The sequence below is a fragment of the Mytilus californianus genome, unplaced genomic scaffold (genome assembly GCF_021869535.1).
Source record: "Mytilus californianus isolate M0D057914Y unplaced genomic scaffold, xbMytCali1.0.p SCAF_2, whole genome shotgun sequence".
In the NCBI taxonomy this organism is placed as follows: Eukaryota; Metazoa; Mollusca; class Bivalvia; order Mytilida; family Mytilidae; genus Mytilus; species Mytilus californianus.
This window is the reverse complement of record NW_026262668.1, coordinates 136,914,848-136,975,795: the sequence shown is the minus strand read 5'-3', so window position 1 is coordinate 136,975,795 and position 60,948 is coordinate 136,914,848. Positions and strand designations below refer to the sequence as shown.

Below are 60,948 nucleotides of genomic sequence, written 5' to 3'. Positions count from 1 at the left end.
TAAACATATGTTCACATCAGGCAGCTACGGCGTTTCATAAGAAACGTTTATCCCGTTTTATATGCAAGGCGATTTTTGAGAACTCACATTAATTGTGAGCTAGAAACGTTCGTCCTAGCCTATATGCCAAACGAAAGTTAACTGTTATTATTAGGTACGTTCATCCCGGCCTATCTGCCAGACGAGTAATGGCCGTAATTTAGAGAAATGTTCATCCCAGCATGTCTGCCAGACCAGTACGCGCCTTAATTGTCTGATACCTTCAACCCACCCTATCTGCCAGACGACAACTCACCATAATTGTGAGATACGATTATTCCAGTCTATCTACCAGATGATTTAGTACTCAACGTAATTGTGAGATATATCCATCCCGGCCTTTCGCCTAGACGAGTACTCATCGTAATTGTGAGTTACTTTATCCTGGTTTATCTGTCAGACCAGTTCTGCGTACCCACCGTAATTGTGGGAAACGTTCAAAGTGATTGCTGGATTGAAAAACAAAAAGAAACAACGTAACAATACATGCGAAACCGGTAGAAAATAGGCAATACGTTGATAATAAACTCATCATAGATACCAGAATTAAACATTGTGTACACCAGACGCGATTTTACAAACACCCAGTTGAATATAGGTTCTTTAATTATTAATTATTTAAGTATCAGTCGACAATCAATCAAAACAATGTTCTTTTCGTCCTTTGGTCTCGGGTGGTGATTCCATGATTTTAAATGAATATGATACGCATAATGCCAATAGTTTTTAACCTATTGCTACAAGAAAAACATTATTTTCCATCTACTTTCTCCCCTAACTGTAAAATCCTGTAACTCGTAGACTTGCACTACAGACAAGTTGATCTCTTCGGTGCAGCTTTCAAAAAGTAATTTTTCAAAAGCAAATGTACAAGTTATATACAAAATTAATGAGATTTGGTATGAATGACAATGAGACATCTATCAATCAGTGGCAAAATGACGTGGATGTTTACAACTATAGGTCACTGTACAAAGTACACGAACTTTATGAAAAAAAAAGATTTAATAATTAAGATTAAATAATTATTTATATGTAGGTTCAAAAAAATGGGTCGACCAGGATAGAGGCTGAAGAAATGTATTCTTCCAAATAAAATGGGGACATGCTGGGTATTTGCAAGAATCTTCTTTTCAATAAGTCAACCACGGACCTCTCATGGAGTCATTGCAAGATTTCTTATACGTGGAAACAGCATATTCCAACAACGGGGCATAACAAGGTGGTCTGCCGCCCTCATACTTGTATATTCGATTAAAATGGGTCAAAATAATATTGAAACATAGTTTGTGGTTTTTAAATTTAATTTTTCAAAATTATAAGTAAAGCAATGTTAGAGAGCACATTCAGTAACAAAACACTATGCATGTGTACTTTGCAATGTTAACAATGTAAGTTTCCATTAGTACATAGGAGCATAGTGTGCTGCCATAGCCTTTTGGTCCGCTGCCTGTCTTGCCAGTTGTAGCTGCCTTGTAAAAGCCTGTGACGTTTGTTGGAACTGTACCTGCCCCTTCTTTTTCACCTCCATTGCATGTTTCATTGCACGAGCAAATTGCAATGTACGATCTGGGTCCCACCACCAGTTTCCTGGGTCTTGAACCACATTGAGTGCTCCTCCTTGTTTGAGCGCTAGAAATACAACGGTTGAACAGTTGAGACGAGCAGCCTGGTATTTCTGTGATTGTTTGAATTTTTGCCACCAAACTTTTATAGCGCCTTCATTTAAACCAACAGGAATTGCTAGTACTGCTGGTTGTCTCCCCTCATATTCAGTATCCTTTGCCAAAGTTTGGTTTTGATATGCGTTTATCCATTCTGTAAACTGTAAAATAAGATTAAATCACAATGATGCTTTAGGAAATTCTTTGTTTTAAGGAATTTTCAATATTTTTTTCAGTCTTTGTTTTAAGGAATTTTCAATATTTTTTTCAGCTTTATACGTTCAAATAATTGAATCCTTCGAATCTGAATCTGCAAGCATTCTTTTCTCTATCCCCGATTCAATGATGAACATAATGATTTTAGAGTAGGATGTTTTTTACCGTTGAAATATTCATTTTCACTTGTAGCTAAAGAGGCTTATATATGCCGCTCAAAAATTTATTTTCTCATTGTACACAACTGTTTGTTGCATCATGTCTGGCAGAATATTCATTTTCAATGATATTAGGTGGAATAAGTATCGTTAAAAATAATGTTAGGTGAAAAAAATGATCTTTAAACATAATGTTTGGTGGAATAATTACCGTTCAAAATAATGTTAGATGGAATAAGTTTCGTTAAAAATAATGTAAGATGGAATAAGTATCGTTAAAAGTAATGTCAGGTGAAAAATATCTTTAAACATAATGTTTGGTGGAATATTACCGTTAAAAATAATGTAAGATGGAATAAGTATACATACAAGTGCAATAGGGACTAATCCGGGATGCTTCTTTCCTTCTCCCGGTTCCGTCATAGGCCACCAGCTAATGTGTGTGCCGTCACTCAAGGCTAATGAACAATGTCCCCATAATTCATCCGTTGGTGCCCAGTAGAACAAGTTCATACGTCGTGCCGGAGCAGCCATGTGAACCAAGATGTGATGATGCTATCTTAATGAAATAAAGCATAACTGTTACATTTTTTTATGAATTAGTTTGGTCGTAACGAAAACCTTTACAATACACCACAAAATTGATAAAATATACGTAAAAATATACAGCAATATACAAAAAGCGAAACTCGACTAATAAATTATAAATAGAAGAATTCGGATACCAAATATCAACCACTAGCAGTAGTTGCCGGATGTTCAATGGCGACTTAGGGAATTCATTAGTAGTTGCCGGATGTTCAATGGCGACTAAGGGAATTCATTATTAATCCCGAACTTCATACATCATGTCATTCAATGTTTGTAAAAACAGTAATGTGTTAAAGGAACTATGATATTATAATTAATTTACAAACATTTTGATGCGAATAAATCGTTTAGAAAAATGTAAAATTGTTGGGTCTTCCAAAGAAGGAGACTGTCGCATGTCGTCTCCATATAATATTAGCAGAAAGGCAAAGTTCATGTTTTGACTTTGGAAATTCCAAAAGTCACACAGAAAAATCAGTAAAATAGGTGCACAACTTCATTCCTCGTTCGAAAAGCTAAGCAATTTTGTTTTTAATTATGCCAAGCCGTCTTCAAGGGGTTCGGAATAATCAAATTGTTAAATTATGAAATAGCTATGTATTGGTAAATAAAAGATAACAAATTGGAATAACTGATGCGTAAGTTCATTTCTGTCGAAATGTTTTCAAAGAGTAGCGGATTAACGAACTGATATAAAAGAAATGTCTAAATCCATGAATTGGTATTGGAATCTATAAAAATCACACAGATCAAAATTTCGATAGCATGTGCCTTATGTCATTTCCCGTTTAAGTAGCTGTACGAATTTGGTTTAATTCTGTAAATTTGACTATTTTCAAAGTCCTCTCATTACATGCGACCATGGTTGCAATCCAAAATATGTATTTGATTAAGCATCAGGAAACCTAGATTGCTGGCGGACGGACTAAAATGCTGACTGACTTGCGGACGGCTTCCGCGCTTAATACAAAACGTGCTTCGGTCAACGCTTTTTTTTTGCACCCAAATAAAATAACAAACAGAAGCATTCATTTCTTAAATACCTTAACCTCAAGATAACATGTGTATAATCCTATGATATACCCACTATCAAGACTTGAATATCGAACATAATATATATTTCTTTTTGCAAATTTGCTGAATAGTGAATAAGAATAAAAAAGGATATAAATACAACATTAAATCAATTATTTGTATTTATATTATTTTTTTCTTTTACTTATTAAAATAATGTTTTTTTACGATTTTACACATAACAAGCTTACCATTGCAATCTAAAAACATGTTATCATGAAAAAAGCTGATACATCTAAATGAAAGCAAAATGCAAACATTAAAAAACCTGTGTTCACACAAATGAAAATAAATGTAAATGTTACTTACTGGTCGGAAACGATTCACAAATAAGATAGTCGCTTTCTGTTTCTTACCGATGTTCTTGCTTTCTTTATATAGTCATACATACCATATTGTTTCCTGTTATTTTCCTGCCCATCATTATCATCCCAGTAGCGTATGTCATTATGGTGACGCAGGGTACAAGAGATAAAAAAACGATCTGAAAAAAAACCCACTCAAGGCCATTGCCATATTATATCAATAAAAGTATATGTAGAGTGTAGGTTAATGAAATAGAACCCAAACAAGATAAAACAAACCAGAAAAAATATAAAAGTTTGTCCCTCAATCAGTTATAATTTAACGAAATATATACTTCATCTGCAATTTAGCCGAACAATCTTAAATCTGCAAATTTGCGTTTGCAAATTTTTGTTCTTCCCACGGCAGGAATCGATGCGTTAGTGATATCGATTTATAAACATATATGCACAAGTCATATCTTCTTTAACTGTTCATGGCGTTAAAACACTAAATCCCTGGGATGTGTTTTAATCGATTTTAGTCTAAGTCAGGAGCCTGTTGTTCAGTGGTTGTCGTTTGTTGGTGTGGTTCATAAGTGTTTCTCGTTTCTCGCTTTTTATATAGATTAGACCGTTAGTTTTCCTGTTTGAATTGTTTTACACTAGTCATTTTTTGGTTCCATTATAGCTTGCTGTTCGGTGTGAGCCAAGGCTCCGTGTTGAAGGCCGTACTTTGACCTATAATTGTTTACACATTGTGACTTGGATGGAGAGTTGTCTCATTGGCACTCATACCACATCTTCTTATTTATACGTATTATTCATCGTTGGAGATCATGCAGGCTGCACGTAGGTTCATATCTAGTTGAAATCAAACACTTTATTAGAGATGTTAAAAAGGTCTGGTATATGTTCCTTTGGAATTTCAACCAAAGATGAAGAACTTGATTTTCCTTCACCGTACTGGATACCTAAGTGTCATTACAAACAACGTTATATTGCTGGGTTTTCCAAGTGTCCACGAAACCTCTTTCTAAATTATTAGCATCAAAGCCAGACTTCATAGTTATTATAGTTATAGATTATTATGAAACTACTGCAGGGGCAGTGTGAATCAGATGGATACTTCAAAAACACAAAGATCTGTTAGAGTGCATAAAATCTAAGTCTCTTTCCTCTTGAAATCGTTTTAAAAAATGACTTTTTTACCTTGTACACAAATATTCCCAAGTTTCTATGGCCTTTTAAAAAAGTTTTTAATGTTGGCGCATAATTTAGGATTTTTGCATCTTACATGTATATACTTGTTAACATAAATCCCTATGAAAAAAATCGATAGAAAGATAAAATCTTGACCTTTTAAAAGCACAAAAAAATTTTCGTGCTTCTACAGCTGTTACTATTTTAAGTGCATTCTCACTGCTTTTTCTACTTCTTTTTCAATCAAGATTTAGGCATATTAATTATTTTAGCTAAATTGACAGCAACTCAACTCCCTACAATGGCTTTCATTTTCACGATTGAAAATCTTTTTCCAAAAAAAAAAGGATTTTTTTTCTTCCAAATTTCCGAAAATAAAGAAAAAAATAATGAAAAAAAATATCATTTGACACTGCGCATCAATATCCGTGTGATGAAAAATGCTGTACTGGAAGTTCTTCATGTGCTATTTTCAATTTTACATCCGGGTTAAAAATGAGTAAAGGAATGGTTCATAAGAAATACATTCGTTATCTTGGTGTAATCAGGGGTGTACGGAATTTTACAACAATGTTGAAAATAGATATTATTTTTACAATGCGCAGCAACATCAGTGTGAAAAAAATGTTGCAGCGGAAGTTCTTTATATGTATTTTTCAATTTTACATCCGGTATAAAAATATTTCTGTTCTTCACTCTGCGAAATTATAATAAAGGATAAGAATAAGAATAAGAATATCTATTGTTCCAATTAAGGGCCCTTTATCTTATATAAATCATGTACATTTTATTCCAGGCAGGACTAGAACCATAAAATCGTTACAATGATCATCGTTATTAAGTATATTAATTCACGTTTCGTCTAACATCTAGATTCACACATTTTCTTTAGTAAATAACCAACCAAAATTGCCTCATTTGAGAGATCTGAAAAGTTATGACAAATATTGTTTACCTCCGAAAAATATCTCTCTATCATCATTGTATGATGGACAACTAATAGCAAAATGTTGTTGGGAATTAGTTTTAAAAATTAAGAGTACATTTCTAACAAAGGCTCTGATCTCTTACAATCATATAAAGTTTTATATCTGTCTCTTTCTATTTTGAGATCATGGACACTTGTCGTTGATTCATGTCTGTCATATTGGTTTTTTCATAAATTGTTTTGTTATGAATTTAGCCGTTAGTTTTCTCAATTGAATTGTTTCATATTTTTTACGTCGGGGCATTTTTATAGCCGAGTATACAGTATGGGGTTTTCTCATTGCTAAAGGCCGTACAGTTGCCTATAATAATTGCTTAAATCCACTCCATTTGAATTTGGATACATAGCTGTCTCATTATAATTCATATCACATCTTATTTTTATACTGATTCTGACTTTACATATGGCACATCTCCATCGAATATTGTTCAAAGATAGATAAATTGCTTTAGGGACGACATCAAAAGTTCAATGTAGGATAAAAAACTGAATTCACATAGTTTTTTCACTGACCCCCCCCCCCCCCCCCCCCATCCCCCATCTTAACTTAGTTTGGGAAACATTGATTGACCAATATGGGCATATGCTTTCAGAGTATACTTTTTGTATCATGGGTCCTGTTTTTCCTTAACAATGTATAAAAAAGAAGATGTGGTATGATTGCCAATGAGACAACTCTCCACAAGAGACCAAATGACACAGAAATTAACAGCTATAGGTCACCGTACGGCCTTCAACTATGAGCAAAGCCCATACCGCATAGTCATCTATGAAAGGCCCCGAAATCACAAATGCAAAACAATTCAAACGAGAAAACTAACGGCCTAATCAATGTTCAAAAAAATGAACGAAAAACAAATATGTAACACAGCAACAAACGACAACCACTGAATTACAGGCTCCTGACTTGGGACAGGCACATACATACAGAATGTGGCGGGGTTAAACATGTAAGCGGGATCCCAACCCTTCCCTACCCTGGGACAGTGGTGTAACAGTACAACAATATCTACATTTGAGTTTTGTCTGTGGTGAATTTGGAGGTCTTTATCTACATTTGAGTTTTGTCTGTGGTGAATTTGGAGGTCTTTATCTGCATTTGAATTATGCCTGTGGTGAATTTGGAGGTCGTTATCCACATTTGAGTTTTGTTTATAGTGAATTTGGAGGTCTTTATCTACATTAGAGTTTTGTCTGTGGTGAATTTGGAGGTCTTTATCCACATTTGAGTTTTGTTTATAGTGAATCTGGAGGTCTTTATCCACACTTGAATTTTGTATGTAAATGAAAATGGAGGTCTTTATCTAAATTTAAGTTTTGAATATAAGTGAATTTGGAGGTCCTTATCCACATTGAAGTTTTGTCTGAAAGTGAATTTAAAGGTCTTTATCCACATTTGAGTTTTGTCTTTAAGTGAATTTTGGATGTCTTTATCCACATTTGAGTTTTCTCTTTAAGTGAATTTTGGACGTCTTTATCCACATTTGAGTTTTGTCTTTAAGTGAATTTTGGATGTCTTTAATCCACATTTGAGTTTTGTTTGTAGCGAATTTGTTATCTAATCCACATTCTAATTTTGTCTGTAAATGAATTTGAAGATCTTTATCCACTTTTGAGTTTTGTTTCTAAGTGAATTTGGAGGTCTTAATCCACATTTGAGTTTTGTCTGTAAGTGAATTTGGAGGTCTTAATCCACATTTGAGTTTTGTTTCTAAGTGAATTTGGAGGTCTTTATCCACATTTGAGTTTTGTCTTTAAGTGAATTTTGGATGTCTTTATCCACATTTGAGTTTTGTCTTTAAGTGAATTTTGGATGTCTTTATCCACATTTGAGTTTTGTTTGTATCGAATTTGTTATCTAATCCACATTCTAATTTTGTCTGTAAATGAATTTGAAGATCTTTATCCACTTTTGAGTTTTGTTTCTAAGTGAATTTGGAGGTCTTAATCCACATTTGAGTTTTGTCTGAAAGTGAATTTGGAGGTCTTAATCCGCATTTGAGTTTTGTTTCTAAGTGAATTTGGAGGTCTTTATCCACATTTGAGTTTTGTCTTTAAGTGAATTTTGGATGTCTTTATCCACATTTGAGTTTTGTCTTTAAGTGAATTTTGGATGTCTTTATCCACATTTGAGTTTTGTTTGTAGCGAATTTGTTATCTAATCCACATACTAATTTTGTCTGTAAATGAATTTGAAGATCTTTATCCACTTTTGAGTTTTGTTTCTAAGTGAATTTGGAGGTCCTTATCCACATTTGAATTTTGTCTACAAGTGAATTTGGAGGTCTTAATCCACATTTGAGTTTTGTTTGTAGTGAATTTGGAGGTCTTTATCCACATTTGAATTTTGTCTGTGGTGAATTTGGAGGTCTTTAATATAAAAACAAGTTTTTAGTTTGAAATAAGTATCTACTTTACTACTCTTTTTGTGTTCCAAAATTTTAACCAATGCTGGCGGGGATTTTTCCCCTTTAAAATGTGATTCCTCGAAATTCCGTCATCAGAATTTTTTTTTTAATTTATAAAGTGAAGAAAAAACATTTTCGACGCTATTATATACATTACAATAGCAGTCCCTAAATATCGAGAAATGATATATGTTGCATTTATACTTTCAGAGATACAACCAATTTAAATGTGTGTAAATAAATATAAAAAAATATGACTATTATTGACAAACAAACAAAACTATTGTTTCCGGAAACACAACACTTCGTATTTTATTTGTCATATCTTTTTCCTGTACAATTGACGACTACCTGACCTATATAACTGAATTGTTCATGTTGATAATGTGTATGAAGTTTAAAGGAAATTTCTTTCTAATTTAAAAAAAAAAAGCAAAATATTAACGCTTTGTCGTTTGTATGACCTGAATTCTGGTCACTAGCTTTTTCCACTAAATTTTGGGTGTATTATGTTCTTGTTTTTTCAACTGCATCCTGATCAGGTAGGGGCTACAAAGAAATCTGTATATGTACTATGAATTTGGATAATATCTAATGTATATCGTTGGTAATTTTTTATGAATTTGGATAATACCTAATCAAAAATTAGCTTTCCGTAACTCAGTGAATAATACTCTTAGATCGGCACTGTGTGTCTTTTTTTTTTATGTCAGTTGTGTTTTGTGCTTGGTGCCATTCTGACGAGTCAAGCCATTTCCGACTGATTTTTCAGTCTTTTCATTTTCTGGTGCTGTTATCTCATTCTATATGAGCCTGTAATTCAGTGAGGTCAATGGTTGCTGTCATATTTGTTTTTCTTTCATTGTTTTGGCATAAGTCAGTGCCTCGGTTTTTTTCATTTGAATTGTCCCACATTTTATCATGTCAGGTCAAATTATAACTGACTTTATATATATGGATTTTATTCATTGTTAAAGGCTGTATTGTGACCTATAGTTGCTTTTATTTTTTTTTTTAAAATCCGTAAAAAAGTCCATTAATCAATAAAATACGAAAAAATGAAAATAAATATTTTCAAAACTAAGCCCAAGAGACTGTCCTTTGGTCATAGAAAGCTTCTGTCTGACAAAGATGTTGATTTATGATAAACTTTAACATAAGACTGTATTTAAAAATTAATCTATAAAAAAAGCCTAAGTCCATTTAATAGTTAAATACTAAAAACATTAATATTTTCAAAATGTTGCTCTAGCTACGGTCTTTTCGGTTATAAAAAAGCTTATGTCCCAATTTAATAAAATTACGAAAAGGTTTGACAAAGTTATTGAGGTATAAAAAAAACTTTAACAACAGACTGAACCTAAACGTTGACGACGCTGACTACAACGCTGCAAACAATGCTGAAAATAAAGGCAACAGTAGTATAGCGGTGTTCAAAAGTCACAAATCGACTGAGAGAAAACAAATCCGGGCCACAAACCAAAACCGAGGGAAACACATCAACTATAAGAGGAAAACAAAGGAACAACAGGAACACCGAAGTGCAACAAAAACAAACGCCAACACACATAGAAACAAACTATTTGATAACAACTGCCATATTCTTGACTTGGTACAGGACATTTAAAGAAAAAAATGGTGGGTTGAACCTGGTTTCATGGCATGCCAAACCTCCCGCTTTATGACAATGTTAAAAAATATCGCTAAAACATTACGTGACAGAAATACAGCACAAACACACGCAAGAAAATTCATAACAGAGAAACGCACTAACAAATAATATAATAATCGACACAACATGTAAACCACAGAACAACAACGAACATATTCCATCAACGAAATACACCACAGGATATCAAAAACAGTGACGCGCTTACGAAAAAGATAGAATCTGGGACCTCTATGTTTGCTTTTGCAACATAAATGTTGCAGACTTATCAAAAATGGGACAACTGATAAAATCTGCCATGTCTTGTCTTGTGTGAAGATCCTGCCTTTCAAAGGCACACCTCTAGTTTCAGAGTAAAATAAATGGTGTATTTAACACCCACTAAAAAGTTTATTACGCTTTTAAAATCTAAAACAAAAGATAATTTAGACTTTAAATATTCACGCTTTTGACTGAGTGGTTGCAAGCAACCCTTTCTTTTTATTCACCGGTAATGTTAATAATATCGTATTACGTCTAATATGCAGAGCAAAGCAGAGTTTTCTACTGATGTATTCTACAAGATGAAGAAAGTCTGTACATCCACATTTACATTGGCAGTTACAGAGCAAGGCACTAGCATCCAATATTAGTTGTGTATTCATTTCTAATTTCTCTAATGTTCTACATTTCGCGCAGAGCTCACTGTTATTGATAATGTGTGAAAGTTCATGCAAGTGATGGTTTCTAGCAGAAGCTAAAGCAGGACATGAGTGAATGAAATGGTCTAGTGTTTCTAAGTCCTCTTCGCATAAGAGACATGTTGGGTTGACGTCAACTTGGTTGAAAGCTGCCCTATTACATTGGAGAATATATGTACCAGTAAAGAGTCGGAGTTTGATAGGGAGACGCTGGATGTCTTTAGCAGAAGTCTGGACACTTGCCACAGCATTGTGTAGATGACCAGTTGTATAATTAGATGTTAAAATAAATGAAATACTCTTGAAGTAGACAGACATGGTAACAACATGTTCGACCCAGAAGGTTTCAATCGCTTTCCTGATAGAATTTTCCATTTTAATTTCAAGGGTGGTTCATCTAAAATATTAAAGATTGATGGTAAGCTGTATTTCATTAATAAAGATCTGATTTTTGTGAAACAACAGTCTTTTACGGCTGTTGAAATGAGGATTTGTCTTTCAGCAACTTGTCTTTCTATGGAGTTCTCTTGCCTTGAAATGTTAGCAAAAGTTCCTAAAGCTAATTTATGAATTTTACTGATTACTGGAATTGTACCTGAAAGTATATATACGGCCATGTCTGTTGTGTTATTGGGAATAGATAGAATTTGTTTGATGCTTTTTCGATAGAATACTTCAATTGGTTCCAATTGTGTAGAATTTGGTAATAGTATTTTTAAGCCATAAATGAGTACTGGTAACACATAAACTTGGAATAATTGCAAGCATGCCACGGGATTAAGGCCATTCTTGCCATGCAGGCCTGTCCCCATCAAGCTGTACATTGTTCTTGATTTGATGTTTTCCTGGATATGTATTGGGATGGTTTGCCGAGGGTTTCTGCTGTGAGTAATTCCTAAATATACAGCGGTTTCAACATTCTGAATAGGTGTATCATTTAATGTGAAATTAAAGTTATCCTCTAATTTTGGTTTTCCTGTTTTGATAATTTGAAATTTTGTAGGCTGTAAGGAATATTTTTCCTGTTGACTGTAATTCTCCACTGTTGCATATTGATGGGGTCATTCACAACCAGTGTGACGTCATCTGCGCAAGTTGGTATAGCACAGTGAATGTGTCCAATATAGGATCCAAGTGTACTGTCCTCTACTTGGTTAAGAATGTCATTAATATATAATTTGCATAATTCTGTGCTTAGTATTCCACCCTGCCTAACATCGAAGGGTTCAGAGACCAGATTTTCCCATCGAACTGAAGTTTGTGCACCAACACTCAGATCATGCAAAAGTAACCATAATGAGCCAGAGATCCCTGCTAGGTATAACTTTCTATATAGACTACTGTGGTTTACGACGTCAAAGGCTGATTTTGCATCAAGCAGTGCTACATATAAAGGTGTTTTCCTGTATACTGTATCGATAATCACTTCATTAAGTAGAAGAGCGCAAAATAATGGTGATATTTTAGACGTGAATCCTCTCTGAAATTGGTTTTGGATGGCTGCAAAAATTTGCCATATGTGCTCCTTAAGGAGTATTTCTAGGATTTTGCCAATAACCGGAAGAACTGTAATTCCTCTGTAGTTTTTTTAGGATCTGTAGGTAAATCTTCCTTCTTGAAAATTGGTGATAAAATTCCCATCTTGATGTAACCTGGGACAGCACATGATATACAGATGTTGTTAATTATTTTTGGATGAAATGTTCAGCTGTTATTCCATAAATGTCAGGAGCTTTATTTTTTATTTAACTTGTTAATGGCATTTTGTACTTCTAAGATTGAGAAAGAAATTGGAATTGAGTCATCAAGAATGGATTCCATGATAACATCAATGTCTGCCTCCCTGTTGGTATAGTCATCCTCAGGAGTAGCAGTGGGTGTAGCTAGATTTGCAAAGTGTTCATTCCACCCCTTTATTATTTCTTCTGCAGAGTTGTCATTTACTTTTCCTTGTACAGTATGTTCAGTTAAAGTCGACTTTCCTTGCTTCCGCTGGTTATTTATTAATTTATAAAATGATTTAGTGTCACTGGACCGAGTATTCATAATTTCAGCATACTTCTCGTCCCTCTGTCTAGCAATTTCATGCCGCCTTGTTACGTAGTTCAGATCTAGTGTTTTTTCTACGAGTTGCGCTTTTACCAGATTTTGGTTTACCATCCCCTTTCCATTCAAATAAGGCTTTCTTGTTGTTTATTAGTGCAAGTGCTATCTCATCGTTCCAGATATGAGTATGTTTCTGCTTGTAAGGTTTGGATTTTTTGGCAAATTTTTCTTGCACTATAGTTAACGCATGGATGCATATGAGATCTTTGACGTCAATATTTTTTTCTTTAGCTTTCAGCTCATTGATTTTATTTGTAATTTCAGTTTGATACTTTCCCACATCTATTTTAGACCAATTTACTTTTGATGGATACTGTTTTTCCCTGTTTTTTGAATTTTTTATTTAAAATGGCATTGTCGCATGGTATGGATGGGGTGGTGATCTGAGGTATTTGAAGGTAACATATCTAGGCGTTTTGTTGGATTTAGTCCTGGGTCTATATCATTGCTCCTGAAGATATAATCAATTGTGGAGACTTCTTGGCCATTCGGATGTATAAAGGTTACATCAGTCTCATTGAAAGTAAGATGTGTCTCTTGGAGAAAATTCTTCAGGACTTCTTGCCTATCTGTCAATTTGTTATTTTGAGATCTACTAGATATATCACAGTTCCAGTCACCACACAAGACAAACTAATATTTTGGCGAGTACTTATTTATTATTTCTCTTAATTGGTCTAATTGAACTCGAAATTGACGTACTTGGAACCTCTGCATGGCATGTATACACAAATGAGGATGTAGGGTTTTGGAGTTACATCCACTTTGACACAAACGATTATCTCATTGCCCTCCTCCATGTTGATTAGAACTTGTCTTGCTGATTATTTTTGCTGTTCTTTCTATAACTTTTCAAGATAAAAGTCAAAAAAGCAAAATACAGGTAACAATTATGATTTCAAGAGAAAGAACTCATCTAAGGAGTCGTCTTACAATTTTGGAAAAAATGAACAATTGGCAGATCTTGAGATTCTGCATTTTTGCCCATCTTGATGTTCTCATGTTTTCGAGATATAATCTACTAATCACATTTTTTATTTTTATTTTTTTGTGTTGGCAGCCATGTAGGTAGTCAGGTTGAATCATCAGACATAATATCGACTAGATAGAATATTTTTTTGTAAAAGTTAAGAGACTACAGACAATGGACACAAAGTTAAGACAAAAGATTACAATGGCCCTTTGAAAACAAATGTCACTTATTTAATTATTTATGTATCTCCGAATCTCTAGTCAAGTGGCGTTGTAGGGGGAAATGTAAAACCCTGAAAACTGAGAAACAGATAGAAGTATTAAACAAGAGTGTACACTCTAAAATGTCTCGTCTGCTTTACTTGTCATGATTAAATTTCATACCACACAACAAATAAAGTTAGCCTATTGCTTTTTGTATCTGAAAACAGACTTAATAACCAACATTGAACACTCTAAAATGTCTCGTTTGCTTTACTTGTCATGATTAAATTTCATACCACACAACAAATAAAGTTAGCCTATTGCTTTTTGTATCTGAAAACAGACTTAATAACCAACATTGAACATTGACTAATGAACCATTAGAATGATGTTAATGTCAGATGGACCCTACCAGACAAACATGTACATCCCACAGTCATTCCATACACCAAATATAGTTGACCAATTGCATATAGTATCTGGACAAAACCATGAACACTTTAACATCGATCAATGAACTATGAAAATGAGGTCAAGGTCAGATGAAACCTGCAAGACAGACATGTACACTCAACAATCATCCCACACAAAAATATAGTGGCCCTATTACTTATAGTATCTGAGCTATAGCCCAAAAAGGAAAAAAATAACATTGCCCAACAAACCATGAAAAAAGATCAAGGTCATAGTTCATTAATCAATGTTAAAGTGTTCATGGTTTTACCGTGTATATGTCTGTCTGGAAGGTTTCATCTGATCAATCGTGACCTCATTTTCATCATTCATTGGTCATCATTTTGGTTTGGTCTGTTTCTCAGATACTATAAGCAAAAATCAGCTGTATTTTGAAAATGAGGTCATGATCATGTCAGTCGGACATATACACCTTACAATCATCCCACACACCAAATATTGTTGACCTATTGCCTATAGTGTCTGAGAAACAGACCTAACCAAAAAAACTTAACCTTAATAAAATTGAGAAAGGAAACAGGGAGAGAGACAAAGAGATAACAATCCGACCAAAGAGCAGAAAACAGCCCAAGTCCACCAAAGGGTCTTCAACACAGTATGAAAATCCCACATCCGAGGCGGGCTTCAACTGGCCCATAAACAATAATGTAATGTTATAATGCACTTAACTCAGAAACATATAAATGAACCAAAATTAAAAAAAACATACAAGTATAACAAAGGCCAGAGGTTCCTTACTTGGGACAGGCGCAAAAGTATGGCAGGGTTTTACATGTTTTGTGAGATCTCAACATTCCCCTTATACCTCTAGCTAATGTGGCATAAACAAACACACAGCAATATGCACAGTAAAATTCAGTTTTAAAGAAGTCTGAATCCGATGTTAGAATAGGTAACAGAAGAAACTAAGCAAAATGACAATAATCAACATAAATTAACAAAGGACTACTAGCAGTTACTGACATTCCAGCTCCAGACCTCAATTAAACTGATCGAAAGATTATGTCTTCATTATATGAAAATCAAGCACAATCCCTCCCGTTAGTATCATACTATCATAGAATATATGAGAACAACATAACCTGTATCATGCCAACAACTGGTTTTAGAATAAATGTGTTTATTTCCGATGCAAAGACCCTATGAGTGAAACAATATTAATTCTAAAAAATGCCATCTTTAATGACCTGACAACAGTATCGTAACTATATCCCTTCAGAAAAAGTCTGTTTAAAGGTTTGGTTAGCTTTTGAGGTGAATGACGACATTTTTGTGATTTGTATAGAACAATACCATAAAAGATGGGATGTGAAATACCCGAAAGTATAAGATGTCTGCACATTGATTTATATTTACGAATAATGTTCTTGTACCGATGATAAAATTTAGTTAAAGTTTTGACAAGTTTGTGATATCGAAAACCCTGTTGTAATAATTTTTGAGTAATACAAAGATTTCTTTCGTTAACATCAAATACATTGTTACATACACGAGAGAATCTACCTAAAGATTGATAATTAACAATAGGACATGAAAAATCAATTTTAGTATTAAGCTTTCCGTTAAATATAAATATAAATATAAATATCAAGATTCAGGAAAGGTCAGTGTTCATTGCTAGTATTAGCTTTATTTAAAGTCAGTTCAGCAGGATAAATCTCTTTAGTGTACACACTGAAGTCTTCATTATTGAGAGCCAATATATCATCCAAATAGCTAAAAGTGTTATTAAATTTTTGTATCAGATGTATCAGATGTTGTTTTGATGGGGCTATGCTGATTTTAGTCATAAATTGTAACTCGTAACAATACAGAAACAAGTCTAAATAAGTGGTGCACAGTTAGTCCCCATTGGAATTCCGATAACTTGACGATATACTGAATCCTCATAGCGAACAAAAATATGGTCTAGTAAAAATTCAAGTGCAGTTATTGTATCAAAGCAGGTCCAATTGACATACATCTTTTGTTTGTTGTAACTAAAATATGACCTTAAAGAGTTTGAATATATATATTTGCATTCTGACTTTTTAAAAGCCCATTTGATTAGGTAAATGATTTTTTTTAATGAGACTATGAGGTAAAGTGGTATATAGGGTAGAAAAATCAAAACTTTGAACAGATTCAAAATCACCAATATGAGCATGTAATTTATAAGTACTTCCAATGAATTTTTGACACTCCAAAAGTAATTAATGCCACTATTTTCAAAGGCCTTATTTGAACAATTTATTACCAGGTTTTTGATTGCACCAAGTGTACTAGTAAGTAGAATAGACAGTTTAGTGGTGGAACAATGGCTTGAAGACAAAATAAATCTATATTTGTAAGGTTTTTGTGCAGCTTCAGAAGCCAGTACATAGCTGGAACTTTCATGTTATTTGGTTCTGCTTGTAAACAGGTAGCTAAAAGTTTACGTTTGTTACAGATGTCATTTTCCAAAAATTGAGTCAATGATCCATGAAATGAGGTCAAGGTGAGGTTAACCCTGTCTGATGGCCATGAAGACCTTGCAAGGATCCCATATACCAAATATAGTTATCCTATTACTAGTAATAAGTGAGTATTTCACATCACAAAAAAACTCTAAATTTTTTTCAAGCAGTTGCTGGACCATGAAAATGAGGTTAGGTACAATGTACATATGAGATGGAAACTTTGTAACATAAGGCATCTGCATACAAGGTATGAAGCATCCAAATTCTTCTACCTTCTGAAATATTAAGCTTTAAACACATTGTATATGTCGTTGCCACCTGCTGCCGATTATTATTGCAGGCCAAACAAAACCAGTCTAATTATTTAACACGTAATATGTTTTTTATTTTTATTTTCCCTCAACAATTTTGAAATATATAACAAAAAACAATTAATAACAAAGAGATATAAAGTAAACATGAACCAAAGACTGAAATGGCAGGGTTGCACAGTATGTTTCTTAAACAATGGTCCTATAATGAACATTTAAATAAATGGACATATAAAATGAAAAAATTGGGAAAAAAATTTGAACAACTTTGTAATGAGGTGCTCAACATCAATAGGTGTTCATTGATCCTGGTTGAAAAAATTGGTACTATATTTTACAAAAAATTCTGAAAAAGACTTAGTTTCCAAGTCTGGAAATATTGGAAAAAATTCCTCAAATAATTCCAATATTGCACATCTTCAACATGTGTTGAATCATTCTGTGAATTTTCAGGGATCTGGTTTGAAAAGTATATGAGGAGTTGGTAACACAAAATAGGTATCAACTTTCCACTGCCTGCCAAACTACCCAATATCATAATACTAAAAGCTGTTTTTGCACTTTGTGCAACCCAGTCTAGAATCACTCATTACAAAAAATTATTATATCTATAAACTGTGTTCTCACATTCTTTTATTCTTTCTTTCTATGACTTATAAATTTATCAATTGTCCTCTCATGTCATTCCACATCTTTTCTATATTTAATTATCTTCTTCATCAGAATTATAGTAATCCAAATTAGCCGATGTAACATTCTTTAGATTTGGACAGGATCCATACACTAAATCTGCTACTCCTGGTTTCACTCGTGTTCCATCTAAATTAAGCAATGTTAGATTGGGAAGCTTCAAACACTTTACTCCTACAAAATTTTTATGCAATAATCATAAATAGTTTCTGACATACAACGCGACATGTGAAAAACCCCCTTTTTTTTTACAAAAAACTCAATATCTCTAAAATAAAATTTTGAATCAAAACCAAAAAGTATACAGATCTTTAGACTAATATAACTAAGAAGTGTGTAAAATTTTAAGCAATAATCATAAATCGTTTTTGAGATACAGCGCGACATGTGAAAAACCCCTCCCCCTTTTTTTACAAAATACTCAATAACTCTAAAATGAAATTTTGAATCAAAACCAAAAAGTATACAGATCTGTAGATTAATATAACTAAGAAGTGTGTAAAATTTTAAGCAATAATCATAAATCGTTTTTGAGATACAGCGCGACATGTGAAAAACCCCTCCCCCTTTTTTTACAAAATACTCAATAACTCTAAAATGAAATTTTGAATCAAAATCAAAAAGTATACAGATCTTTAGATTAATATAACTAAGAAGTGTGTAAAATTTTAAGCAATAATCATAAATCGTTTTTGAGATACAGCGCGACATGTGAAAAACCCCTCCCCCTTTTTTTACAAAATACTCAATAACTCAAAAATAAAATTTTGAATCATCACCAAAAAGTATACAGATCTTAAGATTAATATAACTAAGAAGTGTGTAAAGTTTTAAGCAATAATCATAAATTGTTTTTGAGATACAGCGCGACATGTGAAAAAAACACACACCTGTTTTAGTTACTTAGTCCCGTAACTCAAAAAGTTTTAATCTTATTTTCACCAAAAGGTATACAGATTGTTTGATTATCATAAGAAACAACTATATTAAGTTTCATGAAATTTGGATAAGTCGTTCTCAAGTTACGGTGCGACATGTTTACGCCGGACAGAGAGACGGACAGACGGACATTTGTATACCATAATACGTCCCGTCAAAATTTGACGTGCGTATAAAAAATGTGATATCCAATTTTATATAGCAACATCCTGGCAGCATCTGAATATGGCATATATATCTCTGAGTTGAAAGTATATTCCTTGGCTTATGTTATCTATCATGAGAATCTTTAATAGAGGGTAACACATTATTGAAACTAGGGTTCTAAATGGTAAAATTGAAGAAATCTCTTCAATATTATACACAGAAAGTCATAATTATGTTGACTCTTATGAAATATCAGTGTTACAGATGTCAACATGTTCCATTTGTCATAGCTACAATCCTTCTTTCATTGTTTATGACATCCTAGATATTGACCCATCACCAGATGTGTACTTACCATCATGATTGGTGCCACTAGTGTAGCTTTTAGTTTGATGTGCAGTGTTTTGTGGGCTTTAATCCAAGGAAGTATGAGAGTTGTGTTTCAACTCTGGTTTCTGAGCTTTAAGATACATTTAATAGAATTTAATAAAATATAATAGAATTATAATATTAGGTAAGCACATAACTTGTCAAAACTTGTATCAATAAATGATTTGAGTAATTTTCCATATAAAATTTGAAACTAGATTAATTTTAGCTGTATACCTTTGGAAGAAACTTTGCTTCGACTAAGATTTAGTTTAGTGAGGAAATGCATGTTGTCCAATGTACCACTGAGTAGGAACTGGCTTGTTACTCTGGAAAGAGATTAACATAGAATATATATCTAATTTACAACTAAATACTTAAAAGAGCCTATATCACGTACTAAAAAGATATATGTCCAATGGTCATTCTTTAACTCTATTAGACCTGTCCAATCTCCTTAAGGATATTCAGAATTTTCTTCAATCAGTGTAAAGTAAGAATTACCTCTGGCTATGGTAAGAGTATGGTATACTGCTGAAGGGTAGAGAAAAAATGGTTCAAATTACTCAATAAGTTTCACAGAAGAAGGAAATGTGAATTTCAGTAGAGTTTTAACAGAAACAATGTGCCAACAATGTAGCAATGTTCCCTTCCCCTTTATCAACATTAAATAAGATTTGTTTTCCAATCATCAATTACATTATGTTTTAAAACATTTTACCTTGCAATTTCAAAGAAGATTTTTGAGAAATAGCCAATCAGAATCAAAGATTGTCCCTAACAACCATGTTTTTCATATGATTGGAACAAAATGATCTTCAATACATTATTTCTCCAGAGTTTGGTAGCCACAGAATGATATGACAAGAGGCTCTCAAGAGCCTGAATCGCTTACCTGCATTTCAGAGGAGAAGATTTTTAAATGTTGGCAAACTTAGTGAACAAATTGTGTAAAATTGTCTTTAAAGGGCAATAACTCCTTAAGGGGTCAATTGACAATTTTGGTCAAATTAACTTTTTTGTAGATCTTACTTTGCTGAACATTATTGCTGCTTACAGTTTCTATATATCTATAATAATATTCAAAATAATAACAAAAAACTGCAAAATTTCCTTAAAACTACCAATTCGGTGGCAGCAACCCAACAATGGGTTGTTCGATTCGTCTGAAAATTTCAGAGCTGATAGATCTTGACCAACTGAACAATTTTACCCCCATGTCACATTTGCTCTAAAAGATTTAGTTTTTGAGATATATGCCAAAAACTGCATTTGACCCTTATGTTCTATTTTTAGCCATGGCGGCCATGTTTGTCGATGGATACAAACTTCGGATACAATTTATAAACAAGATACCCTAAGGAACATTTAGTTAAAAGTTGAGGGTAATTGGCCCAGTAGTTTCAGAGGAGAAGATTTTTAAATATTAGCAAACTTGATGAACAAATTGTGTAAAATTGTCTTTAAAGGGCAATAACTCCTTAAGGGGTCAATTGACAATTATGGTCATATTAACTTTTTTGTAGATCTTACTTTGCTGAACATTATTGCTGCTTACAGTTTATATATATCTATAATAATATGCAAAATAATAACAAAAAACTGCAAAATTTTGTTAAAACTACCAATTCGGTGGCATCAACCCAACAATGGATTGTTTGATTCGTCTGAAAATTTCAGAGCTGATAGATCTTGACCAACTGAACAATTTTACCCCATGTCAGATTTGCTCTAAAAGCTTTAGTTTTTGAGATATAAGCCAAAAACTGCATTTGACCCCTATGTTCTATTTTTAGCCATGGCGGCCATGTTTGTCTATGGATCAAAACTTCGGATACAATTTATAAACTAGATACCCTAAGGAACATTTATTTAAAGTTTGAAGGTATTTGGCCCAGTAGTTTCAGAGGAGAAGATTTTTTAAATAGTTTACGACGACAGACGACGACGACAGACAACGACAACAGACGATGACGACAGACGACGGACGACGACTGACGCCAAGTGATGGCATAAGCTCACATGGGGCCCTTTGGGCCCCGGTGAGCTAAAAAAGGGAACTATGTGCCACCAATTCTGTGATGATCCTTATCTGATCAAGATTGGTATTTATTTAAAAAAGTTCCTTTAGTTTGATCTTTCAGTTTCAGAGAAGATTTTTGATGCCACAATGTTTGCCAACCAATCAACATTAAAAAGTGAATTGTTTGTAAAAGGTCTATATGTTTAAAATTCAGCCAATTATAATCAATATATCAAATTTGAAATAAGGAGATGTGTTATGATTACAAATGAGACAACTATCCATTAGAGTCCAAATGACATGGATTTTATAGGTCACTGTATGGCCTTCAACAATGAGTAAAACCCACAACACATAGCACATAGTAAGCTATAGAAGATCTGACATGACAAATTGTAAAATAATTCAAATGAAAAAACCAAAAACTGATTTATGTACAAAATAAAAAACAAAAAACAAATATGATATACAGCGAAAAACTACAACCACTGAATTATAGGCTACCGACAGGCACATACAGAATTTGGCAGGGTTTAAGCTTTCATTTCCATGATGACATTGGTTGACTCAATCAGAGGTATAACACAACCACTTATAAGCCTTTCTAATCCATATGTCTATGATCTTTATATACTTACAATGTTGATGACAAGGACAATTCATACAGGCTACAATAATCTGAAAAGAGAGCAATTATATCTTAAAACTTTGTCATAAAGGCTACAATAATCTGAAAAGAGAGCAATTATATCTTAATACTATGTCATAAAGGCTACAATAATCTGAAAAGAGAGCAATTATATCTTAATACTATGTAATAAAGGCTACAATAATCTGAAAAGAGAGCAATTATATCTTAATACTATGTCATAAAGGCTACAATAATCTGAAAAGAGAGCAATTATATCTTAATACTATTTGTTATCTTTCTATTTGAATCTATTTGGTATAATGATTATGCCTGACTGGAGCTGAATTAAAACAGATAAAACATTTGTGTATTAAATCAACATCACAATATACAATAATTAACCTTTTCTTTATAACAACTGTCTTCAGTTATGTAAATGTTTAAGCTGCTCTTACCCTTTTAAGTTGATTTTTTTAAGCAATAATCAAAAGTATGAAAAAAGTGTGAGTCTTCAAAGGAAGATTAGTGTCAGTTGCCATCTACAAATAATATAAGTAGAAATTGAAATGGAAATTTATGTTTTATTGTGGGACACTCAAAAAATAACTGGGAACAACAGTAAAACGAGAAGGTGCACAACTTCCTGCAGAAAAATCTGTGCACAATTTGTGCAATTCAAACCAATTTGTAGAGTCATGGATTAACACACACTCACAGATGATGTAAACAATTACAGAAGTGATCCCTATGTGTCACTAATGCTTCAATGTTGGGATGCAACAGTTGAAAAGTATGAAACTATATCATATTGACTTTATTGATCATTAGATCATTTTTAACATTATGTGTCCTAATCAAAGGTATTGTAAGCATATTTTATCATAAAAACTATAAAAATGCAAGTCTATTAACTGGCTCCATACCAACTTTAAAAACAAAAGAAACACCTCCTTAGTTTATATTATTGAAAATATGACATAGAAAGGTTTTGTTGAAACAGTGAATTAATCTAAAATTATACTTACACTTTAGTACCAAGGCACCTTCATCTGTTATACTGGTTTTATCCAGATATTATACTTACACTTGAGTACAGAGGCTCCTTCATCTTATATACTGGTTTTATCCAGATATTATACTCCCACTTGAGTACAGAGACTCCTTCATCTGTTATGCTGGCTTTATCCAGATATAATACTAACACTTTAGTACAGAGGCTCCTTCATCTGTTATACTGGTTTTATCCAGAGATAATACTTACACTTTAGTACAGAGGCTCTTTCATCTGTTATCCTGGTTTTATCCAGATATTATACTTACACTTGAGTACAGAGACTCCTTCATCTGTTATACTGGTTTTATTCAGATATAATACTTACACTTTAGTACAGAGGCTCCAGGCTCCTTCATCTGTTATACTGGTTTTATCCAGATATAATACTTACACTTGAGTACAGAGACTCCTTCATCTGTTATACTGGTTTTATCCAGATATTATATTTACACTTGATTACAGAGGCTCCTTCATCTGTTATACTGGTTTTATCCAGAGATAATACTTACACTTTAGTACAGAGACTCCTTCATCTGTTAAACTGGATTTATCCAGATATAATATTTACACTTGATTACAGAGGCTCCTTCATCTGTTATACTGGTTTTATCCAGATATAATACTTACACTTGAGTACAGAGACTCCTTCATCTGTTATACTGGTTTTATCCAGATATAATATTTACACTTGATTACAGAGGCTCCTTCATCTGTTATACTGGTTTTATCCAGATATAATACTTACACTTGAGTACAGAGACTCCTTCATCTGTTATACTGGTTTTATCCAGATATAATACATACACTTGAGTACAGAGACTCCTTTGTCTGTTATACTGTTTTTATCCAGATATTATACTTACACATTAGTACAGAGACTCCTTCATCTGTTATACTGGTTTTTGTTTAGTTTCTGAACAATAAAATATGTTTAAACTAAACTGGTTTTATCCAGATATAATACTTACACTTTAGTACAGAGATTCCTTCATCTGTTATACTGGTTTTATCCAGATATAATACTTACAATTTAGTACAGAGGTTCCTTCATCTGTTATACTGGTTTTATCCAGATATAATACTTACACTTGAGTACAGAGGTTCCTTCATCTGTTATACTGGTTTTATACAGATATAATACTTACACTTGAGTACAGAGACTCCTTCATCTGTTATACTGGTTTTATCCAGATATAATACTTCCAAATTCTTTAATCCTGTCAATATTAAAATTCACTTACTTGGTTTAACACAAACATTGTACAATTCCCTTTATAAATAGCAAATGTAGTTATCATATGACTCATAATAAGCGAACATTCAGGTGACAAAATAACTATTGTATTTTTAGCAGTTGTTGAACCATGAAAATGAGGTCAAGAACAATGGACATATAACAGACGGTATCGTTTAGTGGGTAAATTGGGCAACTATAAGGCTAACAATAACAAAGGTGTCTAGCATGTATGGATCTCTATTCAAACTCTGCAGTCAATACGTCACACTTAGGTGATGTTACAATGAAAAGCGGCAGCGAGAACGTTACGTTTATGCATTACTTCCAACAAACGGTAACTTCTGAACAAAAGGCATCTTTATACAAGTTTTAAAAAATCCAAGTCTTCTACCTGATATATAATGCTTTATAAAAATAGTTAAAGATTTTACTGCGGCCAGATTAGCATCCCTATATCTCCTATACTGCAACTTTCTTTATATGCACAACATAATAAAAAAAAAAAATGTCCGCGATTCAACAGTATTTCAGAATTTTCAAATTAATGGTATCTGCTGATTTATAAGAACGTTATTTAATAGTAATGGTATCTGTTGATTTATAAGTACATGTTATTTAATAGTAATGGTATCTGTAGATTTATAAGTACATGTTATTTAATAGTAATGGTATCTGTTGATTAATAAGTACATGTTATTTAATAGACTACATATTTACCTTCTAAGAAAACCATGCCTACATCTGTCACATGTGTATTACCAAGCATCAACTTCTTCAACCTGTTGATATATCAAAATATACACCTTTGCTAGTTAAATAAATGACTTAGTGGAAAATAACTTTATTACTTACAGTACCTCTGGTTATGTTGAAACAAAAAAATTGACTGATATAACTTTTTAGTTTGTGATAAAAAATACAAATACTATGTGTATTACACTTAACATTCCTAGTTATGGTGAATAAAGTAAAATTCTTCTTTTACATTTAAATTTTTTTTTAGGAACAGCTGCTCTGTTACCAAAGATAACTTAGAAAAACTGATAGAATCCATTCTATAAGGAATAATGTACTACAACGTTTGTCTTTGTGTTATAACCTTACGTGATAATCTGGCCAATAGGTTGCATCCCATCATCACCAACATTAATATAATTTGTCAAGTCTAAACTGGTTAACTGGAATCCTGTATATAATGAAAGTAAAAACTCATTTAAAACTGTATAAAGGGCTTTATTTGGCTTAAATCAAACTAAATCTTAAAAATTTGAAGATAACAGAACTGTTACCATCTATCATTAAAACAGCTACTTAAAAGGAGAATACATATTAATCATGGAAATCTCATACAAATGGGAGATTAAGAGGAGAGTTCCTAGATGGTCAATAAAAATTTAAATTAAAGGGAAAAACAAAATTCTATTTTGTCATTGTTATTTTTATCTGAAAAATAAATTCAATGAAGTTTTTATTCTAAAACACTGTAATAAGATCTTCGAATTTTGTTTTTATTGGTATTATCATTGTTCTAATTATTGATTTAATTAAAACATAACTAAATATGAACACTTACTTTCCTACATTTTGTTGATACTTATATTTTGGCATTGAACAAGGTCATGTTTGTCTCAGACTGTTGATTAAGTCTTTATACTAAATCCATTGGATATGTATTGACTGATTTTAGTCTGGGATCTTAAAAGTTTGTTCTATTGTTTTGCTGTTACACCATTTTCCCAGGTTAGAAGGAGGTTTGAACACTCGCAAATATGCCTGCACCCATTCCCTCCCCCTCCCCCCACCCATTCTTTAGGTGGCTGTCCATGTCAGCAGCCTGAAATTTAGTTGTCACTAGTTGCTGTTTGTCATATTTGTTTTCATTTATTATTTTGTACATAAATCAGGCCCTTGTTTTTCTCGTTTAAATTGTTTAACATTTTGTCATGTCATGCTCTTTTATAGCTCAATATACAATATGGGTTTTGCTCATTGTTAAAGGCTAACAGGGACCTATAGTTGCTAACATCTACATCATTTTGTCTCTGGTGGAAAGTTGTCTCATTTGCAATCATACCATATCTTCTTATTCCATGTAAATTATATATCTCAGTAAATCTAAACTAATGTATCAACTGTATGTAATTTGTTATTTTCATGTAATCTTGGTTAGTCACAGTAATATGTTCTTTACTGCCAACTAGATAGACCACAACTTCCTTTTAACATGCATCATACATGTATTTTTGAGCATTTTTCCAGGTTTTAATTTTTCACATTGTCTATAATTATATATAAAAAAGAAGATGTGGTATGATTGCCAATGAGACAACTCTTCACAAGAGACCAAATGACACAGAAATTAACAACTATAGGTCATCGTACGCCCTTCAACAATGAGTAAAGCTTATACCGCACAGTCAGCTATAAAAGGCCCGGAAATGACAATGTAAAACAATTCAAACGAGGAAAACTAACGGCCTAATTTATGTACAAAAAATGAACAAAAAACAAATATGCAAACGACAACCACTGAATTACAGGCTCCTGTCTTGGGACAGGCACATACATACAGAATGTGGTGGAGTTAAACATGTAAGCGGGATCCCAACACTCCCCCTAACCTGGGACAGTGGTGTAAGCATATTTTTTCTATGATTTTACCCAAATCGATTGTTATGGACATGATTTCAAATATTCCACAAATTACTAACCTACTAATGATTTCATGCCTACATCTGTTGTTGTCAGTCAACTAGGGAGCCTCAAATGACTTACCTACTAATGATTTCATGTCTACATCTGTTGTTGTCAGTCGACTAGGGAGCCACAAATGACTTACCTACTAATGATTTCATGCCTACATCTGTTGTTGTCAGTCGACTAGGGAGCCACAAATGACTTACCTACTAATGATTTCATGCCTACATCTGTTGTTGTCAGTCGACTAGGGAGCCACAAATGATTTACCTACTAATGATTTCATGCCTATATCTGTTGTTGTCAGTCGACTAGGGAGCCACAAATGACTTACCTACTAATGATTTCATGCCTACATCTGTTGTTGTCAGTCGACTAGGGAGTCACAAATAACTTACCTACTAATGATTTCATGCCTACATCTGTTGTTGTCAGTCGACTAGGGAGCCACAAATGACTTACCTACTAATGATTTCATGTCTACATCTGTTGTTGTCAGTCGACTAGGAAGCCACAAATGATTTACCTACTAATGATTTCATGTCTACATCTGTTGTTGTCAGTTGACTACAGAGCCACAAATGACTTACCTACTAATGATTTCATGCCTACATCTGTTGTTGTCAGTCGACTAGGGAGTCACAAATAACTTACCTACTAATGATTTCATGCCTACATCTGTTGTTGTCAGTCGACTAGGGAGCCACAAATGATTTACCTACTAATGATTTCATGTCTACATCTGTTGTTGTCAGTCGACTACGGAGCCACAAATGACTTACCTACTAATGATTTCATGCCTACATCTGTTGTTGTCAGTCGACTAGGAGCCACAAATGACTTACCTACTAATGATTTCATGCCTACATCTGTTGTTGTCAGTCAACTAGGGAGCCACAAATGACTTACCTACTAATGATTTCATGCCTACATCTGTTGTTGTCAGTCGACTAGGAGCCACAAATGACTTACCTACTAATGATTTCATGCCTACATCTGTTGTTGTCAGTCAACTAGGGAGCCACAAATGACTTACCTACTAATGATTTCATGCCTACATCTGTTGTTGTCAGTCGACTAGGCAGATTTATTGCTTGTAATTTCATTCCTTAAAAAAAACAAAAAATACAACCTTTTTGATATAGCTATAAAAAATTTAACATACATGTATGGATGTATATGGCAAAACTTAGTACAGCTTTGAAAATATCTATAAGTTGGTAAAATGTGTATTCTCACCTTGATACATACATAAAATGTAATACTTTCAAATGGTTACGAATAAAATATTTAATTCAATAAATTAACATCATTTCTCATGACACCACTATGTTTTTGTGTTTGACCAATTTAAGAACAAGACCATTTTAAATGAGATATAAAACTGACCTGAAAGATAAGCCAGAGCTCTATCTCCATGGACCTTCTCAGTATGAGATATCCCTAGACATGTCAGAGATTTATTCTGCTGTAGACATAACAGTGAATCTGTAACAACATCTGTATGAGCCACATCTAATGTCTCCAAGTTCTCTAAATCTTGTATACCTGTCAAACCACACACCTGTTAAATAGAATATATAGAGGTATTCTTTATCTTGAATAATTGTTTAAACAAACATCAGCTTATAAATGTTTTTTTTTTAATGAAACACCTCTTATGTTCTCTAAATATTGTATGCTAATCACTCCACACAGCTGATCAACGGAAACTTTCTTTCATATTTTGAAACAATCTAAAAATACAGTAAATTCTGAAGTTGAAGAACAGGACTAGGTTGCAAAAACTTCAACTTTCAATGACGTTTAAATTTCAGATGTAGATTTCATCTTGTATTTGTTAATAGTTTAAAAATTTAAATGTACCTTAATGTTAATTTCATGTTTGTGCAAACCAGTCCTTATCATTAATAAGTGTTACAGCAACTTCTAAAAAAATCCCTCAGTTATTTAACATAAAAAGGGATCTTCTTTATCTGCATTTACCTTAGTCTGCTCCAAGTACAAAGTCTTTAGGGTTTTCATATCTAAAAAAAAAAATCATTACATGTTAATGTGTAAAGTTGAGTTAAAGTGCTATAATTTTTCTAATTTCAATTCCTTCAAATTCATATTTTTATAATTCAAATCTAGCATAATCACTTGGATAACTGACATGATTTGACATGCTGAATAACATTCAATTAATCTAGTTCCTGTCAATGTACAAAATATAACTACAAACTTCCATTTGAAATTGACTATTTTTTTTCAATATAAGACAATTTTACAAACATGTAAATAACATTCAAGAAGTCATTTATTTGTATGTAATCTTTACATAGTAAATAATTTTCTGAGTTGAACATTGATAGAAATAAAATAAGAAATGTTGAAGAAATAGAGCTGTTTTCAATTTTAATATTCATAAAAATGCATTAAGTTTTCCTTATAAATTCTGTATAAAGTGTCTTTTAAGGAATGACTTTAAAAAAAAAAAAGAACAAGAGTTCCAATGTCCCCCGCGTTGTAACATATTTTATAGACTGCTGAAATAGATCTTTGATTATCTTGTTAAAGAAAATAAATTACATTTCAAACAGACCTTCAAGGGCATTACTTATAGTATACTATAAGTTTTATAAAAATCTGGCAAGAATTGTACCCGTGAGAGCGCTAACGAGGCCATTTTCCATAAATTTAATATTTCCAAGGGGCATAACTCTTTTAAAAAAAGTTGATCGGCCACCATTATAGAACTTGTCCGAGATATCGCTTATATTAACCTATAGTATAAGTTTTATAAAAATCTGGAAAGAATTGTACCTGTGAGAGCGCTAAACAAGACCGGACTGACAGACGGACGACCGGTGTTTCTATGTCCCCCGCACCGCGTTGCACGGGGAACAAAAATATACATTAACAGATTAAATTATGATGAAAATTTATAACATCTGACAACTTACTTTTTAGACATGGAATAATCTTCTCAGTGATAGCTGTACGATTCAAATTAAGATGGACTAATTCTTGGGTAGTTTTTTGTAAATAATCCTCAAAACCACTCTCTGTAATACCAGTCTCCTCTAGGTTTAAGGATATCAGAGATTGTAAAGCTAAAATTAACAAAAGTAACCTGATGTTTAATGACAAATCCAGGACAATCCATGCACACCATACAACTACAGGCAGATTTTACTTCAAGTTTATGCTACATGAATGGAAATAAGAATAAATATCTTTATCAACAACATTTAAATTAACAACACTCCATCTACAGTATTCTACAGTATCTGTTTCAATTGCAAAACTAATAAATATCCAGGTAGGTAATTAATATTATCAGATAATGTCATAGAATTCATCAGGAGTGTACTATTATACAGAAAGTTAGGCTTTACTAATTATTTCAATCTGATATATTAAACAACACCATAGTTAATATGTTGTATTTGTTGTCTTTTGTAATATGGGCAATTTACCTGAAGAAATAGTTTAAAATATATTTGATTTTAAAGTTACATGTTGATAGCATTGAGGATGACATAGACAACAGAAGAAAAGCCTATGTCATATCATTCAAATTTGAACCATAGTATAAAATAAATCAACAATACCTGAGATTGTCTCTAAACTTTTGTTGGTGATCTGTTTACAACAACGTAAATTTAAATATCTCAACTTCTTCAAACCTTGAAAAAACAATTTTATACATAACTTGATTGATCTCTATTATCTAACATTTTATCATGTCTAAAGTGGCAGTTTGGTAACTTATAAAAAGCTATAATATAAATACTAAAACATACTATTGTTTGTACATCTATTTTATTGGAGGAGGCAAGCATTTAGTGTGATGTATTGTTCTGTTCACAAAAAAATATTTTTTCAAGAATTCCTGTATCCATTTTAAAATGTATTACTGACATTTATGTGTCATCTAAAATTATAATCTTATTATCCTATCAACTCACAAAGAAATAGTTTTAGTCTGTTCAGAGCTGTTCAAGAATTAAATGCATGGGCGAAATAGTAGGCACTTTTTTTGCACCTTAACGACCCATAATATAAAATTCTTACAAATATTCGAGGAAAATGCAACAACCCACAATTAATTTGAGTGCCTCCCAATCTATTTTGGAACAGCCCTAAGACAATGATATTCATGTAATTGTACTTAAGTATTATTTCTGATGAATGTTTAAACCAGTCAATAAAGCATGAAAAGTAGAATCAATCTACTGACATTTGATGCTGATATACTCACAATAAGATAAAAACTTAGAAAAACACTTTAAAATGTATGATTTATTCTCAAATTGTATATTTTTTTATTTCATCAAAAATAAATAATTGAGGCCAAAAGTGTTTCTGTATTTTTCATTTTAATATTACAGTTTATCGTAAATACTGATTAAAACATATTTAAGGTTGTTATTATTATAAAGCTTGTATTTTGATTGGCTAATAGAATAAAATGTATTTCACACTTATACCCTTGCCACACTCCTGCATTGGATTTTGCGATTTTTTAACTTTAAATTTAAATTCAGGTTTTTGTAAATATGACAAATTAATATCATTTATAATTGTTGTATTCCTGTAATCACATATTTATTGAACAAATTAGTGTACATTAAATGATTCTGAAGGGATCAGATATATATCTTTTTGGAATAGTTTGTTTTGGAATTTTCATACTTAATTGTATGGGGTATATGTTTATGAGATTGGGTTAGTAGCGGTTACAAGCACAACAGATGCAAATTATCATCCAAACCTGATACATGTATATCAATTAATTTATTTTTTGGAGAAATCTACAACTTTTATTAAACTAACCAGCAATAGCCTGCAGCCCTCCATCTGTAATTAATGGACACGAGCACAAACTTAATTGTGATAACTGATGGTGATGTCTGAAAAGTCAAACAAAATGACGTTAGTTTAAATAATATATTTATGAATCAGAAGATTGCTTTTTAATGCATAGAGATTATTAACTAATGGTTTTCTGTAAAATGTTTGAAATTCTGAAATGACAATTATTTTTATAATCATTTTTATCTACATATGTTCAAGATAGATTTCATCCTGTTGGTAGCTGCACTGTGCAGGTTTTTTTTATTGTGTATAGTTTTACAACATTTGGTCTGGATAAGAATAGGGTAAGGTTTATGCACATGTAAAACAGTTTTAACCCCACCATTTTTTGCACCTGTTCCAAGTCAGGCTATCCGGATCATGCACCATGCATTGTTGGTTATTGTTTGTACGTCTGTTTTTTTTTCAGCAGTCTGGCATTAGTGATTGATGCAGTCTGTTCCAAGTCAGGCTATCCGGATCATGCACCATGCATTGTTGGTTATTGTTTGTCTTGTTTGTATTGTTTGTACGTCTGTTTTTTTTTAGCAGTCTGGCATTAGTGATTGATGCAGTCTGTTGTACTATGTGGTATTTTTTGCAATTCCTGTTAATATCCTTTTTTATGTATGAGTATTCTAAATCTCACCTTACTGCACTCAGAAGTTCATTTGCTGCATAAGGATAGCAATCCAATATCAGTTTTCTTAAATAACTGAAGAAAAAATAAAACATATTATTACAGTTCTAAAATTGATTTCTACATACACTTAAGGATGTTCGGATTTTTGCCAGATATTCGGAATCCTCTGGTTGCATCCATGTAGTGCCATTAAGAATTTTGCCTGCCAACCCCTACTTTTCTTTTCATAATTTTATTACATATAGTCTAAAAAGGCATATTTGAAAATCTTATAAAATCCTTGTTAGTTTTTCATATTTTTTGAAAGAAAAAAGGTGCCAATGTTAAATGTATGAAAAGTCTAGAGAGAATCATTTCCTACCAAATTTTCAATGGCTTATATCTCGAAAACAAGCATACGGACCCTTCATTTCTTTCTGCTGTTTTAGCTTCTTTATTTATTATCTATCAATTTATAACAGTCTTTTAAAAAGCTTGTTATTTTGAAACAGAGTAGCATATATCCTTAATACAATTATGTTTCATTCTACATTTTAAATACAATGATACCAATATACGACCAAAAATTATTTAATTTTTGCGGTCGTATAAAAAGCTGTAAATCTAATCTTAACTTTGTCAAAATGTATATAATGTTACATATCAAATAAATTCTGCTATAATGGGGATCATCCTAATCTTTACTTAATTGTTATAAATGTTGGATCTTTTGAATTGCTTTCATGAAATTTGTTAAGATGATGGAAAAACACAGAGTATCTCCAGTATTTGGAATCAACTATAACAGAAAGCAGTATTATAACAGATAGAAAGCACTACAGTTTTCAAACAACTTAAAAACCAAAAAGCTGTATCAAAACTGTTGACAAAAAACTGTTAACACAGATATATGTCTCGCCTTTTTGTTATTTTGATAGTAAAATGCAAATGTTGTAATTAAGATAGTAATACTTTAACATGTAAGTTATGTAAATTTTCAAAATCAAAGAATCATAACTTAAGGTACAGGGCCAAATAATCTGCATGGAAATGAGATGTGCAATTGCTTATACAACTGCATAACAAATATCATTGACCTACTACCAGTGGTTCCCCATAAACTGACCTAATCACTAACTCATACATGTAAACTAAGAAAAAGTTTCAAAGTACCATGACCGAGGGTGCAGGGTCAAAAAATCTCCATGGAAATGAGATGTGCTAGTTCTAATACAACTGCACACCAAATATCATTGACCTTCCACTAGTGGTTCCCCATAAACTGACCTAATCACAAACAAATACATGTAAACTAAGCAAAAGTTTCAAAGTCAATAGACCATGACTTAGGGGGCAGGGCCAAATAATCTCCATGGAAATGAGATGTGCCAATGCTAATGCAACTGCATACCAACTATTATTGACCTACCACAATGGTTCCCCATAAACTAGACCTAATCACAAACTAATACATTGCTGACGACGCCGCCGCCGATGCCTTCCCCAGGATCAGCATACCTATGTCTCATTTTTTGACTCTGTCAAGGCAAGACAAAAACCTAAGAGATTGCATGAAATGAAGTGCAAAGTCTTAGAATTTGTTTACTCTCAAGTTTTTTGTAACCTAACATGAGATGTCAATAACATGACCGTGCACCATTCTATTACTTACCAAGGGATAAAAGCATTTAATGTTTTTGGCTTAAGCAACCTATTTTTCAGCAGATAATCTAGAAGTTTCTGAGCCAGATCTTCAGCCACCCCTGACAGAGACCTTAGTTGATGTGCTGGATCATTGAGACGGTGAGATATGTGGTTCATACATAGATTGAGTAGCGAGGACACCTGATGGGCCACAGGGTGTTGTGGTTCTGGGGATCGACTAGACCTTTCAGGCTGTGGATCCTGGTAGCGTTGTCTGGCTCTCTCAGCTGAAATAAAATTGAAACAAAGTTTTACTCCAAATGTGTGTGTAGGGAACTCAAGCACTTTTTAATATCACTAAAAAATAGAAATTCACACAAAAACAGATCCCACTAAAAGTCATATAATCTATAATTTCAAATCTCTTAACAGTTCTCCTTTCTATCAAAACTCACAAAACAAGATATAAGTAAGAAAGAAAACAAAACATATTATAAAACTATTAATATTTTCAAGTAAACAGCTGAGTAACTTGATTTTATGAGTCAAGCATATTACAATCTAAAATATAATTTAAATTACCAGCGAGTTCTCTAGCAGGTCTGCTATGGTGGGCTACATCCTGCTCAGGGTGTCCATCCCCTAGCCGCTGGCCGATTCCTTCAAACACCTGATTACCCAAAGCTCCAACTGGTAAACAAATAAAAAAAGTTAATAGCTCTTTCTTGCATGGGAGATAGGAAATATTATATTATATCTATAAGATATTTATTACACTCAAGTATGGCCTATATGCTAGTAGCTACCAAATAGTCGTTATATATCATGCAAATTCAGTTTTAAGAAATTACTGCATTGTAATATAATCTCCCACACTTAGTTATAAGTGTATTGGTGTTATATACCAGACTTGATAATATCCTTACAATGTATTTATAGCCCCAAGTGTATTGGTGTTATATACCAGACTTGATAATATCCTTACAATGTATTTATAGCCCCAAGTGTATTGATGTTATATATCAGACTTGATAATATCCTTACAATGTATTTATAGCCCCAAGTGTATTGATGTTATATACCAGACTTGATAATATCCTTACAATGTATTTAACTCTTATACAAACAACATCTTATTCAACAAAGAAATTTACCATTAAATAAATGGGATGCATGGGATGTATAATCAGATAAATAAAGTGTTTTTAGGTATTGTATTGAGATTAAAATTGCAAACAGTAAATTTAACTGACAACAGAAAATCAAAGAATTATTTTTACTTCTACTTTTTATAAGTAACTTATCCTGTGGTAGCATATAATTCCATTCTATCAAAAAAAAAGAGAAAATTTAAGCAAAGCACCATCACAAGACAATAAAATGACCACAAAAATATTGCAAACTTGCAATAATAAATTTAAAATTTATTTAATGGCCATAGGTATTATAGGGGCAACATCTTTTAAGCAGGAATATAAATACATGTACTACAGTCAAACCTGTATATCATAGGCACCTTCAGTACAAAATAAAATGCTCCGCAGGGCGCAGCTTGATACGACCGCAGAGGTCGAACCCTGAACAGTTGGGGCAAGTATGGACACAACATTCAAGCTTGTTACAGCTTTGCATTTGGATTGTGATTAAATATTTGACACAGCATAGGTTTCTGACACAGAATGAATGTGGTCTAAGAACTTAAAAATTTTAAATTGGACATTCACCTATTATGGTCCAATATCCAAAATCTAAATACATGGTTAGATTCAGCATATCAAAGAACCCCAAGAATTCAATTTTTGATGAAATCAAACAAAGTTTAATTTTGGACCCTTTGGACCTTAATGTAGACCAATTTGAAAACGGAACCAAAAATTAAGAATCTAAATACACGGTTAGATTCGGCATATCAAAGAACCCCAATAATTTAATTTTTGATGAAATCAAACAAAGTTTAATTTTGGACCCTTTGGACCTCAATGTGGACCAATTTAAAACGGTTCCCCAAAATCCAAAAACTAAATACACGGTTAGATTCAGCATATTAAAGAACCCCAAGAATTCAAGAATAAAACCCCATTGTCAAGAAATAAGCAATTTAAACGAAGTATCTTCTTTTGCACAATACTGTGCAATTAAATATTTCTTGTTATTGCGCAATACTGTACAATTGACAATTTCTTGCTATTGCGCAATATTGTGCTATTGGATATTTCTTGCTATTGCGCAATACTGTGCAATTGAAGATTTCTTGCTATTGCGCAATACTGTGCAATTGAAGATTTCTTGCTATTGTGCAATACTGTGCAATTGAAAATTTCTTGCTATTGCACAATACTTATTTATATAATAATTTACACATCTTGTTTGGTGTGTATCTCCTACAATATCATTATTATTTGCTTTTAAATATAAATCAGAAATAACCAACTTAAAATGGAAAATTTTAAAAGAAAAAAAAAAGGAAAAAAAGAAAAAAAAGGAAAAAAAAAAAATCCCCCCCCCCAAATTTTTTGAACCCCCTTATGATTCATCACCCCCAAACTCAATCCCAGCCTTCCCTTTGTGGTATGGTACCTTGCAGTACAATTTCAGAGAGATCCATACACTTGAACACAAGTTAATGTCTGGAAACTAGAAAAATGTGTTTTTTGGCCCCTTTTTGGCCCCAAATTCCTAAACGTTTAGGGCAATTACCCCCAAACTCAAACCCAGCTTTCCCTTTGTGATATGGAACCTTGTAGTACAATTTCAGAAAGATCCATACACTTGCACACAAGTTATTGTCCTGAAACTAGAAAAATGCTTGTTTTTTGCCCCTTTTTGGCCCTTAATTCCTAAAATATTGAGGCAATTACCCCCATCATCAATCCCAGCCTTCCCTTTGTGGTATGGTACCTTGCAGTACAATTTCAGAGAGATCCATACACTTGAACACAAGTTATTGTCTGGAAACTAAAAAAATGCTTATTTTTGGCCCCTTTTTGGCCCCTAATTCCTAAACGTTTCGGCAATTACCCCCAAACTCAATTCCAGCTTTCCCTTTATGATATGGAGCCTTGTAGTACAATTTCAGAAAGATCCATACACTTACACACAAGTTATTGTCATGAAACTAGAAAAATGCTTGTTTTTTGCCCCTTTTTTGGCCCCTAATTCCTAAAATTTTGAGGCAATTACCCCCAAAATCAATCCCAGCATTCCTTTTGTGATATGGAACCTTGTGGTACAATGTCAGAGAGATCCATACACTAACACACAAGTTATGTCTGGAAGTTACAAAAATGCTTATTTTTGGCCCCTTTTTGGCCCCCTTATTCCTTTACTGTTGGTACCATAACCCCCAAAATCAGTCCCAACCTTCCTTTTGTGGTATTGAACCTTGTAGTAAAATTTCATAGAGATCCATTGACTTGAACTAAAGTTAGAGTGCGAAAACCAATGTGTCTTCGGACGACGCCAACGTCATACCAATATACGACCACAAAAATTTTTTTGCGGTTGTATAAAAAAAGATCTGATCAAAGAAAAATTACTTTTGAATTGAGGCTTCAAATATATATAGCTATTACTACTTATGTATCATTCTATACTAAAGCATACCGAATGCAGGATGTCCACCTCCACCGAATCCAGGCATCCCTGGTCCCATTCCTTGTCCTCCAAATCCAGGAAACCCTTGTCCCATTCCTGGATGTCCTCCTAGACCAGGGAGCCCTTGTCCCATTCCTGGGTGTCCCCCAAAACCAGGAAGCCCTTGTCCTAATCCTGGTATATCGTGTGGAAATCCTCCGTGTGGATGATGAGGTTCGTCATCACTGTCATCACTCTCATTGTCAGCTAATTCTTCATCATCTGGATTCTCATCTAGAACAAATAAATATTATACACAAACATATTCTTTTCACTTATGTAGACATTCAATTCTAGAGTATAATAATCTTAAGTGACAAATGTTTTACCATGCCATGATATTATAATAAACAGAATATATAGAATGCTTCGCTGAGTGCAGCTGGATACGACCGCAGAGGTCCAACCCTGAACAATTGGGGTGAAATTGGACACAATATTCGCGCTTGATACAGGTCTGAATTTGGATTGTAATTAAATATTTGACACATAATAGGTTTCTGACACCAATAACTGAAGTCAAAGAACTTAGAATTGGTTATATGATTTGAATTTATATTCAATTTTTTGCTTTTGTGAAATACACTATGCTGTTGCGTATTGACCCTCCCCCACCCCCCTTTTTTTTGCGAAAAAAAAAATATTTGTGGTATGGAAACTTGTGGTATAATTTAAGAGAGATCCATACACTTAAACACAAGTTATTGTCTGGAAATTACAAAAATGCTTATTTTTGGCCCCTTTTTGGCCCCTAATTCCTTAACTGTTGGTACCATAACCCCCAAAATCAATCCCAACCTTCCTTTTGTGGTATTGAACCTTATGGTAAAATTTCATAGAGATCCATTCACTTAAACTAAAGTTATTGTGCGAGAACCAATGTGTCTTCGGACGAGGACGACGATGCCAACGTCATACCAATATACGACCGCAAAAATTTTTTGCGGTCATATAATGACTGACCTAGGAGTTATGGATGTACAGTTATCTGAGGATTTCGAAGGCATATTCTAAATCATACTCCTTAAATAATATTAAACGCTAAATATCAACTACCAATGACAATTACAACTAGAGGTACTGTGAGCCCATAAAGTGATACCTTGCCCATTGCATAGTCCATGTTTTGGTAAGGGAAAACCCCAAAATAATTGAGACCAAAACAAAATAGGGGGTACACAACAGCATTATGTGGTTATGATTGTGATAATGCTTCAATAAATAGCAATAAGCAGTTTAGGAAGAGTTGCAATTACAAAATAGGTAGCCCCCAAATAAAACAATGGCAAAGTCCATGTGTTGGTAAAGGGAATGCAAAAATTTATTGTACCAGTTATCAAAAAGTAAAATAGGAGGCGAACAATGGCATTATATCATGAAGAATCTGTGAAAGTTTGAAATTCATTCACTGGTTAGAGAGGAGTTGAGGATGGGGGATGTCCACTCCCTATAATATGAAAGTGCTAAGCTCACAAAATGATATCCTGCCCATTGCAAAGTCCATGCTTTGTTAAGTGGAACCCCAAAAATAATTGAGATAAAAAAATAGGTGCACAAAGCATTATATTGTTATAATTATAAGAAGTTTCAATAAAATTGTAATAGGGGTTTAGGAGTAGTTGTGGATACAAAATGGGTACCTCCCAAATAATACAATGGCAAAGTCCATGCATGGGTAAGAGAAACCCCAAATTATGTCATGAAGAACCTGTGACAGTTTAATTGAAATCCATTCACTGGTTTAGGAGGAATTTTATTTATGCTCTTTTTTAATCTGTTTCATCCCAGCTTTATTAGCTTTATGATCTACAAATTCACAACTTTAGAATTCTAACAAAAGCTACCATCTAATCTCTGGCCTTGGCCCCAGTTAGAACTACTTCCTGTCTGTTTAGGGGACACAGGTGAAGGCTGACCATCAACTGGACACATTTCTGAAAGTAGTTAAAATATGTCTTTATTTATATGTATTTCTAAACAATGTGATTGAAACGAACTAACTTTATAGTAATTCTAAAATAACAGAACCTCCAGTCATCTTAGAACTTACTGACACTCACTACTACAGCTGCATGTGCATGTGCACTGGAAATGCAGTGTATGTCCACTTAATGTTTTTGTGAGATTTGAAACATAACTGTAAGAAGGTCAATTTAGTAGGAAATAAATGATCCTTGGTTTTAAATGTCACCTCATTTAAGTACTGTGATTATGGATTTTTCAACTGAATCAAATTAAATTTAAATTTCAAATTCAAACAAAAACAAACTTAGTCTTTATCTTAAAACAACTAAAGAATGTAACAGCATTGAAAAACCTCACTCAGATATTTTACGTTATCCAGTAATCAACCTTCTGGAAGAAATCACCTATTGACCCTGGATACTTATATGGTGTCATCACGAGGGCTTAAACCCCAAGAGGCCACTAATTATGTAATATGTGGTAGGGATGAGCCACTGGAAAAGGTTACTTTTCCCAGCTTCATGATATGTGATAAGGTCAAGAAATTAAAATGAAATATATGACAAGGTTGCTGATTGAATCATAATATAAGTATCTAAAACTAATCAGCTGTTGATTTTTTTTTCACAGATGCTATTAAAACTACAGTCATGAATGTATCAGATATCTGTTAAATCTATTTTCTATAAATAGCATAAGCATGACAGCTATATGTATATTTTTTGTTAAACAATATACAATGGAGTGTGATTTTTTTGTTATTCAAAATATATGAAAAGCCTGGGTTACTCAATATCACAGCTACTCACCCCTACCACAAAAAAGTTGAAGTGGCCTCTGAGGCATAGAGGCAGGAACTGTCTTAAAATTGCAAGTTAGAAATACTTTAGTAGTGTGAAATACAGTTTTTCAGTCAATGGCATGTTAAATTAATTTTTCAGTTATTGTATGTGATACAGTTTTTCAGCCAAAAATATGTTAAATTAGTTTTTCAGTCAAAATTATGTTAAATTAGTTTTTCAGTCAAAATACATTAAATTAGTTATTCAGTTATTGTTTAACTTGTAGCTGATGGTATTTTCTTAAGGAGATAAAATTTCTACAAAGCAATGCTGTAAATGTAAATTATGGCACATACTGAGATAGAACTTTGACTCATGAATTCAAGGATACCATGGTATTAGAATAGGTTTGCTCCATGGATTAAAAAATTCCATGGTATTAGAAAAACGTAATATATATTCTAAATATCAGTGGAAATACCTGCTGTTCCAGCTATAGCTTGCTTGATCTCTTTTTTCTGTACAACCAGGGAACCAGAGGGAGTGAGACCAAGTTCCTGTAATGTCCTGTCCATATCATTTTCTCCATATTCTTTATGTGGAAATGGCTGAAAATTATATTAAAATTTTTGTTCACTTTACATGGGAAACAAGAAAGGAGTTCCGGGTGTCAAATCTAAAGTAACAGGAACATTAAGGAGCAACAAATCAAATCATTTTTGTAAAAGCTAATGGATGACAGAGGCCAAGTTATGAAAATAGCTCAGTTGACCCTTAAATGGGTCAGGTGAGCTAAAACGTTTGAGCTCCTTTCAACAAACATACATAAATCAAAGAGAATAACACTATTATAAAAACCTGTATTGCTACTATTGGAACTCCTCTAGACTTATTATTGTCTTTAATGTATCTCCATACTTCTTTAAATGGAGCTGATGCTGCAAAAGACTGCTTAAGAAAACTGCCGTCTAACATTCTTATCTGAAAGAAAACATGAAACAATGGATTAATTACTGTGGCCTCAACATTATATGTAGAATACTTATTTTCATGGAGTCAATCTGGTTTAAATTTATTACAACTACCGTAAAAAATTTGCAATATTTTGCCATTTGAGGTAGGCCTTTCAATTTTATTCAAATCAATGTAATTAGAGTAGGCTTCATACAGTAACAGAATACACTAATGATTCGTTTATTGTATATAAACATTTGTGAAGTGTTGTATAGCAATTTCATGTTACAATTATATCTCCTAATTTCAAAACTACAATGTACAAACACTATGAACAAAGCTAAACTTTATACTTTTTCTTGTTTGTATAGATATTTCAAGGTCAATCATTTCAATGAAGAAAAAAGCATGTACAACTGGATCAAAAAAAGAAATAGAAGATGGAAAATACCATCAAGTACTAAAAGTTCTCTGAAAGATTTATTGAAATCCAGTGAGTGATTAAGGAGGATGAAAGTAACAGAGACATACAAATAAATGAACACCAACATTAACCAAAGGACAGCATTGAAATGGGAGGATAGAAATAATGACTTTGTGTAACAAGATTCTGCATGGTGAAATGTCTGGGCCGATTTACTTATAATGATTGAATTTTATGTTGAAAGTCTTAAAGATCAAGGTCTTACAGCAGGTATAACAGAAGTTTGATATCATCAATGATCCATGAAAAATGAGGTCAAAGTCACATGAACCTTGACAGATGACATTCTATACACCAAATATAATGGACATACATTTGTACTACTTAAAGTATGTGAGAAACAGACCAAGTCCTGAAAACTTCACACTAATCACTGATCCATGAAATAATGTCAAGGTCAGGTTACAACCATTATATATAGCAACCATAGTTGACCTATTGCCTATAGCTATATAGTATCTAAGAAATGAAACTCATCAAGTTTCTCGTTTTTATATAGATTAGACCGTTGGTTTTTCCGTTTGAATGGTTTTACACTAGTAATTTTTTGGGGCCCTTTATAGCTTGCTGTTCGGTGTGAGCCAATGCTCTGTGTTGAAGGCCGTACCTTGACCTATAATGGTTTACTTTTATAAATTGGATGGAGAGTTGTCTCATTGGCACTCATACCACATCTTCCTATATCTATCATCAAGAAAACTTGACCAATACGATGATCCATGAAAATGAGGCCAAAGTCAGATGAATCCTGTCAGACGAATACGTACACCATACAATCATTCTATACACTCAGTATAGTTGACCTATTACTTATAGTGTTCAGAAAATGAACATTATCAGGAAAAACTTAATGTTGATATATGTCACAGTCTAGTTTGTCCTAAGTCTATGTCACAGTCTAATTTGTCCTAAGTCTATGTCACAGTCTATGTCACAGTCTATGTCACAGTCTAATTTTTCCTAAGTCTATGTCCCAGTCTAATTTGTCCTAGTCTGGATATCAATTTATCCAAAACTATCAAAGATCTGCCATGAACACCTAATTTCCCATAAAGACAGAAAAACACAATGAGACTTTGGACTGGTACTTGAACAAGTGGTTCAATCAGTTCTCTTCTTTGGAATAATGTTTTTTTTTTTATTGGCTTTGAACTAGCTGTCATCAACTTAGAGTACTCTCAGATCTGTACTTAGTGTCCTTTTTGTTTTTAGGGATGAGGGATGGATAAATACCCTGCCACGTCCGGTCTGTGTTTATGTTTGATGTTTTTCTGCTTTGTCTCGATCTGATGAGTTAAGCCTTTTTCAACTGATTTTTATAAGTTGTTCGTATGTTGTGCTGATACACCACTGTCCCAGGTTAGGGGGAGGGTTGAGCACTCACAAACATGTTTAACCCCGCCACATTCTTTATGTACCTGTCCCAAGTCAGGAGCCTGTAGTTCAGCGGTTGTCATTTTTTCATATCTGTCATATTTGTTTTTCGTTAATTGTTTTGTTATAAATAAGGCCGTTAAATTTCTCAATTGAATTGTTTCATATTTTTCAGGTCTGGGCCTTTTATAGCCGACTATACGGTATGGGTTTTTCTCATTGTTGAAGGCCATATGGTTGCCTATAATTGCTTACACCCACTTTATTTGAACTTTGGTGGATAGTTGTCTCATTGGCAATCAAAACTCATCTCCTTATTTTGATATCAATGCTATATTACAGTGTTATTGATAGACAAAAGTATGTGAGCTTCTTCTGTAAGTGTGACATAACTTCAAATTAAACTTAAGACAAGATGTTCATTTCATCCCATTTATTGACATGTCCCAGCTTGGTAAGTTCCCATTAGTGGTTATAATTAGACTTTTGACATTTTGAAGGAGAAAAGGTCTAAGCTGTTTATAGCAATTTATTATGCATGCACTGTGGTAACGATGGTTTTAGTTAAACCGGAGCTAATCATTTTCTAATGAGGATCTGGTTTGAATGCAGACTGTGTTTCTAACTAACCTTTAACAGACATTTATCATGACTTGTTGTTACTGGAGCAGGTAGCTAACCTTTAACAGACATTTATCATGACTTGTTGTTATTGGAGCAGGTAACTAACCTTTAACAGACATTTATCATGACTTGTTGTTACTGGAGCAGGTAACTAACCTTTAACAGACATTTATCATGACTTGTTGTTACTGGAGCAGGTAACTAACCTTTAACAGACATTTATCATGACTTGTTGTTACTGGAGCAGGTAACTAACCTTTAACAGACATTTATCATGACTTGTTGTTACTGGAGCAGGTAACTAACCTTTAACAGACATTTATCATGACTTGTTGTTACTGGAGCAGGTAACTAACCTTTAACAGACATTTATCATGACTTGTTGTTACTGGAGCAGGTAACTAACCTTTAACAGACATTTATCATGACTTGTAGTTACTGGGGCAGGTAACTAACCTTTAACAGACATTTATCATGACTTGTTGTTACTGGGGCAGGTAACTAACCTTCAACAGACATTTATCATGACTTGTTGTTACTGGGGCAGGTAACTAACCTTTAACAGACATTTATCATGACTTGTTGTTACTGGAGCAGGTAACTAACCTTTAACAGACATTTATCATGACTTGTTGTTACTGGGGCAGGTAACTAACCTTTAACAGACATTTATCATGACTTGTTGTTACTGGAGCAGGTAACTAACCTTTAACAGACATTTATCATGACTTGTTGTTACTGGAGCAGGTAACTAACCTTTAACAGACATTTATCATGACTTGTTGTTACTGGAGCAGGTTTGGCCTGTTCTTCTTGTCTTTGTTCTACAACCTCTTGTTTTACTGTACTGTGTGTTAACTTTTGTTTCTCTCTATCTTCTGCTATCTCTTTCAAAATCCTTGCATGATCCTATAAATCAAAAATATCTTTGCATGAGTGTATAAATCACAAAACACTGTCATGTTCATATATATATATATAAATCATAAGTAAACTGTTTACGCAGAGATATGTCTCTCCTCTATGCTATTTTGATAGTATCACATGTTTAATGCAAATGTTGAAATTAAAATGTAAAATATGAAAAACTTTCAAAGCCGATGATACAGAACTAAGGGTGCAGGGCCAAAAAATCCACATGGATATGAGATGTTCACACAACTACATACCAAGTATCATTGATTTATTGTTATTCTTTAACATTATATATGTTCTATTGAATACTCAAGATTACCCTTTTCCTTCTCTGTTTATCTTTAATCACTTCCTGTTTCATTTCTGTCCTCTGTTTATCTATAAACTTGTCTTTAATCTTTTTCTGTGTTTCACTCAGATGTAACCTGCTCATTACTTGACTTTCTGATTGGTCATCCTCCATACCTTGTGACATCTCTCCGGAATGTGATTGGCCAAGATTTTCTGGTTCTGGTTTAGGTTTTGAACTACTTGGGTCAACAAATGGATTATTTCCTTCCTTAAATCCAGATGCGTTCTGAAATGATCATTTAATATATGTAATGCTATTTTATAAACACTTCAAAATTTGTTTCTTTCTATCTGTTTTTTGGGATATTTTTGTAATGCATACAAAAACTCAAATAATACCAATTTACTATGAAACATGTAAACGTTCATGAGAGTGACCTAACTTGAGGACCATAATATATATCTGGCTAATTTATATCATCTATCAAGTATTAAACTAATAAAGTGTCACATTTTCAGAAAATAAACACCTATATTGTGAAAGCATTGAGTCTTTAAATAATCTTAGTCTGATATTTCTCTTTCCTTTTTCATTTGATGTCATATATTCAAAACTTGCACTGATTCAACTGAATATGCATGAAATAGTTGCCACTGGATGTTAACCAAACATCAAACAATCAATCAAAGCACAGACTTTTAGTTCATTTATCATTTAGTGTTTAATGTATATCTATGAAATTACCACAGAGACATTTTCTAAAAAAACTGTGAAACTTTTATTTCTTTTCCCTTTTTGAAGATAAATAACCTTATAAAGTTTAATCCTTCTGTCACATGACTGTAAATTGTGAATTCATAAGATCTGAGACCACTGTATGTTATTATAATCTCAGATAAGATGTACAAGTTTTTTTATAATTGAACTAAGTCCCTTCATTTTCAGTTGTATACAACCTGAACAAATAAAATCGGAATAGATATAAGAAGATGTGGTATGAGTGAGAATGAGACAACTCTCCATCCAAGTCACAATTTGTAAAAGTAAACCATTATAGGTCAAAGTAAGGCCTTCAACACAGAGCCTTGGCTCACACTTTGGACAAACCATGTTTTCAACTTGAGATAATGAATTTGAACCAATACAGAAGTCTCATTTACCCCTCTCAGTTTTAAATTTCCTGAATTGCTCTCTACATTTTTCACAAATCCTGGTTTTCCTGCACATAACCTACAAGTACAAGTAAACAATACAGAGCAGTCTTTAAAAGAACATCTAATTGATATAAATGGATATCTTCATAACTTTAATCAAACATCTCATGCTAGTTGACTATTGTATTTTTATATGACCGTCTTCTTTATCTTTGTAAACAAAGCCATATTATCATTCCAATAAAACATGGTACTATTGCTTGACATCACAATTAAATCATATTTAATATCAAAGATCAATTCCAGAAAAAAACAATTAGTATAGGGTATTAGGGTCTTTGCATCGGCACTAAACACATTTATTTAAAAACCAGTTGTTGGCATGACACGGGTTATGTTCTTCTCATATATGTTATGATGGTATGATACTAAACCCCTAACGGGAAGGATTGTGCCTGATATTCATATGATGAAGACATAATCTTTCAATCAGTTTAATTGAAGTCTGGAGCTGGCATGTCAGTTAACTGCTAGTAGTCTGTTGTTATTTATGTATTATTGTCATTTTGTTTATTTTCTTTGGTTACATCTTCTGACATCAGACTCGGACTTCTCTTGAACTGAATTTTAATGTGCGTATTGTTATGCGTTTACTTTTCTACATTGGCTAGAGGTATAGGGGGAGGGTTGAGATCTCATAAACATGTTTAACCCCGCCGCATTTTTGCGCCTGTCCCAAGTCAAGAGCCTCTAGCCTTTGTTAGTCTTGTATTATTTTTAATTTTAGTTTCTTGTGTACAATTTGGAGTTTAGTATGGCGTTCATTATCACTGAACTAGTATATATATTTGTTTAGGGGCCAGCTGAAGGAAGCCTCCGGGTGCGGGAATTTCTCGCTGCATTGAAGACCTGTTGGTGGCCTTCTGCTGTTGTCTGTTCTGTGGTCGGGTTGTTGTCTCTTTGACACATTCCCCATTTCCATTCTCAATTTTAATTATTTTTTTATGATTATCACATGGAATTTTTCATGTTAGTTGTATGCAGTTTTCTGATATGATGCTGTTCATTTGTTTTTTTAAACAAAGTCATGTCTTAATTCCAATAAAACATGGGGTACGTATGCTTGATGACCTTACAATTAAATCATAGTTTATATCAAAGATCTCATTTCATAAAAAACATTTAGTTTTTTAAGTATTACCTCATGTCAGTTTAAGTGTTAGTTTTATTCAGTAATGATCAACAATCCAAATAAACAGTTCTTTAATTGCCATACAAAGAAAGTTTTTAAGCTTGCTAACATGTTATGAGCTATAGTTCATTGTGTGAGGGGGTACATTGAATGACATCCTTAACATATTCTACATACTGTACTACATTTACTGGTGATCAAACAAACTTACCAAAAATATTCAATTTCTACATTTACTTAATTTATTAGTTGAAAAATAAAATACAGATATACATTTAGTATCTATTATTCTGGTGTCTTCTACATAACACAGAGGTTTGTATACTCACCAATCTGCTGCAGGTTGTACTATAATTCTGGTGTCTCTCTACATAACACAGAGGTTTGTATACTCACCATTCTGCTGCAGGTTGTACTTTAATTCTGGTGTCTCTAGATAACACAAAGGTTAGGTTTGTATACTTACCATTCTGTTCCAGATTCCACCGTACATGTGATTCCGGTGTCTTTCTAAATCACACAGGTTTGTATACTTACCATTTTGCAGCAGATTCCACTGTACATGTGATTCCGGTGTCTTTCTCCATAACTTACAGGTTTGTATACTTACCATTCTGCAGCAGATTCCACTGTACATGTGAGTCCGGTGTCTTTCTACATAAGACATAGGTTTGTATACTTACCATTCTGCTGCAGATTCCACTGTACATGTGATTTTGGTGTCTTTCTACATTATGCACAGGTTTGTATACTTACCATTCTGCAGCAGATTCCACTATACATGTGATTCCGGTGTCTTTCTACATAACACACAGGTTTGTATACTTACCATTCTGCTGCAGATTCCACTGTACATGTGATTCCTGCGTCTTTATACATAACTCACAAGTTTGTATACTTACCATTCTGCTGCAGATTCCACTGTACATGTGATTCCGGTGTCTTTCTACATAACACACGTTTGTATACTTACCCTTTTGCAGCAGATTCCACTGTACATGTGATTTTGGTGTCTTTCTACATTATGCACAGGTTTGTATACTTACCATTCTGCAACAGATTCCACTGTACATGTGATTTTGGTGTCTTTCTACATAACACACAGGTTTGTATACTCACCATTCTGCTGCAGATTCCACTGTACATCTGATTTTGGTTTCTTTCTACATAACACACAGGTTTGTATACTCACCTTTCTGCAGCAGATTCCACTGTACATGTGATTTTGGTGTCTTTCTACATTATGCACAGGTTTGTTTACTTACCATTCTGCAGCAGATTCCACTGTAATTCTTCCCATCTGGAAAGCATCTTGACAATCTTGATAATCAAATCCCATTGACATCAAATGAACTAATACATCATCTACAGACTGAAAATATAAACTACATGTGAATGAACATGAATGTCACCACTAGAACATGTAGAAAGGAAATAAACTTCTCCTGTCTGAATAATTAATCAATGCATATTATTGCACACATATATGTAGATGTAGCTTTATAAACATGTATCTAGAATGTTGGTTAATCTAACAGGTGCATCAAATTAAATTAAGCCTACTATCTGACTTTGTATAAAAAGGGGAGTAGGTAACAATTTTTTAACTTGGCATACATGTGATAAATCAGGTTTTTGCATCAACAATTCTTTGGGTGTAAATGTAACTGTTTGATGTAAAATTGTCATTGTTGTGTGTTTTTCCTCAACCTTCCTTCTGAAGGTAACATATCAATGTCTTGCAGCATGTCTATTTGAATGATATCAGTTGAAAAAAATAATTGCAAAGATTCTGTTTCTGTTTCTGCTTTTGTTTTTCATTCAATGTTAATTGTTGACGCTCAAGAATAAAGTACATGTGTGTAAATTGACAGTGATATTGTTTGCCTCAAATTACAGCCGAAATTCGGCTTTTTCCCCTAGAGAAAATTCCCAATTACTAAAAAAAATGGCTTAAAATTCCTCCCAAAAAGTTTTACATTTTCCCCAATCAGTGATAGCATTGGTAGGAATGTTTGTAAATATCGTATTCATGTTATTATTTTGATATTAGAAAGCACTTTTGAGATCCGGTTTTCTGATCAGAATCATCATGGTGTTTGTAACACATGTGGTTTTCAAATTTTATGATGACAATCCTATGAATTAGTTATAATATTAATTTTTAGTAATTATTATTGCCTAAATTCCGTCATCTGTACATAATTAAATGCTTCCTTATGTTCTAAGGTGTATATAGTTGCTACAATTATACCCTATGGGTAGTGCTCCACAATTAATGGAGGAATATACAAGAAACTGAACTTTCAATGCATTAAGTACCATCATTGCTTCTGTTTCTTTCCCCTCTTCGAAAAGTACCTTTCAGGTTGAAAATGTCTGACAACCAAAATATACATGAAAAAACAGTGCAAAAAAGACTGCAAAGGTCAGCAAAAAATCGTAGATGCGTTTAGAATAAAATATACAAATTTCCCAATTTCAATAAAAAATATGCATTTTTCCCAATAAAAAATGGTAGAGCCTAGAGGTAGTTTTGAAAAAAGACAACAATATCACTGATTGATTTAACCTTTCCTTAGAGTACAAAGAGTAAATTTAAGCATTGTGCTTCATTTGTATTCAATTTCATTGGTCTAGATATATAAAAAAGAAATATGCTATAAATTTATATCATGATAAATAGACGTAAAATCAACAAAAAATAACATTATGCATTGATTTTTAGCATTAATAAAGTCATTTTGCTAGAAAACTGAACATACCCATTGTTTCAAACACTGTCAAAATATATTAGCTAAAGCAATGTCTATCTTACATTTACATTGTTATCTTATAACTAAGGTACAGGTTTATTCATTAAATGTTTTTGTTACACAGGATTTTGATCTCTCCAAAGGGAGAAAAGAAGAAGACCCCTGAAAATGGAATTATTGTCCTCCCGTCAGAAGGTTCACATATATGCTTTGGTTTACTATTTATCGTGTTTATGAAAACGCTCATAACATTCAAAAGATAACATATTTATCAGATCTGAACTTGAAATTATTAGGAGTCTAATGATTTTATCATCACTCACAACATGCACAATAACTCAATTGTCTTGGGTGTGTCTCATTACATGTAGCTGACACAGGTATGAACAAGATGTTTTTTCTTGTGTGTATATACTGAATACACTACAACAATCAACACTTGCTTCATCAGAAAAAAATACTGGTGATTGTTATGAGTAAAAATTTTCATAGACGGGTGGTTAAAGAAGCAAGGTTAGTGAATTCAGTATATATACATAAATTCAAACAAATCTTGTCTCATACCTGTGGTAGCTGACAGTACTGTAAGTAATCCCTTTTGAAATTCTGTGTTGGACACAGACAATCCCAAAAGGGATACACCTTATCGCTGTTTGGAAATCTGTCCCGCTTGAACTGACGTCATACAACAATCACTTTTCCATTGTGGCGTCAGATATTTTGTATTATGACGTCAAAATTTTACGGGAATCTTTGTGATGTCCAGTAATGGCGGATAAATAACGATAAGGTGTATTACACTGTATAAAATTAAAAGTAAAGGTTGATTTTCTAACCATTTACACTGATTCCTGAGAACAAGTTCATGTGTTAAGATCCCTCTTCAATTTTAAGATGATCACACCAAATATATTTATCTTCAATTAGATCTGAAGATTCCATTAATAAGGTTTTTTTTTATTTCACTGAACTGACTGAAGACAAAAAAGAGGATCTAAACTGAATCACAATCATGTGATGTAAAGGCCAAAGTGTATATCATCTATTCAAATCAGTTTCAAGCATTGTGATCAGACAATTGTGTTACAGGACAGTTTAACAGCCGTTGAAAGAAATTATAGATTATCACCTGAGACTGTGATGCCATTTTTCTGCTTGTATTGTCTGGATCATACAGAAACTTGGTATAAGAATGAGCTGGCTGCAATGCAAACAGGATACCAGAACCAATCATAACACGGCAAAACTATGATAAGTATATACTAATTTGTATTATTTCTAGCATGATAAATATTCAATAAAGATCTTAATATCTGAAAGGAAAACAAACATATAAATACTTTTACACGATTATTTTTAACATTTATTGTCTTTTCTTTTAAAATTACTTATTTATTATTATCGTTTTTATGCACTTAAATAATTTATAATAAGTAAATAAATTTCGGAGTACGGGGGAAGTTCCGGTTTTGTTGGAAAAATTTGGTTGATTATATAGAGAATCACTGAAGCATGACTGGAGTGGGCCCCCCTTTGGTCATTCAGTGCCCCCCCCCCCCCCCCCCCCTATGCCACATATTCGACACCCTTCAAGTCTATTCAAAATGACCGTAGTATCCACTTGACCACACTAGCCATAGACATAATTATATAACGTTTAATTAAACTCTAATTAAAATAATTCTCTGTACGATATTGTGAAATACCTTAATACCATATTGATCTATTTAAAAATAGATTGACTACATTGACTACATGCACTTGTAAACAGTAATTAAACTTAGTCTTCGATCAAATTAAATATGTATTTATATATTGTATATTTTAATGTTTAAAATATATCCAACGAAAAAAGGCTAATATAATATATAAACGTAAAATAAATAGACGTAACGGATTGTTTATGCATATTGAGACTAGAACTACCTTTTGACAACAGTCTGTTGAATTTTGTCTGATTTATTAGCTTAATGTATTTACACGCTTTTAACTTTAATAGTAAAAACTGAATTGCGTCCGTGGTACAATCAGGTTAATGTCCTGATAATTCTACTGTATTATATCATTTTTTTGGCAGGGATAAACCCTTATTTTTAGTTATTTATTTTTGTATATACGATGTAACCACACGACTATAGCCAGTCAGCCATTTAATGGCGAATTTAACCTATTCATATATAGCTTAATGGATTCACAAGTACTAGATTTTTAAAAAACTTTCCCGCCAGCTGAGAACTAACAAAAATTTACTTTAATATATCTATTGTCTAACGAGATTTTGCGAGGTAGACGAAACCGATTTTAAAACCATCATATTTACAAAAAGCCAGACCGGTTATATTTTGACATACACATGTATATAATTTTTGTTTTGGATGAATTGAAATGTTAATAATACCATGAAAAAACTCGTTTTTACATAAAGAGACACAACGCACATGTCATCCACACGAGACTAATTAGTGGAGCTAGGATCAAAACTGTTGGAAGACCAAGTCAAAGAGGAAGAGCGTTAAACAAAAATTCCTAACAGTTGTGCAAAATTTGGCTACTGTCATCTTTGCCTGAGGATAGAAAACCCTTGATTTAAACGGTTGATTATAAGTTGAATTACAGAAAATGACCGTATCATTGGTATTTCATGCCAACACAGAAACACTGACTGCTGGGCTGGCGGTACCCTAGGGGACGAAAAGTAGAAATTCCTCACATAATCATGCAACTCACTATATAATCCAAATGCTCAGTATCGTCAGGTTTAGATTTAGGAAATGTCAAATGTTGTTATGCTCTGAGCTGTTGACGGAGGAGAGTGTTTTAGAATGTATAAATGAATACTTTCAGTGAACTTTCCAGATTTAAAATTCTTTACGAATAAAAGAGATGGAAATGTCTTGTTCAGAATTGTCTTGACTGAGTCTAGATAAAGTATAAAGTTGTGTATGAACCGATACTATCTAATCTACGGTCAACTCAAAAGTTATAAAAATAACAAAACACGTGTATGATTTAAACCGATACTATCTAATCTACGATCAACTCAAAGTTATAAAAATAACAAAACATGTGTATGATTTAAACCGATACTATCTAATCTACGGTCAACTCAAAAGTTATAAAAATAACAAAACACGTGTATGATTTAAACCGATACTATCTAATCTACGATCAACTCAAAGTTATAAAAATAACAAAACACGTGTATGATTTAAACTGATACTATCTAATCTACGGTCAACTCAAATATATAAAAATAACAAAACACGTGTATGATTTAAACTGATACTATCTAATCTACGGTCAACTCAAAGTTATAACAATAACAAAACACGTGTATGATTTAAACCGATACTATCTAATCTACGATCAACTCAAAAGTTATAAAAATAACAAAACACGTGTATGATTTAAACTGATACTATCTAATCTACGATCAACTCAAAAGTTATAAAAATAACAAAACACGTGTATGATTTAAACCGATACTATCTAATCTACGGTCAACTCAAAGTTATAAAAATAACAAAACACGTGTATGATTTAAACCGATACTATCTAATCTACGGTCAACTCAAAGTTATAAAAATAACAAAACACGTGTATGATTTAAACCGATACTATCTAATCTACGGTCAACTCAAAGTTATAAAAATAACAAAACACGTGTATGATTTAAACCGATACTATCTAATCTACGGTCAACTCAAAGTTATAAAAATAACAAAACACGTGTATGATTTAAACCGATACTATCTAATCTACGGTCAACTCAAAGTTATAAAAATAACAAAACACGTGTATGATTTAAACTGATACTATCTAATCTACGGTCAACTCAAAGTTATAAAAATAACACAAAACACGTGTATGATTTAAACTGATACTATCTAATCTACGGTCAACTCAAAGTTATAACAATAACAAAACACGTGTATGATTTAAACTGATACTATCTAATCTACGGTCAACTCAAAAGTTATAAAAATAACAAAACACGTGTATGATTTAAACCGATACTATCTAATCTACGGTCAACTCAAAGTTATAAAAATAACAAAACACGTGTATGATTTAAACTGATACTATCTAATCTACGGTCAATTCAAAAGTTATAAAAATAACAAAACACGTGTATGATTTAAACCGATACTATCTAATCTACGGTCAACTCAAAAGTTATAAAAATAACAAAACACGTGTATGATTTAAACCGATACTATCTAATCTACGGTCAACTCAAAGTTATAAAAATTACAAAACACATGAAGTTATCACATAAGACAACCACTGACAAATTTCCTGACTTTCTAGCATTAACAGTAGTTATACAGTAACTGAAAGCCAGCTCAAATGACTAATCTGCCGATATATTTCCAGGCCGTCGTACACTCTAATATAGGTGGCTGTACCTCACCATGACATAAGGACCTTGTTCGATGGCCAGAAGAAACTTATACAGAATTTTCAATGCAGAAAAACAAACCCAACGATTAAGGTTGATTCAAACTAATTTTTGTGATGATCCTTTACTCGCTTGGTCGTGGGTCACGAATCAACGAATAGATAATCATCACAAAACGACGGACGGATTGAACAGCAGAATTTCTTGATAAACTAGGAAATAAACACATGCTACATGTAAAGTACTTCACGGCACTTGTATTGGTTGTGTTTCGTCTTAGTATTTCTTGAAAGGTCTTCAAATTCTTAAATGGTTTTGAAGTTTTTCCCATTGTGAAAATGACAACCGGCGAAGTACTAACATTTACGTTATTCTGAAGTCTTCATGATAAATGAAAACATTTTGGTTGACATCTTTATATATAAACTAACATTATGTATGAACTAACCTACATATAATAAATATTTCCCTGGAATTAGAGACTCCTTTCAAAATTTTAATTCCCTTCTACGGAAGAGTATTAGCGCCACACAACTTTTTTTTTAATATTTCTTCCTGTGTTTGCGTTAAACGCAAACATTTGCGAAATAACGCAAACCTTTGCGTTATAACGCAAACATCTTGATTTCAATTTCAAGTATTCATTAAGTTTTGTATATTTGTCCGTCTGTCATTAATTTCGGTTGTGATTTACTTACTAGAAGATAAGAAAAGAACCATAAATACATGGCCAAATCATTATGATAAATATGCATAGGAATAAGAGAATGCTTGAAGTGCATTTATACATAAATAATGAATGATTTGTGCATCAGAAAAGTCGATAATTTGACAAGAAAATAGATATGGTATAGGCATATTTTAATTGAAAGAGCAAAAATAATGTCATACAATTGTGAAACTTTCAAGTCAAATAGACAAAATGATAGAAAGTCATGGAATTTTCATTTCATTCTAGTAAAGTAACTTTAAGATGCTTGGGTAGCAATTTGAATGTAGAGAACATAATTTTAATAATAAAACATCTTCATTTTCATGCAAAAAGGTAGCTTGTTTGGATCTAACCAACCTTACACAATCCTCAAATGAGAACTTACTTTGGAAGTATATTCATATTTGGCTATAGCTGTATTAGCAAGGGTTGATTTTTTTATTCTTCTATAACTTCAATTTACTCAATTTTTTTTGTAATATATATACATGTATTATCATGTATATAATTTGTAGGGGCCTTTATAGTTTGCTGTTTATTGTGAACCAATTCTCCGTGTTGAAGACCGTACTTTGACCTATAATGGTTTACTTTTACGAATTGTGACTTAGATGGAGAGTTTTCACATTGGCACTCATACCGCATCTTCTTATATCTATTATCCTGCTCATTATTAGTCAATGATATGTTCTAAATATTCAGGCATTTTACTTTGCAATTGAGTACAAAGGTGATAAATTTTAATAGATGCAGCCTCCTCCATTAATAACTGCTCCTTCCTTTGAATCTTAAATAAGAAATAAGATAAAACAAATGTTTGCGATATTACGCAAATGTTTGCGTTATAACGCAAACCTGCAAATGTTTGCGTTATTTCGCAAAGGTTTGCGTTATATCGCAAAGGTTTGCGTTATTTCGCAAATGTTTGCGTTATAACGCAAACATAGGAAGAAATATTAAAAAAAAGTTGTGTGGCGCTAATACGCTTCCGTACTACCCTTCTATTGAAAAACTATAAATTTAAAATAGCGAGCATAAAACTTGAGAACCGCAACACATAAATTATTTTCTGTGCCTGTTGATTGGTGTATATTTTATTTTGATTGGTACCAAAGTCAATGAAACTCTTGTGTATTTGAAGTACTACACGTAGGGGAAAATATCAACACACAACGATGTTTCAATTTTAGACGTTACCGGTTATATATGAGGGTTTGAATGGGGGTCTAACTCTTCAAATATTTATTTTCAATTCTTTTCGCTCATAATTTGATTTTCCTTTCTTTTATTTTTTAGCACCATTTTAAATATCTATTCTTTAAAATTAATTTCAGGGCATTTTTCTGTTTTCTATAAACCTCATATACTAGGAAATTTAGATTACAGAAAACTACCGCAAAGGGAATATACTATGGGAGGGAAATGTTTATATTTTTTTACTATCCGCCTTTGGTTCACATTAGTCGGAAGTAACTCTGTAGATAGTCCGAAATTGATATGACAGACGGTAGCCCAGCAAGTACCCCCCAAAACGACGTAATCTAGCAACCCAAGACTTCTCTTTTGCCGCTTTTGATCAATGATAAAAAATATGTTAGTAATTTTGAAAGATTTTACGTTGAACTTTCGACAGCCTCATCAATATAATGTTGTTTTTAAAAACACTGATGTTATTTGGGTATCTTTTGAGATGAAGGAAGATAAAGTTCATAATCTTTGTTCGAAATTCCTAATTAACATTAAACAGGCTGATGATGTTCAGAATGTTCATTCTAATATGTGTAGTTGGAGTATCTGTTTGGGTTTCCAATTGATTTTTTAGTACCTAATTCCGTTGACAAGCCTACATTTTTATGGATTGGGGTGGACAGGAGGATGTTTAAATGAATATGCGGCCTGGTAAGAATTGAAAATGAAGAATCTTGCCCAATACATATTGAAAATGACTATTCTGCGACAAAAATATTCCCCTATCCCATCTCTGAAATTCGAATGGTCGTCCCGAATGTGATATAAACACGAAAACGATATTGTTTGTGGTTTTTTTTCTGAAAAAAAAACAACAACGAAATGTGTCATTGAAATTTAAATGGCCTTTTCCTTTAGTAAAAGGAAACTTTTTATTATCTCCCAGTTGATACGATATTCCAGAGTGTGATTTTCATATAATTTCTTTTATAGAGTGGTGTGGCTTCAAGGGACAAATTGAACCATAAGTAAATTGCAAAGATGAAATTATCGTTTTAAAGGTTTGACGGACGCCATCATGAACTGGTTAAACGTTGTGGAATATATATCCGGTTCATCTATCCCACGGATATATTTCAATTATCCTAGCCATAATCCCGCCCCATTACCTTCGGTTTTGACATCATCGAATGACACTAATCATCGAATATTCACTTACAATAACAACAGGACGGGTGTCATATGCCGAGCAGGATCTACTTAACCTTCGGGATACTTGGGGTCATTTTGGTTCCCGGTTTGCGTTGTTTAGCGTTTAGTTTTCTTTGTTGTGCATTTTAGATTGCTACTTGTCTTTTAGTCGTTTTTCATTTTTTGCCATGACATTTTGGGTTTTTCTTCAAGTTTTGATTGTTCCTTTGGTATCTTTCGTGTTTTTTATTGACCTTTAATGCCATGTTTTACTATCAGTCCCCGAGAGTACTGTCAGCTCAGTAGTCAGTACTTCTGTACTGACATAACTTATAACAAACCTTTCTAAAAGCGTCCGTTTATGAATTTATAAGTTATAATGAAACTAAGCTTTCAACTCACTCGGGCAAAGTGGACCTTTTATGGATTTATTATTTCTTTATGTCCTTTTTGTCATATAGCTCTTCAACTGTTTCGTTTTTTATACATCATTAGCTTTCAAATATTCCAATTCGAGCGTTCCTGGTGAAGGTTAATCGTGAAAAGCGCTTCGGACGCACGACGTTTTTTTTTACCCATTTTAATGTTTTGGGGCTTTTGTCGTGAAAACTATCAATTACTAAAAAATTAAATCACAAAAATACTGAACTCCGAGGAAAGTTCAAAACGGAAAGTCCCTAATCAAATGGCAAAATCAAAAGCATAAACACATCAAACGAATGGACAACAACTGTCATACCTGACTTTGGTAAAGGCATTTTCTGTAACTGTAAATAGCAAAACATGACAACAAGATAAGATTAACAAAGTAAGTCAAACATGATGCGATTGTCGATCGACTCCTTATAGGTGTTATTGACTTTAAACCAGGATTTCTTTTTTTATCCTTTTAGTTATTTGCCATTGTCATGAAAACTATACTTGACGGAGAACAAATCTGAATAAACAAAATTGATTACCATACAAACATTGTGTGTAAAGATGGCTGACACTGCTGCTAAAGGTTTAATAACATCAACGATACCAATTTGTCTGTAAATGTTGTATAATTATTCCAGGTGAGCGTTATTCATGTTCCTTGCGGCCTCTTGTTTTGGGTCATTTGGCCCTGCAAATCATTATTAATTAATATTTTTTTACCTATTCCAGCATAATATGCACCGAAAGGATTAACATGCTGGACTTTCTGATCGAGAACTTATTTGATGGATTGATATTTCAACAGACAGTCGGTATTCCAATAGATACTAAAAAATATAACAAAATACCGAACTCCAAGTCAAATTAAAAAAAGGGAAGTCCTTAAAACTGACAATATCAAACGCTATCAACCAACGGAAAAAATGAAAAACAACTGCCATATTCCTGACTTAGTACAGACATTTTCCAAAGAAAATGCTGGGTTAAACCTAGTTTTATAGCTAAACGTCCTAAATGTATGACAGTTGTTTATAGCTCCGTTATATTGGCAAAATTAGATGAGCAACCAAAGTGTGCAACCCTACTGGCCGACCTGTTTTTGTACTCATATAAAGCAGAATTCACACGAAACCTTTTTCAAGACAAAAAGAAAAAGTCTCTTGGAAATTTCGTTATTTTCACTTTCAAATGTATTGTTGATGTCTTATTCCCTGATATTTTACAAAAGCTGGGCATACACACATGTGATTTAACCAGTATCTACTCTTTCACAAAATTTATCAAAGATAACCTATATAAAAACTATCTCCATTTCTGGAAGGAAAATAGAAATAAAGTTTTACAATCAGATCAAGGTAAACTTAATACCTATTTTTCCTTTAAAACTCTATTTTGTTTTGAAAAATATTTTGATCTAAAAGATTTTAGATTAAGGCAATCAATCTGTAAGATTAGAATAAGCGCTCATCCATTAAGGATTGAGACTGATAGATATGCCAAAATTTATGTGAATAGAACACTTAGAAAATGTTTATACTGTACATAAAATAAAGTTGAAGACAAGTCACGGCTGGTAATCTACACACGCAGAACAATCGGTTCTGCAATGAAAACCGTGAGAGGATTTTCCGGTTATGCTTGAGTGGAGTAATTGTCACCGCTTCGAAAGGTATGTACATTTCTAAATCGAAATTTTCTAGTTCAATTGATCAAAATATTGAAAATCGGAGAATGCTATGCTGTGGTGAATACTTTAACGAAGAGACATATGTATCATTTACTGTTGTGCATGGAGTAAAACTCCTACAAAATCAGTCGTCCCACGAGTAATTGATGAAAAAAGTGACATTTCAATTTTGAGATGGTTCTATTAACAGACCTACAAGTTCAAATTTAGTTTTTTATCTGTTAACAGGATTGAATGTCGTTTTGGGCGGCGTGTACGCTGTCTGAAGTTGATAGACGTCTTAATAAATTTAAAAACTGCCAATTTTCATTATTTCATGCGTGAGGGGATCTGTTCTGATTGAGGACATCGTGAATGCGTGAGGGGAAGTGCAAACATATCTTTATATCGAAAAATGCAACAATCACTTCAACGACAAAATTATTTTATATCTCTTACTGTGTGACGTTTACATTCTGACGTCAAACACGCGACTCTACACTAGAGTTGATGTGAACCTTGCCATTCAGTCACAGGCCTTCAAATATTTCAATCCTTTATTGGTTGATTTAAAATACATATATAAGTAAGCAATGAATGTGGTTGTTAAATTAACCCGAATAATTCAGTCGTTATATTCCGCTGATCTACGAAGGCTACATTAACGCCTGAACGTCTTCCTCGATAAAGACCGTCAACCGGAAAATTCACACCGCTATGCAATATGGGAATTTTGATTTAAGTTGGCAGCTAAAGAAGGAGGAGTTCCGGATGTTAATTGATGTTAAATGACGTTAATTGATGTTAATTAATTATTATCGGATTTGTGTTAATTGAACACACGTGTTTAGTAAGACAATTACAAGACAG

At 33.0% G+C, this 60,948-nt stretch overlaps 2 protein-coding genes across 3 annotated transcripts; both read right to left on the bottom strand.

Moving 5' to 3' along the window:
• Positions 1–1,325: 1,325 nt before the first annotated feature.
• LOC127728843 (uncharacterized) lies at positions 1,326–4,083 on the bottom strand. Its single transcript, XM_052236439.1, has 3 exons — positions 4,052–4,083; positions 2,447–2,636; positions 1,326–1,864 (listed from the first exon to the last, which is right to left on the bottom strand). Exons 2-3 carry the CDS (start codon positions 2,609–2,611, stop codon positions 1,442–1,444), a joined length of 588 nt encoding a protein of 195 aa, XP_052092399.1. The 5' UTR covers positions 2,612–2,636; positions 4,052–4,083; the 3' UTR covers positions 1,326–1,441.
• A 13,460-nt stretch (positions 4,084–17,543) lies between these two features.
• On the bottom strand, positions 17,544–51,706 carry LOC127731162 (uncharacterized). 2 transcript variants are annotated; one of them, XM_052240093.1, is made up of 24 exons: positions 51,629–51,706; positions 49,009–49,115; positions 46,558–46,627; positions 45,425–45,682; positions 44,947–45,099; positions 41,613–41,735; positions 41,236–41,362; positions 39,852–39,941; positions 37,978–38,241; positions 34,957–35,064; positions 34,403–34,661; positions 32,758–32,823; positions 32,088–32,164; positions 30,863–30,937; positions 30,212–30,361; positions 29,253–29,293; positions 28,656–28,830; positions 28,303–28,374; positions 25,674–25,755; positions 25,287–25,348; positions 24,478–24,549; positions 22,286–22,325; positions 19,862–19,953; positions 17,544–18,343 (listed from the first exon to the last, which is right to left on the bottom strand). In XM_052240093.1, the coding sequence occupies exons 1-24, from the start codon at positions 51,644–51,646 to the stop codon at positions 18,183–18,185; spliced, it is 2,742 nt and encodes a 913-aa protein (XP_052096053.1). In that variant the 5' UTR covers positions 51,647–51,706; the 3' UTR covers positions 17,544–18,182. The 2 variants fall into 2 exon arrangements, with proteins under 2 accessions (XP_052096053.1, XP_052096054.1); XM_052240094.1 differs by lacking the exons at positions 17,544–18,343; positions 19,862–19,953; positions 22,286–22,325 and adding an exon at positions 22,333–22,429.
• Between the last annotated feature and the right edge of the window lie 9,242 nt (positions 51,707–60,948).

Excerpts from the sequence above, each read along its gene's own strand:
- LOC127728843 (XM_052236439.1), bottom strand. The coding sequence starts at position 2,611 with ATGGCTGCTCCGGCACGACGTATGAACTTGTTCTACTGGGCACCAACG. Across the intron at positions 1,865-2,446 it reads GATTAGTCCCTATTGCACTT|TTTACAGAATGGATAAACGC; the intron begins GTATGTATACTT and ends CTTATTTTACAG.
- LOC127731162 (XM_052240093.1), bottom strand. Across the intron at positions 46,628-49,008 it reads GTGGAATCTGCTGCAGAATG|GTTATGTGCAGGAAAACCAG; the intron begins GTAAGTAAACAA and ends TTGTACTTGTAG. Across the intron at positions 39,942-41,235 it reads AGCTATAGCTGGAACAGCAG|AAATGTGTCCAGTTGATGGT; the intron begins GTATTTCCACTG and ends AACTACTTTCAG.